The sequence below is a fragment of the Macrotis lagotis genome, chromosome X (assembly GCF_037893015.1).
Source record: "Macrotis lagotis isolate mMagLag1 chromosome X, bilby.v1.9.chrom.fasta, whole genome shotgun sequence".
In the NCBI taxonomy this organism is placed as follows: Eukaryota; Metazoa; Chordata; class Mammalia; order Peramelemorphia; family Peramelidae; genus Macrotis; species Macrotis lagotis.
Window position 1 is genome coordinate 617,173,177 of NC_133666.1, and position 72,089 is coordinate 617,245,265.

General features: G+C 38.2%; 3 protein-coding genes across 3 annotated transcripts in view; all 3 read right to left on the reverse strand.

Annotated features, from left to right (window-relative positions):
* Positions 1-5,054, reverse strand: part of LOC141498117 (lymphocyte antigen 6G-like) — a 15,743-nt gene extending 10,689 nt beyond the window's left edge. Inside the window, exon 1 of the mRNA XM_074201072.1 lies at positions 5,006-5,054. Within this exon, the coding sequence (XP_074057173.1) occupies positions 5,006-5,054 (49 nt within the window). The remainder of the gene's footprint in view (positions 1-5,005) is intronic.
* A 24,306-nt stretch (positions 5,055-29,360) lies between these two features.
* Positions 29,361-41,271, reverse strand: LOC141499422 (uncharacterized). The gene is made up of 7 exons (XM_074202142.1): positions 41,214-41,271; positions 40,883-41,031; positions 38,935-38,962; positions 37,541-37,663; positions 33,625-33,708; positions 33,392-33,487; positions 29,361-29,809 (listed from the first exon to the last, which is right to left on the reverse strand). Exons 1-7 carry the CDS (start codon positions 41,269-41,271, stop codon positions 29,571-29,573), a joined length of 777 nt encoding a protein of 258 aa, XP_074058243.1. The 3' UTR covers positions 29,361-29,570.
* Positions 41,272-50,158: 8,887 nt separating this feature from the next.
* Positions 50,159-57,872, reverse strand: LOC141496876 (cytochrome P450 11B1, mitochondrial-like). Its single transcript, XM_074199453.1, has 9 exons — positions 57,607-57,872; positions 56,487-56,642; positions 55,820-56,019; positions 54,205-54,408; positions 53,509-53,663; positions 52,483-52,649; positions 52,048-52,126; positions 50,947-51,159; positions 50,159-50,272 (listed from the first exon to the last, which is right to left on the reverse strand). Exons 1-9 carry the CDS (start codon positions 57,870-57,872, stop codon positions 50,159-50,161), a joined length of 1,554 nt encoding a protein of 517 aa, XP_074055554.1.
* Between the last annotated feature and the right edge of the window lie 14,217 nt (positions 57,873-72,089).

Genomic DNA, 72,089 nt, shown 5'->3' on the forward strand with positions numbered 1-72,089 from the left:
GGACATAGCACTGAATATTTTGAAGCAGGAAATGACTCAGGACAGAGTCTATAAGAAGTCTCAGTGGAGTGTTGCTGTCATTCCTCAGCTTGTTTGTTCTTATTTTAAAGGCCTCATTCTTTTTTTTTTTAATAAAAGAAAGATTTTATTTATTTTGAATTTTATAATTTTTCCCCTAGTCTTGCTTCCCTCCCCAACCCCCCCCCCCCCAAAGAAGACAGTCTGTTAGTCTTTACATTGTTTCCATGGTATCATAAAAGCCTCATTCTTTTTTTTAATAAAAGAAAGATTTTATTTATTTTGAATTTTGTCATTTTTCCCCTAGTCTTGCTTCCCTCCCTAACCCCCTCCCCCCCCAAAGAAGACAGTCTGTTAGTCTTTACATTGTTTCCACAGTATCATAAAGGCCTCATTCTTAAGGGTTTTGCAAGATCTCTAGCCAAGCCAGACTGGGCTCTTTTTCCAGAACAAGGCCTATGCTTTCTGAGCACTGGATCTTTGCTCACACCCTTCCCTCCCACTTTTCAGTTGTTGCTGAACTTCAGTCCACCTTGAAAAGCCAACCCAAATTCCTCCTCTTCTAGGATGCTTTTCCTAATTTCCTTCCCTCTTCCTCCTATAAATAGATTCTCTCTTAGCCTTTTGTTTTATAGCTCTCTGATCTCATATTGTGCGTTTTTGTTATTACTTCCCTGGTAAATCCTTTGGGTCCCTTAGGATCTCATAGAGACTTTGTGGAAAGCCAAGGCTATGGTACAGCAATTTTTTTTTTAGGTTTTTGCAAGGCAATGGAGTTAAGTGACTTGCCCAAGGCCACACAGCTAGGTAATTATTAAGTGTCTGAGGCTGGATTTGAACTCAGGTACTCCTGACTCCAGGACAGGTACTCTATCCCCTGAACCACCTAGCTGCCCCAACAGCAATTTTTAATAAGAAGTTGTATTTAAAATCAAAATAGGAGAAAAAATTATTGTATGTTTTGTTGTTATCATTTTTGTGTTCATGTGCTACTGCTTAGAATGATATGTCTGAAAGGATGAGGACAATGTCCAATTCAACTTTTGTTTCTGTCCCAGTGCCCGGCAAGGTATCATGGAATCAAAGAGTCTCAGAGGCCTCCTTTAGTTCAATCTAAACTGAACAATAATCTGCAACATTTTCAATGAGCTGTCCTCAAACCTTTGAATTAATGGACTTTAAAGACTGGAAAGGACTGTGTGAAAGTCATCTCAACTACCTGGAGAAAGAAAAAAGCATGATAAAGAAAACCTTAGTTAATCTACAATAACTAAAGACTTATTGGTTTAGTGATAAGATGGGTAGGACCAGGAACATGTAGATAATAAATATTACAATATTTATAGTTTGATTGAAGAAACATCACTATAGTTTTCTATGAATAGAATGTTTTCATCCTTTTTGGTCTTATATAGTATGTAATAAACGGCAATTAGATGGCCTAATGGATAGAATACTGGTCTGGAAGTCTTGTTGTGGGACAAATTGCTGTCTCTGGGCCTTAGTTTTCTTTTCTGTAACTTGAGGAAGAATATCTTATCTATGAGGTTTCTTCTTCTTCTTTCATCATTCCATGAGGAGCTTATGTGACCACAGTAACATTAATGAGAGGACTGAAGAATTATTCCAAGCATTCCTTGAACCCCTTTTCCACCAAAATTTTGGCCTTAATTAGCTGGAGATTGAGAGGTTTCAAAAGATGGGTATTGTGCTTCATTTGTTTACTTGCTCAGTTTTTCTATGATCCCTTAATTTGTTCAGACACTGTTCTTTTCCATGGACAGGAAGAGAAAATTTTAATTAAATAAACAAGAGGCTCAAACTTTAAAGTAGGGGCTCTTGGATTCCTCTATTTCCCTGATGAATCCTTTGGGTCCCTCAGGATCTCAGAGACTCTGTGAAAAGCCAAGGCTATGCTACAGCAATTTTGTTTTTGTTGTTGTTGTTGTTGCTGTTTTGCTAGGCAGTGGGGTTAACTGACTTGCCCAAGATCACCCAGCTAGGTAATTATTGTCTGAGGCTGAATTTGAACTCAGGTCCTTCTAACTCCAGGGCGGGTGTTCTATCCTCTGCATCACCTAGCTGCCCCATTTCGGCAATTTTTAATTAGAAGTAGTATTTAAAATAAAAATAGGAGCAGGAAAACATGATGGCGCCCATCTGTAATCACCACGATACAACCAGAGAGACAGGCTGGTGGATAACTGGATTTCAGGAATTTCAAGTTACAAATGGTAAGATTTAGGGATGGGGGAAACTAGATTGCCTAAGAAGAAATGAACTAGCCCAAGTTAGGAACAGAGAAGGTCAAAGATCCTATACCCATCAACAGTGAGGTCAGTCTTGTGAGTGACTCCTAAATTCCCAACCTGGGCGAAATAGAAAGACCCAGTCTCCAAATTAATTAATTAAAATAAAAATTTTTTAAAAACAGAACTAGACTTGAAATTCTTTTTTGGAATCTTATAAGGAAAGTTATAAGGAAGATTTTCTCCTTGGAATCTGGGTTCAAAAGTCAACTATCAAATTATTTGACCCCAATTCTGAATAATAACATGACCACCCACCTTCAATTTTTAGACTTAAAGTTCTCTAGAAATGGGTCTAAGATTCAAGCTTGGGTTCTCTGATTCCAAATGCATTGCTCTTCCCAGGGTTTAAAACAAAAGATTTTAATTAAAAGAATTTATGTATAGAGTTTGGAGCTGGGCCATTTCACTCAATAAAACCTTGTCAAGGATTGCAACCCAAGTTTTTGTTGGACAATGCAGCCCAGAAGAGCTAAAAAGTTGAACATCCATGTTTAAGAGGGTTCTTGAATACGGATGGAAATTTTTTTTACCTCTTTATTTCAATGGAATTAGATTCTTTTGCAATTCTATTTATTTTCTTTTACACATTTAAAAATATTATTCTGGAAGGGCTCTATAGATTCTTCTAGACTGCAAAAGAGGTCCATGAAATTTTTTAAGAAGTGAAGAATCCTTTCTTTGAAACCTTTTAAAGCACAAGTCTCCTCACTATATTTTTACAGTTTTTTCCTCCTTATTCAATCATTCCACAAATATTTATTGAATAATAACAGTCTATCTCCTCTACTATTCAAATGTGTCTTCATGGCTGGAAGAAAGGTGACCCTAAAAAGTAAACTCAAAGAGTACAAGTTCTGAAAGGTTCTATTAAGCCAGCTATATTTGGTGAATGGAGTCAGCTAAGGATGGAGAGGCTCATCACCATTGGGTTGGCTGTTATGGCACAGTAGAAAGAACACTGAATCTGGAGTCAAAGGAAATCCCTCCTCAAATGCTTGCTACTTCTATGACCTTGAATGAGTAATTTGCTTTCCCTTGGCCTCAGTTTTCTTACCTGTAAAATAAGGGAGCTAGCTTAGGAGACTTCTCCCATTTTCAGATATAGGACCTTATGACAGAATTCCTCAGCAAACAAAAAAGTAAAAACTGTCTCAGCCCTATTCATCATCATTTTGCTTCTTTGGAAGGACTGTGGTAGAATGGTAGGAAAATGGGGCAGGGGAGCATCACAAAGGTTGTAGATAATTCACAAACATTAACTTAGTGACTTTAACATGAGAGTCTATCTGCTGATGAACATGACCACATAGACAACTGTAGTAACGGAACTGTATTGTTATGGACATTCTCACTAATGAAATCAGAAAAAAAGGACAGGAAAGCTGCCATGATCTTCTTGAAGAGGAGTAAGTAAAGGAAAAGAACAAACATTTAATAATAATAATTATGAATAACATTAATATAGTCCTTACTATGTGCCATCCAGTTTTCTAAGCATTTAAAAATAGTTTCTTTAATCCTCACAATGACCCTAGGAAGTAGGAGCTATTAGTAGTTTATTTTTTTACAGTTAAGAAACTGAGGCATTCAGTGGTTAAATGACCTACCCAAGGTCACACAACCAGGGTCTGAGATTTGAACCTTCCCTCACTCCAGGCCCAGCATTCTGCCCACTCTACTATCTCTCTGAAAATAAAGGACTCAGTAAATTTTATTTTATTGTTTGCAGGAAGAAGGGTAGGCTTCCTCAAGAAGTGGTGGACTAATCCTCCTTGGAGATCTTTAAGCAGGGGCAGAATACCCACCCTTCTGGTTTATTATGGTGGGGATATCATTTGTGATATTAGATGGTTGCTGATATCCATTTCAATTCTCAAATTCTGTGATTTTGCAGCATGTGAGCAATTCTCAAAGACTAAGTTTCAGAGAAGGTGGAGGGAATCTCATCACTTGGGAGTTGTTTCTATTGGTGAAATCACAGGTTCCTTTCTTGTCCCTATAATCATTGCTATCAGACTGTGGATTCAAAGGCACCATTGCAACAAAGAGAGAACAATGACTATGGAATCTGGAAGACTTGGGTTCTAAACCTGCATCCTGTGTGACCTTGGGCAAGTCACAACTTCTCAAGGTCTCAGTTTCCTCATCTTTAAAAATGAAGAGGTTATGGAAGATAGTCTAAAGTCCTAAAGTTTTCAATCTACAATCCCAAATTAGAGCTGGAAAAAGACCTTGAAACTGTCTACTCTAATAGCCTCATTTTATAGATGAGGAACCTGAGACTCTCAGAGAAATGGAGGACTTGTCTGTGATGATACTGGGAGAAGATAGCTTTGGAGAATTTGAACCCAGGTCCTCTGATTTCAGAGGACCCATTTCCCATATTTCCTTCTAAGTCTATGCTTTTATTTCCCATATCACTCATAGTAAGAATAAAAGAAATAGAGACTGTGATTGTATTGGAATTTCACTCCACCAATACAATTGAAACCTTTTCCAAAAAATAGAGTTTTAAACATCAATCTTTCCCATAGTTGCTAGAAGGAAACACAGGGTGAAATCCACCTCTCCAGTGCAATTTAGTTGCACAGAGAGACAACAGGGGAATTTTTCAGTCATCAAAATTACTTTCTATACAATCTCAGAAAAATTCAATTCATTTCAGAGCATCTCACCTTGGTCAAAACACAGGAGGACCATCAGGATAATCAGGTAAGACGCCATCTGAGCTTGATCTCCTTAGGCCACCCAGTGGGGTTTGTGTCTTCGGGAAGCAGCAACAGGCTTGTGGAAAAATGAAGAAATAATGTTTTTAAAAAAGCAGGTCTCACTTCAGCCAGAACAATCAGTTAAAATTGTACCAGTAGGTAATGGCTCTGTGGTCTGGTCATACAAACACTCCCCTTATTTATCTTTCCATTCGGTTCTACCCTATCAATGTTATTGTTTGGTATTTTTCAAGGACAAAAAGGTCAAGGAACAACATTCTATACTTCCAGTATCCACTATTCTTTGGTATTCAGACCATGCCTTTGAAGGCTATGGCAAAAAGCATTCATTCATCCAACTCTATGGTGATGTCCTAGCCTGATCCTCCCCATCTCCATACTGATGTAGGCAGTGACTCAAGAGTCAGATGCCTTAGGCTAGTCTAGTCCTAGGCAGGTCTCTAACCTGAGTTCCTCTAACAAAGTCACCTCAGAGCTTTGAAGTAGAATTCTACTAAAGGTCAAAAAATTTTGAAAGTGATCTCATGAATTGATTTGAATCACTTAAACAGGAATGATCAAAGAGAAGAGTCACAAGTCAGTCCCCTGTACTTTTTGAGTTATAGTTATAATAATAAACTTTGCTAAAGTTGATTGCCCAACTCTGACCTTAACTAGATGAATAACCTTGGACAAATCAAATAATTCCTAGAATTGAGCCAACAACTGACAGACTTTCTATCCCCTTATTTTTTGAATTAATTCACTTGGCGTACTGAATTGCAGTTTTGTTATTTCTTTGAGATAATAAAAATCCCCAGGTCATTAGCGTTTCAGGTTGTTTCTGCAGGAAGTATTTTATAAACCACATATTTAGATATGAATTATTTTTTTGGAGAACTTTGCCATTTTTCAAAGCCCTTTATGTCTTTAATCTCCAGAAAACCTAAGTGAGGTATATAGTTCAGGTTCCATTAAGTGTGAGGCTTATTACTAGTTCCCATGGTGAGACACAAGGGTTCCTAAAGACAATAAAGACATTCCTTCTAATTTATCAAAACAATTATCAGGAAATATAACATGCATGTGGAGTTACTTAAACTTGCAAATAAAAATGGTCCAAAGGACAAAATGTCTCACTACATTGGGGAGCCAGGCAGAGAAGGCCTAAAAATGGAAATTGAAAGAATCACATAGGACATAGAAAGAGCCTTAGAAACCACATAGTTTGACCTTGTAATTTCTACAGAAGAAACTGAGGCTCATAGAAATTATATGCATTGAACAGTGACCTCCATTTGATCAACTCGCTTCTGGGGATGTGTAATAGAGGGTCATAATCTCTATTTGAAAGTATGTACAGGTATTCTATCACCATGTGAACCCACATGAAGACTCATCTTCATGAGTTCAAATCCAACCTCAGACATCCTAGGCAAGTTGCTTAATCCTATTTGCCCCAGTTTCCTCAATCTGTAAAATGAACTAGAGAAGGAAATGGCAAACCAATCCAGTAACTTTGCCAAAAAGCCTTCAAATGGGGTCATGAAGAGTTGACATGACTGAACAACAACAAAATCAACACATGTCCAAAGCAGAGAGATACAAGGTCCTTCATTACACAATCACAGAAGGAGGCTTACCAAACATACGCATCTTCAGGACTGAACTTTCAATGGTCAGTCCTTGACCGTATTAGGATTTTGCATCAGATTGCATATTTGGAGAGAATGAGAAGAATCAATAGATGTTAGACTTGTGTTGTTCTAAGAGGGTGGGGGCATAGTCAAAAGAAATAGAAAATAGGGAAGAGGAATAGATTGAGGGCAAGGAGGGAGAGGAAAGACGATGAAGTCAGTATTAGATATACAGGTTTGTCTAGAACAGATGGAGGTAACCTAGATTCAGTGGAGAGGTTAATACTGCAAATAAAAATATATAGATTTGGGACTGGAAGGAGCTTTAGACTTCAACTGAGTTCAATTTCATTGATTTGCTGATGTGTAAACTATGGTCCAATTGACTAAGGTCATATAAATAGAAAATAGCATAGCTGGAGTCAGGGCCACTTATTCCGAATACAGTTCTCATAGCCCAGCACCTTGATGCCTCTTTAAGAGGTCAGTGAAGATGAAACCAGGCCTTTGAAAAGAGGCGATAAAGAACCATTCTGGGAATGAATTCCCCACAGCAGTGAGGGCCCAATGAGATTATACCACATGTTTGTTTTTTTTTTTGCTCCTACCAGCTTTCAATAGCTCAGGACTCTAGCCAGTTATGGAACTAAAAATATTCATTAAATAATTTTGTTGTGTTTGTTGAATTGTTTTAGTTGTATCCAACTCTTTGTGACTCTATTTGGAATTTTCTTGGTAAAGGTACTAGAGGGCTTTACCTTTTCTTTCTCTAGCTCATTTTACAGGTGAAGAAATTGAGGCAAACAAGGTTAATTGACTTACCCAGGATCACACAGCTAATAAGTGTCTGAGGTACCATTTGAACTCAAGTCTTCTTGATTCTGGGCTTGGTACTCCATCCACTACATGACCTGGATGCCTCCATTAAATAATTACTGGCATATAGATGTTTTCTTAAAGTTTGCAAAGTTCTTGAAATATATAAATCTACTTGATACAAAAAGGATCCTATGTAACACATGGTCTAGGGACATGAGTGTTCAACCTTTTAGCTCTTCTGGGTCACATGGCCCAACAAAAATTTGTCAAAGGCCACAAATAAAATTTAATATTTATTTATGACTATGATGTAACCCATATTACCAAAGAGTATAAAAATAAAATGTAATAATGTAGCATGAAGGACTTTGAGGGCTCATGTGACTTGCAGGGTGTAGGCTGGATATACCTGGTCTAGGGTTTCAAAGAATCAACTAATTAAAAATCCTGATGATGATGATGATAATGATAAAACACTTATATGATGCTTTAAGGTTTGCAAAGTACTTTATAAGTATCATCTCATTTTATCCTCAAAACGTTCCTGGGAGGTAGGTATTATTGATTGAGTTTTTAAAAAATAATTTTTCTTTTTTATTTACTTATTTTGAGTTTTATAATTTTTCCCCTAATCTCACTTCCCTTCCCCACCCCCGCCCCCACAGAAGGCAGTCTGATAGTCTTTACATTGTTTCTATGCTGTACATTTATCTATATTGAATGTATTGAGAGAAAAATCATATCCTTAAAGGGGGAAAAATATAAGAGATAGCAAAATTACATAAGATAACAGTTTTTTTAAATTAAAGGTAATAGTCGCAAAGGTTGTTTTCAACATTCATTCTTTTGCAAGTTTATGAGTTCCACAATTTTCTAACAACTTTCCTTCTCTCCCCCTCCCCATGGTGGCAAACAATCTGGGTAAAAGTTATACATGTATAGTCATGTTTAACATATTTCCATATTATTCCTGTTGTGAAAGAGGAATTAAATCTAAGGAGGAAAAAACTATGAGTAAGAAAGCAAAAACAAAATAAGTTTTAAAAAGTGAATAGTAGCTTTGCTCTGCCTTCAGACTCCATAATTGTTCCTCTGGATGTTCATCCTGTGGATGAATTTTTCCATAACAAGTCTCTCTTGATCACTGAGAGAAGCTTTGTTCATCATAGTTGATCATTTCACGTTTTTGTTAATGTGAATAATATTCTCTGATTCTGCTCACTTCAGGAGGTGTCATATATTATCTCCATTTTACTGATGAGGAAATTGAGGCATAGAGAAATTAAGTAACTTTTCCAGGGTCACACAGCTATTAAATATCAAAGGCAGAATTTGAATTCAGGACTCCATTCACTGTGTCAAGCCTGGTAAAAACAGAGACACTCTTTATATGTGTGATCATGTGTGTGTGTGTGTGTGTGTGTGTGTGTGTGTGTGTGTGTATGTGTGTGTGTGTGTGTGTATGCCATGCATTATGACCACTAATGAAAGATTCTGTAGGACAGGATCACCATCTCCTTGTCAAGACTAGGAGCAAACATCGCAGCAAACATCCATCCACAAGGAGGAAGACTCATGGGATCAAAATGTTTGTTTTCTTTTTTCCAAGGTCTTTGTCTTTGACAATAAAGAGTTTCACAATAAGCAGGGCATTATCTAATCCCTAATTCCTCTTCCCTGAACTCAGTCTCCAGGTACTGACTTCTCAGTCTATAATATTATAAGATCAAAGATCCAGGAAATAGAAGGGACCTCAGAAGTCATCTGCCCCATTCTTTCCATTTTATGGTTTCATAAACTGATATATTCAAGGTCACACAGAAAGTCATACAGGATTTGAACTCAGGACCTCTGAATATAGAAACAATAGAAATAATTTAAGGTAGAGACACCATTTCCAGGCTGATACAGACATGTAAGACCCTGGTGACTCAGAACTGGAAGTGCTTTTAAAGATTTTTTTTTAACCAATGCTTCTTAACCTTAACTTGTAGACTTAGGTTTCTATTTTTTTTTAAATATTTTAACAATATTGGATTTCAATTTGTCTTCCCTTATAATCCTATTGTGAGAAATGGGTCCAGGACACCAAAAATGGTTACGAACTATTGATCTACTTTACACCATGCCTCATCTTACAGAAAAGGAAATTGAGGTCTAGACTAAAGTATTCACAAAACTTGTCCAAATGATAGAACTGAGAGCTGAATCTGAGACCTCTAAGTCAAAATTCAATGCTTTTTAGATTCATCATGAGACCACACATGATGGAAAACAGAATAGATCTTTGCCACAGGTCAAAATCAATAGGACTTATACTGAAAAAGTATTTTCAAACAGAATAGATCAATCAATAAGCCCTTCTAAAGTACCTACTTAGGATTAGGCTCTGGAGATTCAGAACAAAAACAGAAAATTTGCCCTGAAGGAGCTTACATTATCTTTGGGGAGACAGCATGGCTATTTGCAAATATCTATGGAATATATATATAAAATGAATACAAGGCAGTTTTGGAAAGGAGGGCACTAGGAACTGAGGGTATCCTATGAGGAAAAAGTTCAAGGAGAAGGTGAATCAGGAGTAGGGTTATGAAGAAGGCTTGACATTCTATGAGGGAACTGGAGCAAAGTAATGGAAATGGGATGTTTAGAAAATATCATCTGTCAAAGTCTTTGAGTTTGTTTTGTCCTGTCTCCAGCAGATGAACTAAAATCTCCAGAGAGGATAATTTAATTTACAAGAACTACATCAAGAGATAAATATTTCACATGTCCTGATAGGAGTTTTTCTCCATAGAGTCATTCTTACAATTTCCTGTGAGTTAATGAATAGAGATGGTCATTAATACCCATATTTTATATTTGAAAGAGCTAAGAATGGGTGATTTATTTAACCAAGTTCAGAGACAGAATTAGTATAGGATAAAAGGAATTTTTGTCCTAGATGGTTTGTCCTGAAATCTGGAGCATGGCTCTGCCTTACTCAAGGTGTTTCCTAAGCTTTCTCCCCAAGGTGAACAAACAACTTTGTACCTTATCTCTGGACCTCATGTTATGGGCAATAGTCTGCACAGGACTCTGTGGTGGGAGGCCATTTTCTCTAGGGGGTGGGACTGTTCTGGGGTCTGTTCTAATCCTCCGATGAGACATCCCCTCATCTCAGACTCCTCAACCCCTCCTCTGTACCACCTCCATCCCTGTCAGATTATCAACTGAACCTCCACACAATCCCTTCTCTCAAATGAATTTTTCTCAGACACAATTAATTTCATATAATTAAGGTTCTCACCAAGGTCATTGGTTAAATAATAATGACAGTTCACATATTTATAGCATCTTAAGTTTTACAAAGAACTTTCCTCACAATGATTCCAAGATGGAAGATATATGAGTAGTTTTTTTTCCCTTCCTCCATTTTATTACACAATAGGAAACAAGTCCAAAAAAAGTGAGAATCTCACAGGTGGTAGCAAGATTTGAACCCAGGTCTCTGAGGTCCTGTCCATTGCTCTTTCCACTTCTGCATGGATCCTCTGATCAAATCAATAAGCCAATAAGTATTTATTAGTGACCAACAGTGTTGCCAAGCATCAGGTTAGGCACTAGGAATTATAAAGACAAAGAAGCCATCTCTACATATGATGAGTTTATGGTCTAATGCAGGAAACTACAAAAAAGTATCAATAAAATGTAAATTATGCCACATTAATAAATGGAAATTTAGACATGCTGGCATACATAATGATGAAATACAAGGTCATTTGGAATGGAGGGCACTTGCAGTTAGGAACAGGAAATGGGCTGGGGTCAAAGTCAGAAAAGGATTCTTGTAGAAGATGTCACCTGAGCTATATATCTCAGAGAAAAGAGGGGCTGTATAAATTGAAGGTAAGGTTAGATAACCCAGAAAAAGATACAGAAAGAGAGCTACCAAAATGATCTTCCTAGGGCTGATTAAATCATTCTCCCACTCATTCAACTTCCATGGCACCCTATTATTTCTAGAATCAACTTCAACAAACTCTTCCATTTAACTCTCAATACCCTTCAAAAACCCCAATCTGTCCTCTCCAGTCTTTTTTGACAGCTTCTCATCATCCTGTATTCTTAAATCCCACTGAACTCTCCTTCCTTCATTCTTTACTAATGATATTCAATCCCAGGTCTGTACCCTTGCCTCTGTCCTGGCTCTCCCCCATGCCTGAAATGTTGTACCTCCAATGAATGAATCCCTATCTTCTTGGAGAATGCAGCTCAGGTACCCTTCTACAGAAGGAATGGAAATGGGATGTTTAGAAAATATCCTTGAACTTCCCAACCCTACATGCATTCCCTCCTAAATCACTTTGTAGTTAATTTCTTGTATCCATAGGAATTTAATCTCTGTATGTGAGGGCATGTATATAAGAATTTAAGTTAACTACACACACACACACACACACACACACACATACATACATATATATATATATATATATATACAGATATATAGTGAGAAATGAATATTTCTCCCATATTCAATAACAAATTATTGTATTAGGACCAAGTTGTTTCCCCTTTTCTACTTTTTCATCCAGAAATTGATCAGTGTGGGAAAACTTCTCTTAAACATTTACCCAGGTCAAGATCTAATCAGACAGAAAAGAAATTCTAAATTTGGGCTAATGGTATATTCCTGCTCACTGTGTTTGTATAAGCAGGTCTGGGGAAAGGCTGATTCTCTCTATTATAAAGACAGGTGATAGGGAAACTGATGTCTCTTTGACCAAGATTTGAGTGATCTAAATCAGGTACCCAAGATCTTCATTTTAATATAGCCCACACCTCCCACTGTGCTTAAGTATCCAAGTTGATTTCCATGCATTAGGAACACCTGCTCTTTGAAGGGCATAAACTGTGATTACACTGCCTTTAGGAGTCTTTGGTCTAAGAGAGATGACCAAATGACCAACTTTTTTAAATAACCTGTTGGCCTTAATAATAAAATGATGACATAACCAAGAAATGACATTCTCAAAAGCTCTTTAATTTGCTTCAAGACACATACATATATATGTAGATACACATACATACACATACACATAAACTTATACACATATACAGACATGCATGTGTATATATTATACATATAAATATAACACACACATATAGACAGACAGACATATATACTATATGTACTCTCCTCTTCCCTGGAATGGAATGAAATCTCCTTGAGTATAGGAATGACTTCATTCATTATATTTGTATAATACAGCCTCTGATATAGTGAGCTTTGATAAATATTTGTGTATAAAAGAAAGAACAAGGAGGTACCGTGAAGAGGCTAGAAAAGGACATCGGGTAACTTCTATGACTCTGCTGGGATTGTTGTTGTTCATCCTTCCTTCTCAAAGAGGATCAATATCACAAGGGTGATGTCTTGTCTTGTTCATGGAATTGGATTTAGATGAGGCAGAGCTAGGCAAAGTCATCAGTTCACTCTTTTCTCCAGAGTTATCGAAGTCCAGTGGCAAGACAAAAGTCAAAACAAATGGAGATGATCCAGTGCTTGGATTAGTCTGTTAGATCTAAATTCAATATTTTTGTGTTTCAGATTCAATAATCCTTTTTTCATAGCTTTTGTTTCTTTATAGACTCATTGGGAAAGAGTCAGATGTTGGGAATGATTGAAGGCAAAAGGAAAAGGGAACAGGAGAAGATGAGATGGAAGCAATAAATATGAGTTTGGATAGACTTTGGACATAGTGGCCTAGCATGCTATGGGTCATAGGGTCATGAGGAGTCAGATACAAGTGAAGGACTGAGCAACAATGATGAAAAAATAGAACAACTAATCTTTGGATTTTCTTTGATATTTTCTCATTCTTTCTTCTGTTTTCGTTTGTTTTGTTTGAGGATTTCTGAGTTTGCATTGACATTTTTATACATATTTTTCTGCTTCAGTCATGTTTCTTGAATTACCCTATCATGTTTGTTAGCCTCTTCTTTAATGATGAGCAGACAACTGAAGTCAGGCTGTAAGAACATTTCGCCCTTCTTGTTTTTAAGGATGGAAGGACCTTGGCCTAATCTCTGTCCCTAATAGACCCTTGGGGGAGGTGGGAAGGACTTGCAGTGGCTGGGTTTAAACCTGATGCCAGATCACTTGGCCAAGCCCTTCTGCTGCTATCTTCCATTCCTTGATATTTTAAGTCATTTGACGTCTTAGGAGTGAGGGAGGAAGATTCTCCAAGCAGAGTCCCTGAGGATCCGTAACCTAGGCAATACATTTTTTAAGAATAGCCCATGTCGACATTTCCAATAAGATCAGGGGTGAAACAAGGATGCCCTTTATCACCACTACTATTCAATATTGTATTAGAAATGTTAGCTTCAGGGGCCGGCTAGGTGGCATAGTGGATAAAGCACAAGCCTTGGAGTCAGGAGTACCTGGGTTCAAATCCAGTCTCAGACACTTAATTACCTAGCTGTGTGGCCTTGGGCAAGCCACTTAACCCCATTTGCCTTGCAAAAACCTAAAAAGAAAAAAGAAATGTTAGCTTCAGCAATAAGAGAAGAAAAAGAAATTGAAAGAATTAGAATTGGGAAGGAAGAGAAAAAACTCTCACTCTTTGCAGATGACATGATGGTATACCCAGAGAATCCCAAAAATTCATTTAAAAAACTACTAGAAATAATTAGAAACTTTAGCAAAGTTGCAGGATATAAAATAAATCCTCACAAATCCTCAACATTTCTATATATTTCTATATAAGACTAGCAAGATACAGCAGAAAGAGCTAGAAAGAGAAATCCCATTCAAAATAACTTCAGACAATACCTGGGAGTCTACTTGCCAAGGCAGACTCAGAAACTTTTTGAAAACAATTACAAAATGCTTCTCATATAAATAAAATTAGATTTAAATAACTGGGCAAACATCAGCTGCTCATGGATAGGTCAAGCTAATATAATAAAAAAGACAGTTCTACCAAAACTAAACTACCTGTTTAGCACCCTACCAATCAAAATTCTAAAAAATTGCTTTAATGAGTTAGAAAAAGTTGTAAGTAAATTCATATGGAGAAATAAAAGGGAATTTTCAGGGATTCAATGAAAAAAAGTGCTAAAAATGTGGCTTAGCCTTACCAGATCTAAAATTATGTTAGAAAGCATCAGTCATCAAAACTGTCTGGTATTGGCTAAGAAATAGTGGAATTCACTAGGTGCAATAGCAGGAAATGGTTATAGTAATCTGCTGTTTGATAAACCCAAAGAGTCCAGCTATTGGGATAAAAACTGTTGGGAAAATTGGAAGTTAAGTATGGAAGAAACTTAGATTAGACAAACACCTCACACCCTATACCAAGATAAGATCAAAATAGATATAGGACTTAGATACAAAAAACAATATTATAAGCAAACTAGACGATCAAGGAGTAGTGTACCTGTCAGATCTATGGAAAGGGAAACAGTTTATGACCAAGGGAGAGATGGAGAACATCATCAAAAACAACTAGATTAATTTGATTACATTAAATTAAAAAGCTTTTGCACAGACAAAAGCACAGTAACCAAGATCAAAAGAAATGTAGTAAACTGGGAAACAATCTTTACAACTAGTATTTCTGACAAAGGACTCATTTCTAAAATATACAGAGAACTGAGTCAAAATTTCAAAAAAACAAACCATTCCCCAATTGACAAATGGTCAAAGGATATGCAAAGGCAATTTACAGCTGAGGAAATCAAAGTGATACATAGTCATATGAAAAATTGCTCTAAATCATTACTTATCAGAGAAATGCAAATTGAAGCATCTCTGAGGCACCACCTCACACCTCTCAGACTGGCCAATATGACAAGAAAGGACAATGGTCAATGTTGGAAGGGATGTGGGAAATCTGGGACAGTAATACATTGTTGGTGGAGCTGTGAACTCATCCAACCTTTCTGGAGAGCAATTTGGAATTACACCCAAAGGGAAACAAAAATGTGCATACTAATGGGTTTATACCCTGAAAAGATTATGAAAAAGGGTAAAAACATCACTTGTACAAAAATATTCATAGCAACCCTTTATGGTGGCAAAGAAATGGAAATTAAGTGAATGTCCTTCAATTGGGGAATGACTTAAACTGTGGTATATGTATGTCATGGAACACTATTGTTCTATTAGAAACCAGGAGGGATGGGAATTTAGGGAAGCCTGGAGGGATTTGCATGAACTGATACTGAGCAAGATGAGCAGAACCAGAAAAACACTGTACATCCTAACAGCAACATGGTGAGATGGATGATCAACCTTGATGGACTCACTCATTCCATCATTGCAACAATCAGGGACAATTTTGGGCTGTCTGCAATGGAGAATACCATCTGTATCCAGAGAAAGAATTGTGGAGTTTGCACAAAGCCCAAAGACCTTCAATTTAGAAAAAAAAAATGTTATCTTATGTAATTTTTCTATCTCTTATACTTTATTTTTCTTCCTTAAGAATATAATTTCTCTGTCATCACACTCAACTGAGATCAGTGCATACCATGGAAACAATGTAAATACTAACAGAATGCCTTCTGTGGGGGGTGGGGGGAGGGAAGCAAGAATAGGAGGAAAAAAATTGTAAAACTCAAAATAAATAAAATTTTTCTTAAGAAAAAAGAATAGCCTATGTCTTTCTTTTCTATTCTTTCTTTCATGTGGCTAGGCAGAACCTTCCCTTTGTGTGTGCATGTGTATGTATGTTTTTATGTCTGTGTGTGTGTGTGTGTGTGTGTGTGTGTGTGTGTGGTGAGGAGGAGCTTTTAGGCAGAGTCCTTACTGCATCAGGGAATCCTTAGGTGCCTTCACCTCCCACCACCTCCCAAGTACAAACCGGGGAATTTCCTTGGTCATACTGTTGAAGAGCCTTCTTTGTTGTACTTCCTTATCTATATTCACCTGTTTGTATTTAAACATATAATCAACAATGAGAAACTAGAAGTGACAAGGACACGGATTATTATAATCTCATACAGAAGTTTATCTGCTATAAATCTTTTGTCACAACCTGGAAGAGTAGAAAGAATGCTGGGATTTGGAGTCCAAGTACTTGGATTCTAATCCTGCAACCCAAGGAAAGAAATGTGACCTCTCTGTGCCTCAGTTTCCTCATCAGATGGTCTCTAAGATCCTTTTCAGCTCTGGATACACATGAGTCTAGAATTCTCTAAGAAGACCTAAATAGCTGAGAGAGTTTATTTACTGGCTGGGTGGAGAGAAAGATGAAAACTGATTATTGGAATATTATTTCATTAAACAGAGTGAATTCATAGTAGAGGATGAAACCAGTTTATTTATTTTTTTAGGTTTTTGCAAGGCAATGGGGTTAAATGACTTGCCCAAGGTCACACAACAATGTTAAGTATTGAGAATCTGAGGTCGGACTTGAACTCAGATCTTCCTGACTCTAGGACTGTTGCTCTTTCCACTGTACCATATAACTGCCCCACCAAGCAAGTTAAAAGAAATAGCCAAAATCATTCAGCCTAAGGGCATTTACAGAGACCGCTCAGTGGCTCAGTGGATAGAACACTAGGCCTGGAATCAAGAAGACCTGAGTTCACATGGGCCTCAGATATTTACTAGCTATGCTAGCTTGGGCAAGTCACTGGAGGGCAGCTAGGTGGTTCAGTGGATAAAGCACTGGGTCTGCAGTCAGAAAGACCTGAATTCAAACCTGACCTCAGATACTTTTCAGCTGTGTGATCCTGAGCAAGTCATTTCACTTTTGTCTGCCTTACTCCACTAGAAAAGGAAATGGCAAACCACTTCAGTATCTTTGCCAAGAAAACCTAACGGGCAGAATGGTCCATAGGATCATGAAGGACAAGACTAAATGACCGTACAGCAACAAAGTGCATTTATGAACATACTCCCCCCAAAAGAAGAACAATGTAAAAGATACATAAAGATTACCACAATAAAATGTTTTCAATAACATATGGGACCATGATGCTCAGATACTAACATCACAATCCCAGATGAGCTAATAGTAGAAGCAGAAACAATATTAAAGAGAACAAGGAAGGGGAAAGCAACTGGATTAGACCAAGGGTAGGAAGAGGAGATCTTTGATGGAGAGACACAGTTTTGCGAATGTTAAGGTGTTGATATACAAGGTATCTGAAGGAGGAGAGGATTCCAAAGGAGTGTGGAGTGGGGGCAGGAGGAATAAATTTCAGTTCCTAAGTAATATCCCAAAGAGGCAGTCAAGAAAATGATGACCAATTGCTAGCTTGTGCAAAATCTTTATTTGAGTCAACTATACATGAATCAAGGACATCCTCAAAGGGGTCATTAGGCAGGCTTTCACAAGAGATAGTCAACACTATAGCCCATCTTTACCATTCTTCATTTAACTAAAAGATATATATATATATATATATATATATATATATATATATATATATACATATATGAATATTATAAGATCTAATTGTACTAATTGCCAATTTAGGGAGAAAACATATTTGATTTCATAGAATGACACTGTTCTAAAAACTTTTCTTCAACAAAATGTCTCTTACTTATATCTTAACATCACTCAAGATTCCTTAAAGATTTAGCAACAAAAATAACTCTATTCAATGACCACTATAATCCTAAACATGGAATGGGGCCTAGCACACCAACAGTATTCCTACTAGGAAGGTGAAGGAGATTCAAAGCAGAGTCAATCCAGATTCAGGGCAAGCTGGAGAAGCTTTCTCGGAGGATACTGAGGCTGTCCAGGTGTTCTTGTATGCAGGGGACACGGTGCTGGTTTTTGACCCAAGCCCTGGAAACAATCAATCAATCAATCAATCAATCAGCATTCATGACACTCACAGTACCAGGCAGTGGATACACAAGCACAAAAAACAAAACAATCTTTGCAATCTTATATTCTAATGGTGAAGATGAGAACACATAAAAACATACAATCAATAGTCTGTTGGAGCCAGCTAACCCTGAGCAGATTGTTAAATATTTAGACCCTCTCTCCTCTCTCTCTCTCTCTAGCTATCTAATCTATCTATCTATCTATCTATCTATCTATCTATCTATCTATCTATCTATCTATCTAATCTATCTATGTATCTCTGTCTCTATAATTTTAAACACACATATACTATATAGTAAACATATAGATATAGACTTTTAAACCTATATGTACACATACCTTTAAACACACATCTCTATACACACACACAGACACACACAGACACACACAGACACACAGACACACACACACACACACACACACACACACACACACACACACCCCTACCTTAAAATACATCAGCAAACCCTACAAATTTGGTCTTGGTTTATTATTTTGCTGATTGACTAGATTTAATAAAGAGATGGAGAAAAATATTAATAATGCAGATGAAATTTAAAAGTTATTCATAAATTTTTTGGTAGAGTTAGGTGTCAAACATTTACCAGCATACATACCACAAATATAAAATGAATAAATATAATATATACAAAGTAATTAAATATGAGGTGATTTTGTGAGAGAGAGCTGTTTCAGAGATTTAAGAAAGACTTCATATAAAATATGGGGCTTGGGGCGGCTAGGTGGCATAGTGGATAAAGCACCAGCCTTGGAGTCAGGAGGACCTGAGTTCAAATCCAGTCTCAGACACTTAATAACTACCTAGCTGTGTGGCCTTGATCAAGCCACTTAACCCCATTTGCCTTGCAAAAAAAAAAAACTAAAAAAAAATATGGGGCTTGAAATGGAAGGCAACATCCTGGGAGAGATAAATAAACACTCAAAAAATGTTAAGTCTGGTAATCTACATAGGGAAGATCAAGGGGATGAAGAATATTTTGCCCAGATTATGACATACATTTGTAAGGAAAAGGAAAATTTGTGCAGCTTCTCTCAATCTCTCTCTCTCTCTCTCTCTCTCTCTCTCTCTCTCTCTCTCTCTCTCTCTCTTCCATATGTTTAGTTCATATCTATATAGAGTATATGAATATGTGTATCTATACCTATATACATATATGTGTATAATATATATATATATTATATAAACATCTATGTGCATATATATGGCACAGAGTACAGATGACCAACGCACAAGATCACAAGGCTTGGAAAGAACACATCTAGTCTGTACTAATTCCCTTATTATACAGATTCTGAAACAACCTAAGAGATTAACAGGTTGATTTAAAATGCCAGAGTCATCACCTAAAAGCTAATTTCTGTTGCAAAGTCTGGTGGAGAGAAGGTCCAGGTCATTCTTATTGCCAAATTATCTTGATAACCCATTTTATTAATACTGCCAAATAATCTTGATAACCCATTTTCACTGACAGGTGAAATTTCATTTATCTCATTTGTAAAAAAGTATTATTAGATGAAATGACCTCTAAGATCCTTTGAAGCACTAAACTACAGATGGGGAAACTCCCACCTTCTGGCCATATTGGTCTGGTGTTGCCAAGGCAACCAGGTGTGACTCAAAATTCAATGAATCTATGAGTTTTTAAGGAGTGAACTAATTTAATGTTTCACCAAATATAGCCCTTGAATGTTTTGTAAGTATCCAAATGGCCCTTGGCATAAAAAGTGCTCCCCATCCCTGCTCTAAACCTATATTCACATCATCTTCCTAATGTCATTGATCCTTTTTAAGAATGAAGGACAAACAATCCAGTGTCAGTCTGAAAAAGGGTCTTAAATGTGACAAAGTAGTTCAAAAATGCCACAATTGGAACAGAGATAAATAGAGAAAAAGTAGAATGAAGGTTCCTTTCTACCTAGGTCACCTTTATCTGTCTTTGACACATTTCTACATCTTGCAAAATTGGAAAGTGAGGCCTGAACAGAAGCAAAAAAATTTAATACAAAATAACTCTTGTTGTTTGGTTGTTTTTCAGGCTCTGTGACCCCATTTGGGATTTTAAGGCAAAAATCTGGAGTGGTTTGCCATTTCCTTCTCTAGCTCAGTTTACAGATGAGGAAACTGAGTCAAACATGGTTAAGTGACTTGCCCAAGGTCACACAACTAGGAAGTATCTGAGGCCACAGGAAGAGGAGTCTTCCTGATTTCAGGCCCAGTACTCTATCCACTGTATCACCTAGCCTCCCCAAAATAAATCTTAGCTGGGAGCAAAAAAATGGTACATGAAACGGTTCCACTGTCACTGAATCTAAACAGGGACACTGCAGATATCCTGTTCAACTTGAGTTTTATCAGGATTGAAAACAGCCTTGATATGTGGTCATCCAGCCTGTTTCAAGACCCCTGGTGATGTGCAATGCATTCCTTACTGAGGCATCCCATTTCCCCATCTGTAAAATGGGAATAACAGAGGCATGTATACCTCCCAGGTTTGTTGTGAAGATCAAATAAGCTAATATCTGTAAAATATTTTTCTCTATGAGAGTGAGTTGTTAGCATCATCATTAAAATTATTATTATTATTATTACCACCATTATTACATCAAGTGTAAATCTGTTGCCCTCTGACTTTTACCCATTATTGCTAATTTTGGTTTTGCATGAGTCAAGCAGAATTAACCTAATCCCTCTTTGAAATAATGATTCCCCCCAGAAAAAGAAGTTAGCCATCACTCATCTACTAAAGCCTCTCTGAAAAGTGCCTTAGTTTTCAGGGGTTCTTGTAGAACCTGCACCTGGTTGATGGTAACCCCTGGACCCCCTGAACGGTTAAGGGTGGGACCACTCACCAAATCCAGGAATAAGGCAAAAGCTTTTGTTCGGATCACACCCAAAAGGGTCTTGGAAGTTGTAGGAGTTAGTGTACATGTAAGCAGGATGCTTGAGAGGTGGAACTAAGAAAAGAGAAAATACAGCACAAGCTGAGCAATTGAACGCATGGCCGTGGGTCTGGACCGAAGCTGATCCATTCATATCACAAGATATCAGAGCTGGGGAAGTGCTAAGAAGACAGCTAGCTCAGCTATTCTGCAATCTAAGGCCTCTTTCCTCTTAGATGGTCTGTGTTCTTAGAACCCTCTCAACTCTGATAATACTATACTCTAAATTTCCTTCCACTTCTATAAATCTGTTCTAATGCTCCTCCTACCTCTGACATCCAACATTCTAAGGTATCTCTCACTCCAGACATTCTATGTTCCTGGGTTCCCCTCAGCTCTGACATACTATACTCTAAAGTTCCTTCCACCTCTATAAATCTGTTCTAAGGCTCCTTCTAGATCGAATATTCAATATTCTAGACCTTTCCCAGGCATTCTATAAAACGTAAAATCCCTTTCAACTCTGACATTCTACGTTATAAAGTTTCTTCTAATTCAGTCAATCTATGTCCCTTGTAGTTCTGATATTCTTGTTCTAAAATATTATTTTTGTTTTGTTTTTTTCCACACTAGACAATTTTCCAAGGTCTCTTCCTGCTATGACATTCTATGTTTTATGATCCTGCCCCCTCAGCATCCTATGTTCTATGTTCCATGGCTTCATCCATCTCTGTCCTTTGTTGTAGATTCTTACCTGATTCATCCAAAAAATCCTCCCTTTTCCTTTTACTCTTCACATATAAAACAGGAAACATCAGGAAAACCAATAAAAACTTCATTTTCTCCTAGTCTTCTGCCTATAAAGAAAAGGTGAATTCAGTATTTCTAAATGAGGTTACATTGGTCTATAGAAAAATCATCTTCCTTGGAGCTGATGAACAGACCAGCTGGCAATATCTCAAAGAAAGAATTAGATAGTCCAAGAAGGAAAATAATAATGAGAGAGGAGGCTTTACAGGAAGGGTAGGGCCAGAGTAGGGACAGCACAGAGAGCTAAGCGGAGGGGTTTGGAAGCTCCTTCTCCCCACCCAAAGCATTTCTAGATTCTTAGAACTATCAGATCTCAGAAGGGATCTTAAAATTTATTTAATCTTCTAGTGATCCTTTTTTCTACTAAAACCTGTGAATCTACTGACTAAAGGGAACTTGCTGCAGAAGTTCAGAAAAAAGGAGGAATTCAGAAATGTCTTGAAATGACAGGATGAATTGTGTTTTTCTTGCCTCTTCAAAAGGTAGAACAAGAGGTGGGGGGGGGGAGGAAGAGAATCGGGAACTGAAAAAAAATTGAATTTGAAAAAAAAGGAAAAAAATGCCCCATGAGGACTATAGATGGTAAAAGGTGAGAATTCATTTACCTTGGTGACCCAGTGTCTGGCACACAATGCCTTGCTTAAAAATTTGCTTATGGATAGATACAACAAGCCACTGACTCTCTGAGAACCTTGGGTTGATCATCTTGCCTTATGCCCATTCCTAATTTCTACAACTTAAATGCAGAATTAGTTATTCAATCATACCACTTCTGGAAATGGTGGGTCAATTCATAGCCCAGTGAGTTATATTGCTTTCTCCTTACCTTTCTCAGAACCAGGAATCTACCTCTCTTCCCAGATACCAGTTTCCTATCACTGTAAAACATGTTCAGTCCTTTTCCAGACCTTTCTCTGATCCTTTCCAGCTCACTTTTATATATTGTCTCACTGAGGTGGGGACTTTTTAGCTTGCATGGTTGTCTATATAGAGTTCCTAACCCATAGTAAGTGCTTAGTCTAGTCATCCATACCTATCTTCTCTATCATGTACCCATCCATTCATTTATTTACTTCCATTCCCTTCATCATCCATCTCTCTTCTTATCTTTCTATCCAACTATCCCTCCCTCCATCCATCTTTATCTGTCTTTCTCTTTCTATCTATTCATTTACCCTTCTGTCCATTCATCTCTTTCCCTGACTTTCTATAATCTATCTACTTATCTCTTATCTTTCTTCTAATTATCTGTCTCTATGTCTAATTTGTCATCCATCCATCCATCTATCCACCCACCCATCCATCCATCCATCCATCCATCCACCCACCCATCCATCCACCCATCCATCCATCTTTCTATCTCTGCCCATCCATCTATACATGAGACAGCTCTAGATGGCAAAGTAGATGGAATACTAAGCCTGGAGTCAGGAAGAGATGAGTTCAAATCTCTCCTCTAATACTTATCTGTGTAAACTTGAAAAAGTCATTTCAGGGACAGCTAGTTATCACAGAATATAGAGTACCAGCTCTGGAGTCAGGAGGACCTGAGTTCAAATTTGACTTCAGACATTTAATACTTACTTAGCTGTGTGACCTTGGGCAAGTTACTTAACCCTGCCCAAAAAAGTCACTTAATCTGCTTTAGTTTTCTCAACCAAGGGTAATAATAACATTTACCTCTCATGTTTGTTGTGAGGATTAAATGAGATAATATTTGTAAAGTGTTCAATTGCTTGCCACAAAGCAATCAATATTTATTATTAAGATGAATATTTAATAATTATCTATGTGCCAGGAACTGGGGATACCAAGAGGCAAAAGACAGTTCCTGCCCACAAGAAACTTACAATCTAAGTGGGAAGGGGGAGACAACATGAAAATAAAAATATACAAAGTAAGCTATATACAAGATAAATAGGAAATAGTTAACAGGAAAGGCATCAGAACTAAGAGATGTGGAGGAGAGTTTTCCTGCAAATGAGGGAATTTTAGTTGGGACTTAAAAGAAGAAAGCAAGACATATACATATATTTTTATATATGTATTTACAAATACTATTGTTCATGTTCAGTTATGCCCAACTCTTCATGACCCTTTATGGAGCTTTCTTGGCAAAACTACTAAGTGATTTGTTATTTCTTTAGTAGATTAAGTAGTGTTCTATGACACAGCTAGTAAGTATGGAAGGCTACATTTGAACTCAGGTCTTCTGGACTTCAGTCCGGTACTCTATCCATTGACATTTGTTAACTAGCTATTATCCATCTGTCTAGTTCCTTCTTGTGATTTACCAGATCCTTCCAGAGCATCATTCCCTTTAAATTGTTTTCATTCTGACTCTGAATGTAAGTTTCTTGAAATTTGTATCCCCAGACCCTAACATAGAATTTCACATATTTGGGAACTAATATAATATACGTTTTTTTATTCAACCATTCATTTATTCATTCATTCATTTCTCTTATGAGATAGTGGAAAAAACTCTGCACTTGGTCTCAAAAAGATCTGGGTTCAAGGTCCGACTGTGCCCCTTTTAGCTGTGGCATCTCTGGGTCCTAGTTTTCTTGAATATAAAATTGAGAAGATTGGACTAGATAGAGAATGGGCAGATGAAGTGCTCTGAGGCTCCCTCCCAGCTCTCCTTTGTTCCCGTTTCTCTGACTGAAGCTGCAGTGTTTTCCTAGCTGGCACCTCTAACTTGATTCCTCCGCTGCATGGGAAGGTCTTGAGCTCCTAGTCTGCCACTTTGACCAGGAGTCACACCCTCCTCGGGCTGAGGTGCCCACTGCTTCAGGGACTGAATTCATTTGGGGACCCCTCTGGATGTCCTTATTCTGAGCCAGAATCCCCTCAGTCTGGCCCCCGGTACCAGTGCCTAGAGCCTGAGCCCAGAAGACCCTCTCCTCCACTCTCCTCCTCATTCCCCTTCCCCTTCCTCTCCCCATTCCTTCTATTTCTTCTCCCTCTTTCCTTTCCCTATTCCTTCTTTCTCTCCTCCTTCCTGCTAGTCCCCCTTTTTTCACTGCCCTCCCCACCGCCTCGTGCACGGGCATCGGGAATGCCCAGCTCCACAGGGAAAGCGTGGAGGCGGCCCGAGTGGAGACGCTTCCATCCGTCCATCCTTTTTCTTATTCAAGTCTTTTTTTAAGGACTCGCGGGACGTTTTACGTGGTGCCACACGCGTAGCCCCCCGCTGGTCGCTTACGCCTCGGGGAGCAGGGATGGGCCGGAACTGGAATTCAAAACTTAAGGAGAATGGTAAAAATTACCTGGGGAAAATGAAATATCACACACATGCAGATATGTATAGATGTATATGTTTAAAAGTATGTTATCTCATGCCAGCTACAAAACGCAGCCGGGCCAGCCTTTTGCTACCGGCCCGCCTCCTCTCAGGCGCCAGAGTGGGCTGAATCAGGGCACTGCTCTCACTTGGACAATCATCAGTGGCTCCTCATTACCTTAAGTGCAAACATAGCATCCTCGGTTGGGCACTTGAAATGGTTTGCAATCTGGTCACTTTCTAACTTTCCAGTCTTTTAATTTGATTTAATTTAATTTAAATTTGCAGTGCAATGACTCGCCCAAGGTCAAATAGCTAGGTAATTATTAAATGTCTGAGGCTGGATTCGAGCTAGGGTCCATGACCTATCCACTGTGCCACCTGGCTGCCCCCTTTTCAATCTTCTTACATACGACCACTGTCCACGGACTTTGTGATCTAGTGATCCTGGTTCTCAAGTTCTCGAATGCACAACACTCCATTTCCCACCTCTCTGCCCTGGCTCCCCCTCTTGCCCCCAACACACTTGTTCTTTTTTCTGTCTCTGCCTCATGAAATCACTGGTTTTCTTCAAGATAAAAGGCAGAGCATCACTCCCCAAATTCCTTTATATTCATTTTGCATTTGTTATGCATAGAGGAGTGCATTCCCCCCAGAGAATGGAGTTCTTGAGGGCAGGAATAAAATTTCATTTTTTGTGTTTGACTCTTCATTTCTTAGCAAAGTGTTTGGCACAGAGTAAGTAATAAATATTCATAATTTCCCATTAGGTGCTGCTTTTGGTTTTGACTCTGCTAGAATTATGCCTCCCCTTGAATAGGTTCATCACTTGAAATCTCATCATCTTGCTTTTCAGCATCCCCACAGTGGCTTCTCCCCTTTGATTGGAGGACATGAGGATAAAGTAATAAATTCAACTCACCCCCCTCCCCTGCCCCAAACCTTCCTTTTTTTTTAGAGAGCTCAGAGTAACTTATTAGGTAACTTCAAGCATCTAGCTCCACTCTTAGGGGCTAGGTACCCCCTGGTCCTCCCCTCCCATCTTTCCAGTTCCCTTTTAATTATCATCTTTTATTTAACATCTTCCCCTCCCACAATTAGATTACAGTTCCTGGAAGGCAGAGATCATATTTTTTTTTTCCTTATTTGTATCTGCAGAGCTCAGCAAATTGCCTGCCATGAACTTAATGTCTATTGATTACTGACTACTCAATAAATACTTTTTGACACATGGATTACCAGAACCTGGTACTGAGAAATTTTATTTTGGTTTTGTCTGAGAGCATGAGGATTTGGGATTCACTGAATCCACCCTTCTCATTTTTCTGCCTTCCCATTTTCATCATATGGTTTGTTTAATTTGTCTCTTGCATAAACCTGACTGCTGGATTTGTTTTATTATCCCTTCTATCTCTAGCTTAGATTACTTATAATCCTTTGACATTTAAAGTTACAATTGTCAGACTTGTATTTATTTTTTTAGTTTTTTAAAAAATCTCCTTCCCTTAAATCTGTATTTTAACCTGTCATTTATTTTGGTTAAATTATTTTGATGATAGTATAATCCCATTATTTTCCTCCTTCTTCACTCTTGTTTGCCTACACTTTCCCAAATTCTTTGATTTTGTATAAAAATGTATTTTTTCCCTCTCTTATTTAATAACCTCTTTCTCCTACTCTTTTGTCCTTTATCTTTTCCCACCCAGTAAAGAACTCAGTTCAAAATCTTCTTTCCCCATCAACCTATTTTTAATAATTTTATTTTAATTTTATAATATCTCTGTTTGGCTTTTGATGATCTGTGGTTCCCTCTCCCACCCTGAAACATTCCAGTATCCTTCTGCCATATTATTCCCCAAGGAGAGCGTTCTATAATCCAAGGATGTTGGTCTCCTTGCTACCCCTCACTTAAAATAGTTTATCTCCCAACTCCAGGTATTTTCAATAATTGTGGCAGTTTTTCCCTCATCTCTATTCCTGGCTAACCCTGGCTTCCTTCAGATCCCAACTAAAATCCCACCTTCTACAAGAAGCCTTTTCTGACTCCTCTTAATTCTAATGCCTTCCCTCTGCTGATTATCCAGTTTATCCTGTATATATGTTGTCTGTACATAGTTATCTGCATGATGTCTTCGCAGTTATATTAGCGTTTGTTTTCTACCCTCTTCCTCTCACTCCCCTCTCCTTAATATGCAAAGGAGGGATAATTTCATTTTTGTCTTCATATTCTCATTGCTTAGCAAAGTGTTGTGCTGCCCTCACTGTTGTGTGCCTGTGAAACCTGTCAGGAACTGAATCACTTCCATTTAAATTGTTTTGGGAAGATTCTATAGATCTGGCAGGAGAAGATACCAGACATTGAGATCCTTCCTTGAATTAAGCTGCCAAGCATTCAAAGTACAGAGAATGTAACTATGATGAGTTTGAATGCCAGAAGAATATTTTTTGTAGAACTCACAAAGGACAAGTTTTCATAGGGGCATCAAAGGAAGCGATACAAGAACCTCTCTGAAGAATTTTGAAATTGATTATCTAGCATAGGAGACACTGGCACAGGACCACCCAGCATTGGTGTGCCCCCATGGGCGCTGCACTCTATGGGCAAAGCAGAATGGAAACAACTCAAAGAAAATGTTAAATGCACAAGTTTAGAGTAACCACCCCAGATGTTCACATGGACTATTCAAGACCAACCTTCAGTAGAGCATCCCAAATTTGTATTATAGCTTGTCTCTAATGGTCTTCTTCAATAATGAAGAACAAGAACCAATTAGTCTTAAGCACTTAATGAAAATACATTTTTCATCAAAGTCTGAGCTTAGCTTCAACTCCAAGAGCATCACGCCTCCTGGAAAAGTTCATCACATTCAGACTGTGAGCTCGGAGAACAGAGATGGTCTTTTGTCTTTTTTCTGTATCCCCCACCACTCAGCCCAATGGCAACACATCTGTTGATGATCAGTCGTGTTTGATTTTCATGATCATGAATATAGTTTTCTTGGAAAATATGTGGTTTGCCATTTCCTTCTTCAGTGAATTAAGGCAAAGAGTTTAAGTGACCTGTCCGGGGTCACAGATCCGGATTTGAGCTCAGATTTTTCTGACTCCTGGTCCAGTGCTCTCTATCCACTGAGCAATCTAGTTACCTCTGTAACTTGTACATAGTAGATTTGCTGGCAGACTGACCCTTTTCTAAGACTTTTTTGACTCCTCTTAATTATTTCTCTTCTCTTCCTGAATAGTCTGAAATCTACATATCCTTTTTATTTTTTCTTCTGTATTATTTCCCTCCTGGGGATAAAAGATCTAAAGGACAGAACTTGAGCTCCCTTCTCCAATTTTGTTCTTTGCCTTTGTAAAGTTTCTTCTTTCTTTGTAAATTCTTTGTAAATGTTTCTTCCCTTTTAGAAATATTCATTGTGAGGGAACAAAAGCAATGCTGTGTAGTAGAGGGATTGATTCTGTACCCCAAATCTGCAGCAGTGGTGAGGATTTCCACCTTCGACTGAGGGGCAGGCATGAGCCTGATATTTGATGCTGGAGACAATATGGTGACTGGTAGGAAAAAAAGGTCCTGAGTGAAATTCTAGATATTAAAGTTTTCTGTTAAAGCAGAAACTGCATTAACCAATAGTGGTTTACCAGAGAAGCAAGGACTTAACAATTCAGTATTAGGTTATTTGGGGCCGACTGCACTATAATTTATCACTTCTATTAGGGGCCTGCATTTGTAAAGTTTACTGAGTTGGGCAGTAGAGGAGACATAAAATTTGGCTAAGATACTTCCTGCCCTCCCAGAGTTTGTAATCTTAGAACTAAAAAATGGTTGGCAAAATTAACAAAGGGTTTTCCTTCTAGTATTTCATTTGATAAGAAATTCCCAGGGGTACTCTATATTTTTGAATTCTAGAGTGTCACATTTTGAGAAAATTTTTAAAAAAGACAACACCCCCAATAAAAAAGACAAAGGCCAAAAGACGATGGAAATCATTATTATTGTTTTTAATTTATTTAACTTTATCTATTTAAATATAAGTATTTATATAATACTTTCCATACATCTCAAAGAGACACAAAGAGCATAAGGGAAGAAATCCTTCATTGGCTCTTAAGAGTTATAAGAGGCTTCTGGGGTCCTGGGTAGCTACTGTTACAGAAGGTAAATGGGACAACATAAGTGAGAATTTCTTACTGAGAAGGGGCAAGACATGGGTAAGGTCTTGGCTGTCACAATTCTATCCCAAGATATCATAGTCCAGTCCTGAGGGTTTCAAAAAGCTTGCTATGAATGCCATAGTCACCACTACAGCACTAGCACAAAATCTATGCCCACTCCCCAGTCTTTTAAAATTGCATAATTCCTCAGCACAGCAAGCAAGGTGAATTGGGTGTTGAAAGGCTCGTCCATAGTATTCTTCTATAAATGGGCACGTGATTGAACAATACTTGATCACGTTGTTCTCTTTTTCCTGGTCTTGAACATTAAGAGGGAAAAGAAAAAAAATTGAAAGTCATCCTCAGAATTCTATTATTTTCACATAGGATAACAAATCTGCTTCAACTTGTATAAAACCTTTTCTGAGTCACTTTTTAGTCTAATATTTCTGAAAGGAGAGGGTAACAATCTGCTGTTCTAAAGTCTAAGCCAGATTGAGCATTGCCAAACCCTAAGAACACCAGGACTGGGAAGGACTTTATAATATAGAGCTTTGGACCTATAAAGTCAGAGATAAGAAGGACCTTAAAACATAGAAAGTTAGGGTCGGGAGGGACCTTAGAACATAGAAAGTCAGGACTGGGAGGATGCTTAGGACATAAAAAGTCAGGAGTGGGAGGAAGCTTAGGACATAGAATGACAGAGCTGGGAGGAAGCTTAGAAAGAGAAGAAGAGGGCTTGGAGGGATCTTAGAAGATGAATGTCAAGGCTAGGAAGAACTTTAGATCCTAGAATGCCAGAGTCACAGGGACCATACAACATGGTTCATAGAACATGGTCTGAGTTGGATTCTTAGAACATAGAGTACTAGATGTAGAAGATATTGTGATTGAATTCCATGTATTCCAGATTTATGATTTCACCCAGCACAAGACATTTTTTTTCACTGGGGTAGGCCAGTGACCTACCCAGAACTTCTCTTCTAGAGTCTCCCTGGGGTCCCAGAAGACAGTGACCTGCACAAGTTCCCCACTCTACTGTCAGATCTCTATGGGCTACACTAGACTGCAATTTTGAGAAAGACACTTGAATGCAGAAATCCAGTATAAGAGAAGACCTCAGAAATCATCTAGTCCTTGACTGCAATGGATACTGAGGCACAGAGAGAAAGAGATGGTCCCCCACTGGGTCAGGGGTAGGGGTCAGAGTTGAGTCTTCAGGGAATGGGGTCTCCCAAATGACACTCTGGGCACAGCCTGGACAACCTTGCCCTAACCAGTATTATTCCATAGTAGTGTTATTGATGACTTAGTCCTAAATCCCCCCAGAAACTTGGAGACTAGCTCATCCCCTTCCCCCCTTTGGTGGAGAGCAATAGCCAGGCCAACTAGAAATCAGTTCTTAGGTCTATAGCTCCCACCATAAAAGGGAAGAGAATTTCAGCCTCACTGACCTCAACTGACTGCCCTCTGTATGCTTCTCCCCTATTCGAAGATGCCAAAGTGTTTCCAGCTTTGAATGCATGTCCTCAAGGGCAATATCAGGAAGTGAACTGATGGAACTGATGGACTGGGTGCTTGAGGAACTGGAAAAGCTAGAAATGGAGGCGGATGAGAGATAAGAAAGAGGGAAAGGGAAGAAGGAAGAGAGGAAGGAAGAGAGAGACGGAGAAAGATGGGGGGAGAGAGAGAGAGAGAGAGAGAGAGAGAGAGAGAGAGAGAGAGAGAGAGAGAGAGAGAGATGGAGAGAGAAACAGACAACAAACAGAGATAGAGAGAGAGATGGAGAGAGAAACAGACAACAAACAGAGATAGAGAGAGAGGGACAGAGAAACAGAGAGGGAGAGAGGTAGAGAGGAAGAGAGACAGAGAGAGAGAGGCAGAGAGAGACACAGAGGTAGAGACAGAGACAGACACAGACAGAGACAAACAGAGAGACAGACAGACAGAGACAGAAACAGAGAAAAACAGAGACAGAAAAAAAGAGAGGTGCTCAGGGTCACAAAGCTAGGAAGTGTCCCAAAATAGATTTGAACTTGGGTCTTCTTGATTCCAGACTCAGTGGTCTATTTACTAAACCACCGGCTGTCTGAATGAATAAATCAATGAATGATTTAAAAAGGAAGGCAGGGTCTCAGATCTTGACTTGAGTCTTCATTCTTCCCACAATTAGCTTGGTGATAAGCAAGTTGATTTAACTCCAAAGGACTCAGTTTTCTCCTCTTTAAAGTGAGTTAAACCCTATGTCATGTCTAGGGAAGGACTCCTTTGCAGCTCTGCAAGTCTGACTCCAAGAAGAGTCACCTAGCTCCAATAGGTGCATTAACCATTCTGGGCCTCAGTTTCCCTATATGTAAAATGAAAGAGACTAAATGCTAAAAGACACTAGATGTGTGAGTTTAAACAAATTACTTCACCTCAGTTTGCCTCAGTTTCCACAATGAAAAATGGAGATAATAACAGCACCTATCTCATAGAGTTATTGTAAAGATCAATTAATAATATTTTTGACATACTTAGCTTTGCAAAGTGTTTAGAACATAGTAGGGGCTACATAAAAGCTTATTTTTCTCCCTACCTTCACTCCCTTGATTTCTATGTTCCTATATAACCTTGTCATAATGAAAAGAACATTAGACTTGAAGTCTAATTCTGAAGCCTAGTTCTGAGCATTCCTACAGTTTTTTTCTATTCCTACAGTTTCTACCTATCCAAATGATGTTGTACTAAATAGATGATATTGAAACATCCCTCTCTACTCTGATTTTCAATGTTCTGGGATTTAAGATCACTTCCAGACAGAGGTGCGTTAACTCATGAGAGCTGATTGTTAAAATTTCAAGTGGGACCATTTGCTCCCTCAGAAATCAGCAAATGTTTACAAATTAGAGCTTACAAAAAATGATTGTATAGACTTAAGAAAATCATGGAGAAAATGCGAATAATGGAGATTAAACTTAAAGTGGGCTGTACATACATTTTCTATCCAGTGAGTGAGTTGTTAAATGTTTAGAGCACACCTCTGCTTCCAGGTCTAAGGTTGTGAGAAGGGATTCAACACCCTAGATTTGGAGCTAGAAGGAAACTTAAAGTCCAGTAATATCAAACTCAGAAATGAATTCCAACAAGTCATCTTGACTTCTTGTTGACTTGCCCAGGGTCACACAAATAGTGAATATCTGAGGCCAGATTTTAATTCAGATCTTCTTACCTCTAGATTTGGTACTCTATCATTGTATCAGCTATTTGCCTCCCACCCACCCACCCATAATGACTTAGAAATCCACAAATTCACATTATCTATATTATATTGTATTACTTTTGCTATTGTGCATATTTTATTTTGTTAAACCATTCCCATTATATATTTAATAATATATCTATTTAATGTTAAACCATCCCTAAATATATAATAATTACATATTTAATGATCTGATTTGGGCCTATGGTTCTTAAGCTTTTCACTTCTGATCTGGTCCAACCCCCTAATTGTATAAAGGTGAGGAAATTGTAGACCTCAAAGATTAAATGGTTTCTACAAGGTCACTCACTTGATAAGTGGCGGTGTGTGCACTCACCTCTGAAAGTTCTAGTTTTATATCACTCTTCCCTCTTCCCACTGGCCCACTTGCCTAAGGTCAAACAGCTATTAAATGTTAAAACAGACCTGAATTCAGACTTTCCCGACTCCCACCTCTGAGAACTGTTCCAAATGCCAATGAGCTATGACTGCCACCACCACCATCACCACCATGATGTGACCATAATGTGAGGCCTTGGAGAACTCCTCAGGAACAGAGATCTGTCTGGTAAAAACCCTGCCCTTGGGTAGGGATGGCTTGGAGACAACCATGGACATAGGGAAGGGAGGACTGGGAATAAAAGAAGAGGAAGTCATTACTTATTTCAGCAATCACGCAGAACTTTTCTTTGATGTCACAGTTCTGTGGTCCGAGACATTCAAAGGTGCCTCTGCATACATGACACTTGAGGAGATCTGGGGAGATAGGAAGAAGTGGTAAAATGGAAGCTTGACCCTTCCCTTAGCAGCTATCAGCAACATTCCAATTTACCCAGACCAATGACTCAGACATTGGTCATTCCCACCAAAGCAACAACAAGGTGACTACTCACTCTCATTTCTATAGGATTGACCTTTTACATTGCTTCCCTCACCTCCATCCTGTGAAGTGGGCAATGGATGTCTCCTTGTGTCCACTATACGGAAGACATAGTAATAATAATAATAATAATAATAATAATAATCGTTCAGCTAAGGGACCCTGAGATGATATAATGGAAATAGCCTAGGATCAGGGGGAAGTGAGATGTTACAGAACCAGAATTTGAATTCCAAATGAGTTCCCTATCACCCTTTTGACTTTAGACAAGTAAATTTCTCTTTCTGAGCCTTGTTTCCTTCATTTGTAAAATAAGGGGCTCAGACTAGGTGATCTTTGAGGTTCCAATCAGTCAAAAAATATGAATTACCATGTTCTACCCACTGACTTAAGCTCTGAAGATAAAAAGGAAGGTCAATGATAGTCTCTGCCCTTGGAGATATCTCGGTCTAACTAGCACACAACATACAAATGAACCCTATGCAGGATAAATTGGAAATAATCAACAAAGGGAAGGCACTAGAATGAAGAAGGGTTGGGAAAGGCTTCCTGTAGGAGGTGAGGTTTTACTTGGGACTTGAAAGCCATAAAGCAGAAATGAGGAGGGAGAGCTTTTTAGACTTTTGGGGAAACCAAAGAAAATTCCTGGAGCTGAGAGAGGGAGTGCCTTGACCTTAATGTATTATTCCATGATACCAGTCTTCTGATTCTCCCTATCAGGGATTTTTCTTCAATGCCATGGTACCCCAGATGAAAGACTGAAACTCATTTGGCCAAAATATTGAAATTTTGCTGTTGGGAGGCAATGGGGTCCCTGGAAAGAGCATTATAATTAAGGTCAGGGGCCCTGAAAGGAATCCTACTTCTGCCTCTTGACTTCTTATGTCAGCTGAGCAAGTAGTCTTCACCTTGAGTCTCAGTTTCTCACTCTATAAAATGAGGAAGTTGAAGCTTCTGGCAAAGGTATTTACTTTAAAAGTTCTTACCAAGCCCAGCTCTCCCCACAACTCCCTCAGTAAGGAAAAGAACCAAAAAAGCAAAGGATCCAGAGATACATTAAGAATGCCTTCCTCCCATCCAGGATTGCACTAGGAGAGTCAGTTACCTTCCCAATGTTCACAATGGAGTTTCCTAGGAAGATAGGTCTGAGATGTTCCATCTTCTTGTTTAGAAGCCTAAAACAGGGTTCCTAGGCTGTAATTGCAATATAAGGCTAAAACCCAGGAAAATAATATGAACAGACCTGCTTTAGGAAAAGGACTGAGAGCTAGCTAATTTGTGGCTTCTTATGGGATTTTCTCTAATGTAGATTGAGCTTCAATTATTCTAGAAATTGCTATGCCCATGGAACTTGAAACAAGGTGTGATATTTTCAAGATGGTCTTAATGTAGAAGCTTAAGAAATAAGTAACTAGAAGAAATTTCTTTATTATGATGAGAAAATATTATGGGATAAGAGAATAAAATAAATCTCAGAAAAAAAATAAATCATTCCTCAATAATTTCAAGCAGAATCCCACCTTAATTTTTTTTTTTAAAAAGAACACATATTAGCCAACAAACACTCTAGGAGTGACTGGGAGAAATGAAGGGAGAATTGAAACAAGAGATAAATAATTAAATTAGAGTCCTTGGGAGGAAAACAAATAATTTAGGAAAAGAAAGTGAAAAAACTTTACTTAAATAGTGAACTTTTTGAGAAAAAAATGGACTAAATGTAAGTTTAATGACACAAGAGCTAATAGAACATAATAAAAAGTCTGAAAAATTAGAAGTCTATGTAAAATTATAAAACAAAATGATCTGTTTCAAAACTGACTAGAAAGATAAGATGATAGGACATAATTTAAAAGCTGCTAGAATACTTTTTTAAGATGGTATATGATTTATTATCCTTCACTAAACATGTTTCCTTTTTTAATTTTTTAAACAAATTTATTTTTTTTTTGAATTTCACAAATTTTCCCCAAATCTCACTTCCCTTCCCCCTCCCCCCACAGAAGACAATCTATGGTCTTTACATTGTTTCCATGCTATACATTGACCTTAATTGAATGTGTTGTGAGAGAAATCATATCCTTAAGAAAAAAAATATAAGAGATAACAAGATTATATAATGAGATAACACTTTAAAAAAATTAAAGGTAATAGTCTTTAGTCTTTGTTCAAACTCCACAATTCTTTCTCAGGATATAGATTGTATTCTCCATTGCAGATACCCCCAAATTGTCCCATTAAGGTTGATCATCATCCCCATGTTGCTATCATGGAGTATGTACATTATTCTTCTGGTTCTGCTCACCTCACTCAGCATCAGTTCATGCAAATCCCTCCAGGCTTCTCCGAATTCCCATCCCTCCTGGTTTCTAATAGAACAAAAGTGTTCCATAATATATATATACTACAATTTGTTCAGCCATTCCCCAATTGATGGACAGTCACTCAATTTCCAATAGAATACTTATTAAACTTACATATTATATTTCAAGAAATCATAAAAGAAAACTTCATAAAAATATCTGAAATAAGAAAGGAAAATTATCTTCTGGATTATTTCAACAGTCTGATAGTTGGTCTGCCTGAAACAAGTCTCTCCTCACTCCAGTCCATTCTCAACTCAGGAGATCAGTAAATTCATCTTCCTAAAGTACAAATCTAACCGTATCACCCACCCACCACCTTCATTCAATCAACTTCATTGGGTCTTTACTGCCTCCTGGACCAAATCCTTTGCTTGGCTCTTAAAACCTTCTATCACTTTCCTACTTCCTCTCTCTTCTTTACTCTCTTTCACATATTCTGTGATCCAATGCATAAGATACTTCATTTTTGGATTAGGAGAATTTTGACTGGTGTCCCCTATATCTGAAATGTTCTCCCTCCTTATTTCTACTTCCTGGCTTTCTTCAACTCCCTACAAGATTTTCTCTACCCTCCTTAATCTTAATGCCTTCCCTCTGTGGTTATTTACATCAAAAATCTATTTATCTATATCTTTAATCTTAGTGCCTTCCCTCTGATATTATTTTGTTATAACTATCTATCATCTATCTTTAATCTTAGCCTCTTTTAATCTTTAATCTCTTTTTAATCTTAACCTACCTTTAATCTTACCTCTGAGATCATTTACATTTATTTCTATCATCTATCTATCTAAACACACACACACACACACATACACACACATATATATATTATTTCTACATAGCTGATTGTATGTCATCTCCCATCTTAGACTATAAGCTCCTTGAGGGCAGGGAGGATCTTGCTTTTCTTTGAATTCTTAGGCTTTAGCACAATCAGTGGCACCCAATGGACTCTTAAAACATGTTAGTTGATTCTAAGGTTACTGCACTAACTATAGGACTGAGATCTGAGAGGAGCTTTATAGGTCATTTAATTCAATCCTTTGCTTTTCAAAGAAGGTATTTGAGGTCCAGGGAAAGAGAGTGTATTATGATACAGCAGATTTAGAACCAGAAGGAAACTTAGAAGTCATTTAGTTGAATCACCTTCATTTTCCAAATGGGAAACCAAGACTCAGAGTTTGTATGACTTATTTAAAGTCTATCAGTATATGTCTCCAAATCCAGTGATCTTCCCAAATTTTCCTGGTATACTTCATCATTTTCCCATCCTTCCTCCAAATTTCTTATTTCTGTAGCCCAAGCTCAGAAGCCTGAAAACCTTCCTAATATCTCCTCTCCCTCACCCACAATCCTCCCTTCCCCCTACCATATTCAATCGTGTCATGGGAAAAGCCTTGAGGAAAGAGGTTTCCCACAGGAACTTATCCCCGAGAGTCTGGTAGCATCTTGTGGACCACTCCTCTTTGCCTTCCCTGTGATACATAGCCCTGGCCTGTACTTGCTGGTTCCAAAGCCCACCCCGGGTAGCTCTGACCTAAAGGTGTCATTTAGCCTCCGTACTGGTGATGTTGGTGCTGCTGAAAATGGGTGCTACGCTTTCATTCAGTTCAGGGACAAAGCTGGTGTATAAGATAGCAAACAACGTGATTCTCAGTAGAATCTTCATTTTCTTTGTGTCTCTGCCTGTGAAGAAAGATCAGATCAGCTTGGATCACCACATTTTACAGTGGCTTAGAACTGAAGTCACATGCATCTGCCATTTTTTTAAAAAGGGAATGGCCTTTGAATGGGATCATGGAATTGTTCAGAGTCAAAAGGAATAGTGTCATGGAAAGAGTGTTGAAGGCTTGAGTTCCTATTCTGCCTCCGATATTCATTAAGTCATTAAATCCCATCTGGACTTCGGTTTCCAATAATAAAATAACAATAATAACAAACAATAAAAAGACAATGATTATGATAATAATAAATGATATAATATATTATATAAAATTATAAATGATATAATGATATAATAATGATGATATATAACATATGACTTAATATAACAACATAATATATATAAAAATGTATCTAGTATGTATATAAAACCTATTACATTACAGACACTGTACTAAGCACTTTTTTCAAATATTACCTCACTTAATCTTTCCAACAACCTTGGGTAGTAGGCATTGTTATTATTCCCATTTTACAGATGAAGAAACTAAGACAAGAGATTAAGTGACTTGCTCACAGGCCTACAGATAGATAGTGGGTTTGATGCTATATTTTAACCCAGGTCTTCCAGGCCCAGAACTTTTATCCATGGCTGCACCCAGCTGCCTCATCAAATCTATCTATAAAATGGAGATGAGTGGTGGCCAGCCCTAGTGAAGAGAAGATCAGCTTCAGAGTCTGGGAGGACTAGATGGGCTACCTCTGGAGCTCTGGGCAATGTTCTGGGAGTCCCTAAGCTGCCCAGGATCTGCACTGGTGAAGCGAGCTTCTGTACTGTCTATACAGGTTTGATTCATATTCTCACCATTAAATAACTATAATTATTGTATCTACCTTATAGGATTGTGAGGATTCGGTGAAATGAGACATGCTTTACAAAAGGGACAAATAAATGACTTCTTGGTATGTACAAAAGGAGGTAGAGAGGGATGGCAGAATCTGATGATTTATCTTTTTTTTTTCTTTTAGGTTTTTGCAAAGCAAATGAAGTTTAAATGGCTTGCCCAAGGCCACACAGCTAGGTAATTATTAAGTGTCTGAGGTCAGATTTGAATTCAGGGATTCCTGGCTCCAGGGCCAGTGCTCTATCCACTGCACCACCTAGCTGCCCCTTATCTGCTATCTTTTAAAGGTCATGAGGTTTGGCCAGTCATTTCTCATCTGGTAGCATCTGTCTCAGAGAGTGGCAGTCATCACATTGTGAAGGGATAAGAACACACTCAGATCTTGCTCACCTGTCAGCTCCCTTAGAAGTGGAGTGTCCTGACCAGGAAGAAATGGAACAAGAAAATGGAATTTGAAAAATTTGAAAAAGGTACGCCTGAGATTACAGAAGGCAAATTAACTTGTCCAGGGCCACACAATCAATCAGAATAACTCTAGGGCTGCAAGGGACCCCAGTAGCTACCTAGGATGATCCCTTCATGAGGAAACTGAGGCTCTGGGAGGTAAAGGGATTTATCCTATGTAATATGGGGGATAGAACTGCAGATGGATTCAGGTCCTTGGACTAAAGAACCAGAACTCTTTCTATTGGACCATTACCATGCAGAGACGGACAGAGAAAGACTAGAGCTTCAGGTATGGCCAGGTGACTATGACCTCTGAAGACCTCACTCAGTTAAAAGGACCAGGACTAGGTTGATCATTTTTAATTCTTAGGATTCCCTAAGACCTTACACACACTAGAGAATTTGTATTCTGCATCAGTGAAAGGGAATAAATCCAAGTTCCAAATATGAATTTAGTACAAATAAAGTAAATAAAAATCCTCTTCAACAATGGTTCTTGGCCTTTTTTTTTAATGGCACAGTATTATTCTCAGCAGTGAAGAATCTTGGGAACCAGCATTTATGAAATACCAACTATGTATCTGTTACTGTGTTAAGTGCTATGTAAATATTATTTATAATATTTATGTATCAGTTACTACACTAAGAGCCTTATAAATATTATATTTATGTATCAATTACTATGCTGTCTTATAAATATTAGTTATATTATTTGTGTATCAGTTATTACACTGTATTTTATTTTTATATATATGTTATACTATATCATGACATAATATTTATAATATTTTATAATATTTATGTTCACATTGTGATAAGTGCTTTATAAATATTATTTATAGTTATGTATCAGGTACTGTGACAAGTGCTTTATGAAAATTAAGTATAATATTTATGTATCAGGCATTGTGATATGTGCTTAATAAATATTATTTATAATATTTGTGCATTTGGCATTGTAATAATTGCTTACCAAATATTATTTTTAATATTTATCAATCAATTATTGTGCTAAGTGCTTTATAAATATAAAATTTATGTATCAGACATTGTGATAAGTGCTTTATAACTATTTTTAATATTTATCAATTATTGTGCTAAGTGCTTTATAGCATTTATGTATCAGACATTGTGATAAGTGCCTTATAAATATTATATTTAATATTTATCAATCAGTTGTACTAAATGCTTTATAAATATGTATGTATCAGACACTGTGATACATGTAATATAAATATTATTTATAATATTTATGTATCAGGGATTGTGAAAAGTGTTTTATAAATATCATTTCACTTGATCTTTATACTAACCTGGGGAGGTCGGCCCTATTGCTTTCCCCATCTCTATAGTTGCTCTAGCTGTGTGACAAGTCAACTTAACTCTGACTACCTCCTGACAAGGGCACCTCCTGTGGTCCTGATTCACACCTGGCCACTGGGACCCAGATGACTCTGGAGGAGGAAATGAGGCAAGTCCAATCCACTGCTTGTCATGGCCTCACCTCCCTGATGTCATGGTTTTCTTGGAAAACTAAGGACAAAAATTATCCACATAGGGAAGGACCCAGGCCAGGAATTATCCTGTTTTCTTAGATGATAAAATCAGTCCTAGAGTGGACTGTTGTTTAAAAAAAAAACATACTTTAAAAATATTTTTCAGTTGAATCTGTCATGGTTCCGCCAGGAGTCAGGGCTAGACCCCCAGCCTCCGACCCCGCCCCTTGGGGGTCTTTCAACTGCAGCAGATGCCAGTCTCTTTTTTAGGGGCCTCCCGCCTGCTACTTTGCTGTGTGACCCTTCTCTCTCAAGTCCCTCGAGGGAGGCAGTAGGCCGGGGGCGCCCAGGGGCGCTCCCCCTCCCCAACCTGGACTGAAAGGCCCCGGGCCTACCTGAGGCCTGAGCGCGGCCTGGGCCCGGCTTCTCCCCCGCTGTAGGTGGCCTGGAGCCCGCTGGGCCTGGGGGGAGGCTCCCCTCCCCCGCCCGCCTGAGCACAGGGCGGGGCCGCAGGGGGCCGGAGCACAAAAGGTCAGAAAGAACCCTAAAATTCAGGCTCTGAGCTGTCAGGGGGGAAAGGGGGCCTCCAAGACCACCTGGCTCAAACTGCTCCTTTAAATATGATTTTTGGCCTTTCTGGCTACCTAAGTTACTTTATTTCATCAAGATTATTTATAGGAAAAAGCAGAGCACCTAGCCTCATTAGCACCCCTTCCCCCAATATACCTTTAAAAAATGCACATCCCTTGATAGCTACTTGAGGCTTCCGGACTTTTTTCCCCATCCTTGTGTTTTTTGCACTTGTAATTGTGTAACCTCCAGGAAGGACTTCCTCCACCCACCTGCCTTGATCCTGACTTTCCAAAGGCTCCTACTATGGGCAAGTCACAGTAGGTTCTTAACAAGGGCCCAGTTGTATGAATTGAATTGAAATGGGACGAGAAATAAAGGAAGGCTATCAGAATGCGCAGTGCACTTCCCAGGAAGAATTATGGGATTATAAACCTGGAGCTGGGAGCGCTCACCTCGGTGAGGTGGCAGATCCTCAAAGCATCGCCCTGGAAGCACACAACCTAGCTTTGGAAAATCTGGGACCTCTCTAATGGAGATGGTCCCCTTAGTGATATAAACAGAAGCCCATCTAAGCCCTCTCAGGCTCTGTATTCTTCATCTGGAGTCTACCCAGCATGCTGGAAGTCTGTTGACATTTCAGTTCAATTCAGTAAAGCTCCTATTATGCATAAGGAACCGTCTATCAAAGGTGCACATACCAGTATTCATTGGTCTCGCTACACGACCATGTTACTTTTTTATTCCCCAACCAAAAGGTTCTCTGAAGACATCCTTGTGTCCTTTTAATATGCATGCTGGCCCTCATATGAGAGGGCCTTTCTTGGCTTCTCCACTGCCCTTTGGGTAACCTTCCACTCTTGAGTGACCCTGATGCTCCCTGACTAGGGGCTATGCAGCAAGACTGGAGGGGGAGAGTTGTTTAGGGATGCCTTTGTTTCAAGGGAGAGAGGCTCCAGTTCATGGAAGACATGGTTCAACTTCCCAAAGGAGAGCCACTTTGCTCTGTTCTCACTCATTGATGCTGGATTCCTGGATAGAGTCTATGATGTCAATATATATGGGTTTTTTTAGGTTTTTGCAAGACAAATGGGGTTAAGTAGCTTGCCCAAGGCCACACAGCTAGGTAATTATTCAGTGTCTGAGGCCAGGTTTGAGCTCAGGTCCTCCTGACTCCAGGGCCAGTACTCTATCCACTACACTACCTAGCCACCCCTATGATGTCAATATTGATGGACAAACTATGGGCTGGCCATCCAACTCTTATCATGTCATTCTCCATTCACTTCTTTTTTTGTTTGTTTTATCTTTTTTTAATGTGAATAGTTTTGTTAAACTCAAGTAATTCTAATTCTTACTTAGTAAACATAATTTTGGGGGAAGGGTAGAGTTTTTTTAATATTTTATTGCCTTCTCACTTTTTCTGATGTTTTCTTCTGCTTTATTATTTTGTTGCATTGTTTTTGCTTTGTTTTGTTTTGTTTTTTTAGATTGGGTTTCCAACCACTAACTGACACAGGAGTTTTGATTTCTAAAACTGCCAAGGGATTTGACATATTGATGCAAGACTCTGGGCAGATACTTTCCTGCTCAGCTGAACTTCAATGATCTATCAGCCTCAGCCTTCCTGGCATGTCACCTGGTTATAGTTACCTTCTGTCTTCTATCATTTCTCACCCTTTAGATTTGTAGGGGTCCAGCCTCCGCGGGGTCCTTGGAACCTGACAGGAGGGACAGAGTTGGCGAAATGAGTTGAGTCAACACAGGGGTTAAAGGCAGGAGCAGGTTGACTGACTGTGAGCTGCTTGAATTTATTCTATACATGGTCATGTAGTGAGACCAATGAATACTGTATGTGCACCTTTGATAGACGGTGCCTTATACATAATAGAAGCTTTACTGAATTGAACTGAAATGTCAACAGACTTCCAGCATGCTGGGTAGACTCCAGATGAAGAATACAGAGCCTGAGAGGGCTTAGATGAGCTTCTGTTTATATCACTAAGAGGACCATCTCCATTAGAGAGGTCCCAGATTTTCCATGTATGCATCAAGCAAGCAAGCTAAGATCATTTCCTTGGTTACAAAAGTATACAATTTTCATTATCAATCATATAGTTCATATGGTTACAAGTTTGATCATGTAGTGGTTACAAGTTTGATCATGTAGTTAATTTTTATCCCTGCTCAGGCCATGATGACCTCAACCTGTCTGCTACCTAGTTTGTTGCTGTATTGTAAAATTATAAAGTTATTAATTAAACAATGGAAAGTTTTTTATATTTTCTGTGTAAGTAATGTTCTTCTATACACTCCCTTAACAATCTATAGTGAGGGTTGTTATGCTTGTCCACCCATCTGTTAACTCTTACAATAACCAATTTTCCTTTCAGGACTTATTGGTAGAAACCACGGTTACTGTGACTTTTTTATTCTTTCCCAAGAAACTAAGGCTGTTAGAGTTCACATGTCGGTCACCTATACTAATTATTCTTTCACCATCTTTATCATATATTCCTGTGTATGATAAGGGGGGGGGACTGTTTCCCTGGAATTCTATCTGACCCATCTTGTATATGTTTCCCTGTATATATTCTGACATCTTGGAATTCCCAGCATTGGGTTTTCCAGAGATTTCATAATGTTGGAGCCTTTTGTATGTCTCGGGGGAGGCAGTCCTGTTAAATTTGGACAGAGTTTACAATCTGTTTTATTCAAGGCATTTCTCTGAAATCCTTCCTTTATAGTCATTCCACTATTAGGATGAGTAAATATTGCAATCAATAATAGACCTATAATATTGGTATGCATGGAATCCCTATACATTGAAGAAGGAAATGTTGTTCCATCAGGCAGTGTGGCTGCCTTGAGGCTTCTTGCTACGACTGTCAAACAGCTTAGAGACCCTGGCTCCCAATATAGATTAAACTCTCTCTTGTGAGAGACGGAAACACTCACTCACAAGCATACACACACACACACACACACACACACAACTCCAGGTTTAAATGATGATGCCTAAGGTTGGAAATAAGCCTAGCTATCTCAGATGAGGGCCAAAAAGCATATTAAAAGGGCCCAAACAGATAATGATTTGTTGCTGTATGATCATTTCATTATGTCCAATGTTGTGACCTCATTTGGAATTTTCTTGGCAAAAATACTATATTGTTTGCCATTTTTTTTCCTCCAGATCATTTTACAGGTGAAGAAATTGAGGCAAATAGGGTTAAGTGACTTACCCAGGGTCACACATTTATAAGTGTCTGAGGCTGAATTTGAACTCATGATAGCAAAACCCAAAACATAAATAAGCTTCTCACAATGCCACCCAGCTTCTTAATTTAAAATCAGACTCCCCCCCAATCACAATCAAATAATAATCTTAACACCAAATTTCAAGAAATCATGAAACAAAGCTTCCTCAATCTTTTAGAAGAGGATAAAGTGAAGAAAAAAAGACTACACCAATAATCTCCTGAAAGAAACTCCAAACTCAAGACACATTGAAAATATTGCTAAAATCGTTTCCAAGTCAGATATAAATACTGATAACAGTCATAAAGAATACATTGAGAGGCAGTTAGGTGGTTCAGTGGATAGAGTACCAGTCCTGGAGTCAGGAAGACCAGAGTTCAAAATTGGTCTTAGTCACTTAATAATTACCTGTGTGACCTTGGGCAAGTCACTTAATCCCACTGTCTTCAACAACCTGAAAGAAAGAAAAAAGAAAGGAAGGAAGGAAGGAAGGAAGGAAGGAAGGAAGGAAGGAAGGAAGGAAGGAAGGAAGGAAGGAAGGAAGGAAGGAAGGGAAAGGAAAGAAAGAAAGAAAGAAAGAAAGAAAGAAAGAAAGAAAGAAAGAAAGAAAGAAAGAAAGAAAGAAAGAAAGAAAGAAAAAAGAAAGAAAGAAAAAAGAAAACACATTGAGGTGCCTAGGAAACAGAGTCAGGATTACAAATACATGTAGCAACTAAAATAAGGAAAAGGATTTCCTGGAAAATCATATTTCAAAAAGGCAAAAGAAAAAGAACTATAATCAAGAATAACATACTCTGAATAATTCTGTATAATCCCAAAGACAAAGACATGGATTTTTAATGAAACAGAGGATTTTTAAACATTCTTGGGGAAAAAAAATCAGAGATTATTAGAAACTTTGACATACAAAATGAATAAAAATCTAAAAAATAAAAACATTTGATCAAACAATGATGTAGTATTTACATTTTAATAGACAGGGAAAAGAAGATGCCTAACAAAGATGAGTTAGTAAACATTTTCAACAACTGGATCTCAAAAAAAAAAAGTGTGAACATGCTTTTTTTTTTTTTAGGTTTTTGCAAAGCAAATGGGGTTAAGTGGCTTGCCCAAGGCCACACAGCTAGGTAATTAGTAAGTGTCTGAGACCGGATTTGAACCCAGGTACTCCTGACTCCAGGGCCGGTGCTTTATCCACTGTGCCACCTAGCCGCCCCAAGTTTTTTTTGTTGTTTTTTTTAATTGTGAACACACTTTTAATATCATTTTACGTTATTAACAGTTTTTCTAATACTTTCTTAGGTCTAGACAACCAAGAAAACAATAAATCAAGGCCTAAAAAAGTTCACACTGAAAATTTAACAATCAACTCTTGGGAGTCAATAAAAACCAACTTCAGTACATAAGTGGTACCTTCAAAACACTAAAGTTTTCAATGATCACAGAGGGAATTAAAACAAATACAGTATATTTTTCTGCTGTTTTGTTTAATGAAGAGAAAGAAAGGGAGGAATAGAGGAATACACTAAGGAAAAAGTGACGCAGTCTGGATGAAGGGCTGGCTCTAGAATTAGGAAGATTCATTGTCCTGAGCTCAAATCTGACTTCAGACACTAGTTGTATGACCCTGGGCAAGTCACTTGACCCAGTTTGCCTCAGTTTCCTCTTGTGTAAGATGAGATACAAAAGGAAATGGCAAGCCACTCTAGCACCTTTGCTAAGAAAACCCCAAATGGGATCACAAAGAGTCAGACATGATTGAAAAATGACTGAACATCAGCAAATAACCAAAGAAAAGGGTGAAGGAACTTAATATTTCACACAAATAGGTTCATAATAATAAAAGCTAATACTTGTAAACTAGTTTAAGGCTTGCAAAGAATTGTAAATGTTATCACATTTGATACTCTAGAAGACAACTGCTATTGTAATGCCAATGTTACAGATGAAAATATTGAGACTGAGAGAAGTTTTGTGCCTTGCCCAGGGTCTCACAGTTAAGTGACTATCTGAATCAAATTTTGAAATCAGACTTTCCTGACTCCAAGAGCAGCATTCTTACCTACTATCACCTTATTACTTAAATATTTATACATGAAAAGAAAAGTATCTAAATATGAGAAAAAGTATATAAATAAATGTAAAAATGTTCTCTGATCCGATGAAGTGTGTGCATTGGAGAATCCATATAAAAAAGCCACACCTTTTTTTTTATCACTTTGAACTGATGTAGACAAAGCTAACAAAGGTTTCTTAAAGACAATTTTAAAGACAAAATTTTAAAGGTGGCTTTTATGAATAGAAATACAGTATCCTAAAGTTCAAAGAGATCTTAGAGACCACTTAGTTAAATTTTTACCTAAGCTGAGTAAACCCAAATTCAATGAACTGGATATTACCAAATCCATATTGTCAATGTTTTCATAAATATGACATCCAGACTTGGATGCAATACCCTGTGGACTTCCAGGACAAAAGAGCAGTGGAACTATCAGAAATTCAGAGAATGTGAGAATGTCAGATTGACAAAGAACCTCAGAGGGCATCTATCTGATAGAATTCCCTCTATTTTTTGTGCCTAACAAAAGTGGTCCTCTAGCCTTCCTCTAAAGATCTAAAGGCTCTGAACCACCACTTCCTCCCAAGGAATCTCATTCTACTTTGGAATACTTAAAATTGTTAGAAATTTTTTCCCCTTACATATAATCTAGGTCTTTTACTGTAACATCTCTAAATGCTGGGTTTTTTGGGGGGGGCTTTTAGGGGTTTGCAAGGCAAATGGGGTTAAGTGGCTTGCCCAAGGCCACACAGCTAGGTAATTATTATGTGTCTGAGGCTGGATTTGAGCTCAAGTACTCCTAACTCCAGGGCTGGTGCTCTATCTATCCACTGTGCCACTTAGCCATCCCTCTAAATGCTGTTTTATGAAACTCTCCCCCCATCACCTATTCCATCTATTACTTTTAAACATTTGAAGATAGTTGTTATATCATTTTAAGTCTTTTCTTACTCAGACTAAGAATCCTTACTTCCAATCCTAGCAGAGCATGTTCTCAATCTATCCTTTTGCCTAGCCTGATGTTCACTCCACTTTGTTCATGTCCTTCCTAGAATGTGGCACCAGATCATGTAAGTGACAGAGCTGATGGTCCTACTTCAAGTCAACATTCAAACTCATAGCCCTTTTCCAAGGAGCACAGGATGGCTCCATGTTCTCATGAAGGAATGACTCTTTTTCAGGTATGACTTGGATTGAACAACCTCTCAAGCCCCTTTCTGATCTGAGAACTTGAGATTCTCTGAATTTAGAAGTATGATCACAGAAAAGTCAAGGATCAGTCCATTTCCAAAGGATGCATATTGATTTGGAAAACCACAAGTTAACTTTATCTGTGTTTGTATTCTTATTTCAATTGATTAAATTCCTACAGGCCAAGGCTGCATATTTGACACTTCTGCTAAAGAACACTGATATATTTGAATTTGAAATCAGGATGTGTCAGCTTAAACTTCTGCTCTGCCAAAGACTTTTGGTAGAATTTGAACAAGTCTCTCTGAACTTTTATTTCCTCACCCACAAAAATGAAAAAATAATGCTTGCACTGAATACCAGTAACTGTTGTTATGGGGAAAAATGTTCAAATGCTAAAAGCATTACAACAGTTAGGACAATGTCAAGGTCCTTTACAGTCAGCAAGTACCCACTGACCTTCTGGACCTAGGTTTGGTTATAGAAAAGGCAGGAAAAGACATGAAATATGGTCTCCACCTTCATAACTTCATAAGCTTATGGATGTACTGGAAAGGTGAAGAAAGGAAAGAGGAGATGTAAACAAATAAGTAGTAATATTCCAGAAATATTCAATGAAATGGAAGATTCAGAGTCAGAAATATTAGTTTGGAATCCTGGGTTTGCCACTTAAGGGGCTGTATATATGATCTGATGGATTGTAATGCAATGTAATGAGATATAAAATTTGAAAATTGTGTAGCACATTGTCTGAAATACAACATAGTTTATTCTTCCCTTCTTTCTTAAATTTTCCTTATTCCCCCTCTAGAATGGTTTATAATTGCATAGGCTTTTGGAATTAGGAAGTTTGGGGCTCCTCTACTCAGGCAAAGAGATATATGCTATGGTTTGGAGTTGAGACAAGACTCAAATGAAAAACCACCTTAAAGGAGAAGATGGAAAACCCAGAGAGGAGGGAGGTGACTGGTCCACCCTTCAGGTACATGGAGTACCAGCATGTACTTGTCTGGCAATGACAAGCAGTCCCATTCTTCAAAGCCATGTCTTTGTGAAGGTCAGGGAAAAGGTGAAAGCTAAAGGGTAATGTGGCAAAGTCTGCTTTGGTGAGGTGGCAGATCTCTTCTGCCTCATTGGAAGTCCCCTCACCAAGGGTGAATTACTCTTTATCAGTACTGTGGGCCAAAATGGATTGGTTTGGGTGGCTATGGAAGTTCCTTCCAACTTGGAGATTCTGAGGTTCTGGATCAATGTAAGGAGTTCTAACTACCTCCTGGCATCATCATATCTTCTCATTAATCTAGACCTTCAACATTATGAAACACATTTATTAGGTGCTTAATATATTCAGGACCCTATTCTTCTTGCTTTTGAGGAAGTAGAGTTAATTAAGAAGTAGTGCTTGCCCTCAAAGATTTCACAATCTAGCCAGAAAGAGGGTGTGTCAATGGACAAATGAGTGGTACAGACTTCATTCGCTAGGTGAGGTGGGAAGGAGAATCTGTGGAATGAGTCCTCCATGAGAAATGAGTGCATCTTGTTGCAGTTCATTTTCTGAGCAACATTTGATGGGTCCTATCTCTCAGCCTTAATTGCTTTTCTTCCAAATTAGGGGCATTTGGCAAGTCCTATTTCCCAGTCTTAATTTCTTATCTTCCAAATAAGGGGCTTGGGCAGTATGGTTCTTCAGGTTCTTTTCACCTTTGATATTCAAACTATTTTAATAAAGATACATTAGGGGGAGGCTAGGTGGCACAGTGGATAGAGCACTGGCCCTGGAGTCAGGAGTACCTAGGTTCAAATGCAGCCTCAGACACTTAATAATTACCTGGCTGTGTGGCCTTGGACAAGCCACTTAACCCCATTTGCCTTGCAAAAACCTAAAAATAAAACAAAATAAAATAAAAATAAAGATACATTGACATTGATAGGAATGGGAAGGTGATGAAAAGTAATTACAGTGTAATGCAGGTGGCAGGCATGTGAGACCCTCCGCAATAAGGTAGAGAATGATAATTTAATACATAAGGGAGAGACAGAGGTGCAGGAGGGAATCCCCAAGTCCTTTTTCAATGCAAGAAGGAAAAAGAAAGTTTCTCCTGTCCTAAGTTCTCAGAGCAGCTCTGGTCTCTTCACAGATGCACAGCATTCATGGATTATTCTTTTCACCAATAATGAAGCTTGATGCAAAGACTCCTAAGTTTCATCAGGATTGCATTTGGATCATAGGACTTAAAATGGAAAGGAGCCCATGAAGCCATGACCCCTAAAAGTAAGACTAGTAGCAGAGGAAATGCTCCCAGCATCCTTCAATGCAGACCTGGAAAGGACTTTAAAAGTTCATAAAGTCTAGAACAGAAAAATGGAAAGAAATCCAACAAATGATTTGTCCAATTCCAGTATGCAACACTAGCCATCTCAGAGATGTCACTCAAAAAACAGTTAAAAAATAGTAGAACCATCATTGAAAGCCAGTTCTTTTTATTTAACATTGTACTCTGACAAATGCTAAGGGCTTGGGAGACTCAGTTCAGGTTAGATGACAAAGGTAGGACTAGGCAGGGCTTCTGCTTTTTGAGGCAAACCTGCCAGGTTAATTGAGGATACGAAAGGTAAAGAGTGGGAAGGATTTGGGGTGGAGGACGAAGCGAAAGGTCAGGTTCAGGTTTTCCTTATGTAAGGTCTCCACCTGGAAATTTTTCAAGATCTGAAACAGACAGATGAATTTCAAATTATATTATCTCTTTCTGCCCCAGATTCTTGGTTCCTAGAAATCTAGGCATCTTCCCCTTTTCTCTTGAGGAGTTCGCCCTTTTTCTTTGGTCCCCTGCTTTCTCCTTGATGGAGTCAGAGTCCACTCTTCCTGCACCTTACCCTCTACAGTTCTTTCTTAGAGCTTCCTAGAGACGCTTACTGATCCTACTCCTGCTGAGAGTCTAGACATCCCCTGATCCTTTTCCTCTTCAGAGTCTAGTAATCTTGTCTTGGAGGATAGAGCAAATTGCCTTTTCATTTCTACAGGGATAGCATGCACAAAAAAGGACTTATACTTGCTCTGTTTGGTTTTAAATAACAGGATTTTGACCAGTGAGTTAAAGTCATAGGGAAGGACATTTCTGCTCAATAGAAAGCCTTTTGCAAGAAATACAGATATCCTATAGTAAAATGGAGTTGCTTAAATAGGGTGGTGAGCTCCCCGTTCCTTCAGATATACAAACAAAATTTGGACAATCATGAGTTAGAGATTCAGGTTGGGCTTTAACTAATTTGACCTCTGAAAGCTCCTTACGACTCTAAAATACTGAACTCTTGGGTTCTCTTCTAACCACATTCTAAAACCTCCTCCCATCTGGTGGAGTGACCCCCAATCAGTTCACTTACATGGTGCAAGAAGAAGAGCATTTCAGTCTCAGCTAGCCTTCGACCAATGCACTGGCGAATCCCAAAACCAAAGTTCAGGAATCGGAAGTTGGAGATCTGATTATTGGCTTGGTCAGAGGTGGGGGTCAACCAGCGAGAGGGGTCAAAGCTTTCAGGTCTGACAAATACCTCTGGACTACGGCCCAAGGAGTAGAGGGAGATCTGGATCAGGGTCTGTAAAGTGGATAGGATGTTAGGTGAGTTGGGAATGAGGGAGATGCCTGGTAAGACACTTGAGTGGAATGGGGTGGGATAGGGTGGATTTCTTTCCCTTATGTTCCTCAGGGGTCTTCCTGGAGGTTTTAGGAGTGGAGCAGTAGAAAGGCAGCAAAGGCAAGGAATAGTGAGTGAATCCTAGAACACAGAGGGGAAGTAGTATGTAAAGAATGATATAGGAATCAGGAGACCCACAGGGAATCAAGAGTCTCGGGTTTTAGCCACATATCAACTTTCTGGGAAACTAAGGTCAAATCATTTCTATCCGTCCTCAGTAAAATGAGGACCTGAGACTAGGCATAGTCTAAGATCACTTCCAACATGGATAATGGTTCTAGGCTCCTTCCAATACTGTGTTCTACAGATTAAAGTTCTTTCATCCAATAGAAAGCAAGCCCCTTGAGGGTAGGAAATTTTTCCTCTTTATAATCCAAGTTTTTATATTCAAAGTATGCTTGTATCCCTAGGATCTAGTTCACCTAGGATTAACCAGCATTGGATTTAGGTTTTGTTCTGTGTTGAGTTCTTTCCAGCTCTCTTACTTCATCTTCTGAGTTCCAAGGACCTTTTTTTAAGGTTTTTTGCAAGGCAATGGGATCAAGTGGCTTGCCCAAGGCCACATGGCTAGGTAATCATTAAGTATCTGAGGTCAGATTTGAACTCAGTTCCTCCTGACTCCAGGGCCAGTGCTCTATCCACTGTACCACCTAGCTGCCCCTTTAAGGACCTTTCTAGCTGTGATGCTTTAGGACTCTAACTCAGCATTTTAGGAGCAAATTGAAGGTTGTGTATTGGAAGTTGGTCTAGAAGGGTGAGGACTATGGGACCAGAGTGGTGTAGACTCACGCCAGCAGGGACACTGTAATTGTGTAGGACCGTGTCCTTGGCCAGGTAGCGAAATATAATCGGACCAGATGGATAAAGCCTGGAGAAGGGAGCAAGGAAGAGACATTACTCACCTTTGCACCTAGCCAGAGAAGCCTTTGGCCCAACATATTCTTTTTCCATTGCCCTCCTTTAACAAGATCCTTTCCCTCATTTCTTTACCCATCTGCTATCGTGTTTTCTCTAAACCTACACTGTATCCGCTTCTAAGATATCTCTTCCTTTAACAAAAAAAAAGTGAGGTAATCCAGAATCAAAGGTTATTTTACATAAATGAAATTGATTGAAGACAACTGAACCTTTCAGTCCAGAGAAACAAAGTCTCATTGGCTCTGGATTTTATAATCAATCCCACTCACTACCCTAGCTACCACCCTCCACCCTCACCCCTCAAACCTCAGAGTCTCTTTGATGGAAGCACGAAGCAGGGGCAGTTCTTTGACCAACTCTTGTAGGTTCCCTTGGAACTTTGTCTCTGCATCCTTACTCTCTGCCCTCAGAGCATTCTGAAGGTCTGGGTTCCGAGCCAACTCAAACAGGGTACACGCCAAAGGGAATGTGGTCTGTGAAAAAAGTATGACTCAGGTCAAGAGAAAGAGATCCCTCCAGTCAGGAGTTGGTATCTCCCCCTCAGATTCTCTGAGGTGAAGGACTTCCAAAAGGTCTTCCATTTAGGCCTGGGGTTTAGAGGGACAATAAGGGCCTCCTCTCCAGCCTCTGTGGTCAGTCCAGGGCCCTGAATATAAACACTTAGGAAATAGTGTTTATAGTCCTGTGACTGAATTGAATCCTCCCTATCCCAAAGCCTCAGGGGCTTCCTTGAGCTCATCACAGTCATCATTTCTCTTGAGACCATGACAGCAAAATTGTAAAGACTGTGATAACAATATATAGAGAAAAATAATGATGCAGGAAAAGGACAAATAGACAAGACATATACATATATATATATATATATATATATATATATATATATATATATATATATGGAGAGAGAGAAATAGAAAAAACGAAGAAAGAGGGAAGGAAGGAAGGAAGGAAGAGAAAGAAAGAAAAAAGAGAGAAAGAGGGAGGGAAGGAAATAAAGAGGCAGATGGATAAAGAGATAGGAAGATGGAGTATAGGTACTAAAATTTATTTTTAAATACTTACTGTGTTTCAAGAACTTTGCTAAAGCTAGAAATATAAACACAAATAAGAAAGATAGCCCTTATCCTCAAGGAGTTTACATTCTAATGGAGGAAAATATTTCACAAAGGAGACTAGAAAGAGGAGGCAGAGAGAGATAAGTACCCAAGAGGGTAAATGAGGAAGAGCAGAGTTGAAATAAGAAAAGATGCTGAGGACTCAGTCGTCATTGGAGTGGGTACTTGCTGTCTAAGTGAGTAGTTCTGTGATTCTGTGGCCCATTTGAGCCCTAACCGTTTCCACACTTCCGGCAGTGAGTTCTGTTATGTTGGCCTTGATGGCATCAAGAGAGAGGTCGGCATTCTCCAGCAATTCAGCCATGATACCTGAGTATTGAGGTGAGCCATTCAAACACATCTCCTGGTAGATTTTCTGAGTGCATTTGTCAGCTAGAGAGGATGGAGGGAGATTGGAATAAAGGCACTGAAATAATTCCAGAACTGAGCCCTTTACTCCTGAGCCTGGACATCCCATGCCTCTGCTCTCAGATGGATGTTTCTCAGTCTCCCCACTATTATGGTGCTAGTTTCCTATGCCTGCCACCTTTCCTCCTCGTCTACCTCTTCCACTCTTCAAAAAGCCCTTTGAGATCAATTTGCTAAATAGCAAATATTATTTCACTCACTTTTCAAATGGAAAACCTGAAACTTCAAGAGATCAATTTAGTCAAGAGTTACAGAGAAAAAAGTCCAAGAATTGGAACCCAAAACTTGAGATATTATGAGGTTCCTTCCAGTTCTAACATTCTATATCACAATATGCACCAGCTTGCCCTATAGTCACTTTCCCCCCTCTGAAAAAAAATATGTTTTATGTTCTAAAGCACACCAACTCTAATATTCCCTTTCCCCAATTATCTATCTACCCATTTCTCTCCTTAGGCCCAATCCTGATCCCTCAGTGTTGATGCCAAGAGAAACCCTCACTCACCATACTGGAAAATATCATCCCAAGCTTCAAAGTGCTCTTTCCATGCCTTGGGTTTTATCAGTTGGCTCAGGGTCAAGGGTGTATAGAGGAGCAGAGGTGTGGAAGACAGCATGGTGTTCATGGACTGGATAAACTTCAAACCATCGGGATTTGGATTGCTGCTTAGCAATCCTAGTCGTTCTCCATACAAGACATAGGTAGAAACTATAGAACAGAGATTAGGGAAAGAGAGGAGGTTGAGTGGTATTCCTATCTATCAACTCAGGTACCCAACTTCCCTCTCTTTCCCTTCCAACCTCTTTTCTTTCTTCTTGATTTTGTCAGCTTCTGATGCTATTACCATACCTTCTCTGAATACTCTCTCTCTTCCATTGGTTTAGGGATTGCTACTCTCTCTAGCCTATTCATTCTCAATCTCTTCTCTTGGCTCTCCATTCATATCTTGCCTAGTCATCATCACAGGAAAATTTGATTCTTCCCTAATATACAGTCAATCTTGTCATTTTTATCTACTAATGTGGTTATTCACACCAGCTGGATGAGATGGAAGTTACCATTATCATTCTTTCTGGTGAGATGGAGGATCATCAGATTTTATCACCTGTTCTAACATTGCCTATTCATGTTTACTGGACCCTTCCATCTACCCTACCTCTTTGCTCCCTAAACTTCTCACACCATTATCCAACCTGTCTAGCACCTTAAGGAATCTAAGTCTTGAAATCTATTCCTTCAGACTGCAGCACCCATAGATTTCTGGACTTTCCATTCTCCCTGAAAACCAAACTTTCTTTTATGTAATAACTATCCCAATAAGAGCATGAACTCTTGAAAACAGGAACGGTTTCCATTTTTTCTATTAGCATCTTCGGTGCTTATCACAATGTTTGGTCCATAATAAGCTTTTTTTCAGAGGCAATTAGGTTTAAGTGACTCATCTAGGGTAACACCACCAGTAAACCACTGAAGTCAAATTTGAACTCAGGTCTTCCTAACTCCAAGAGCTGGTGCTCTATCCACTATGCCACCTACCTGTCCCATAAAATCTTAACTGATGCATTTTTAATTTATTCACTCATTTGTGACAATGTACTTTTCTAGATCTTTTACCTACATAGTCAATTATCTGTCCCCTCCACTGGCTCCTTTTCCTGAAATATCAGTTGGAAACTAACTTCACTATCTTCTCTTTCCTATCTTCTATTTTCCTGGAATTAACTCTAACTTGAACCCTCTTCCCAATCTGATGTCAACTCAAGTATCATCCCCGACTTCAAAACTTTTATCTCCTTAGTCAACAGATGCTGACATCTCTCCTACCTTAGGTCCTCTCCAATAACCTAATTTTTCCTACTTCCACATCCTTCCTTTTCCTTTCTTTTTTTCCAGCCCAAACACACACCAGTTACATGTATGACCTCATTTCTCAGGTTGACAAACTTAGTAGACTTCTTCCAAACTCAAATATCTTGTAGACCTGAAGTCTTCTTGCAATCACTTTGTACCTCTTTCAAAATCCTGCTCTGAGTTCACCTTCTCAAGGAAGTCTTCAAAGATAACAACTCCACTCCACAAACAGACACCTTCACATCCCACCCTTAACCCTACATCATACCTTCCACAGCATATCTGAAAACATAGGGGGAGATGTTGAAGGTGAGAGACTTTCGAACATTCTTCTGGATTTGATAATTCAAATGTTGAACAAAATCTTGGCAGACAGAATTCACCAAGGGGATAAACTTTTCAGTACTCTTTTTGGAGAACATTTGTGGATTCAACTTCACACGGTCATTGAGCCACTCTTTCCCATTCCTGGAACCAAGGTTTGAAGTGAAAGGATGTTATCACTTCTCCCAATCCTAGACTCAATCAGATCTCATCTTTCTCTTCCTCCATATTCATTTTTAGTACTCATCCCCTGAACCCATTTGACTCCCTTGAGATAATTCTCCCTTCTCTGGGGCAATTCCCATACCAGACTTAAGATCCACATCTATTTCTAGACACCTACTGAAATGTCTAAATGACCTCCTATGACCTAAAAATGACCTCCATTCTCCTCCATCCCTTGGTGGAGACTCCTGGAGGGAAGGTTGGGAGTTGGAGCATCCCATCTTTCTCTTTGACCAGAGACTCTCTGGGATGGGACATTTTGTCCCTTCCATTCCTCTCTGCTCCACAGTTAAGAAGTGGGGTAACTCTTGACTATCTCTGTCTGCTCTGGCCTCCTTGCTTCTCTAAGAATTCTTTACTGCTCCCCAGTCCCATCAGGTACTCACAGAAGGAAGATGCCACACTTAAGCTTGCGACTCTTTCTATGTGACAACCAAGGTACCACTTGATTCCTTTGAGGAAATGATCCTTCAGCCTTCAGCACCTGCTCCACATCCTGGGGCAGCATCAGATTCACTGAATTCATAGTGCCCACCTTGTCCCTGCAGTTTGGGCAACAGGATCAAGTAAGATTGGAACTCACTATTGACCTGGGCCAACCATTACTTCCCAGATGACAAGCACTGGTGGCACCCTTTGACCTAAAGTTTCTCAGAGAGTGAGGACTGTCTTCATAATATAGGAATCTCTTAAGGTTTGTCTACACAAATTGAACTCTGATGTGGAGCCCTTGTTGAACTATTACAGCTTTCAAAGTCCAAATCAGATGTTACCCCCTCCTGGAAGCCTTCCCTGATCCAGTACAGTTAATAATATATCCCTTCCTCATTTTACACTTCCTTTTGTTTGCATCTCTCTAAAGTGGGCATAGAATAATGTATAGTTTAGTTTTCTGTGTTTCTTAATTCCTCCTTCTGGATTCCAAATTTCATCTTGGCAAAAATGACAGATGGCATTAGTTATACACCATCCTAGCAGATTGAAAAGATTTAAGAAATGTTTGTTGAATCAACAAAAATTTATTAAGACTCTGAAGGAATTCTTCTACTTATTTGATGATCTGGAATGTAGCAGCTCTGATGGCCAGCAAGGTCTTCCTTCTGTCTAACCTCAATCCTTCTCAGTAGAGTCTGAGTCCTCTCAGTAGGATCTTGCTAGAAAAAAATCCAGTGCACAGCCTGCCTATCTTAAAGCTTGCAATAAAGATGATGTTTCAGTGTCTTCACCTCCAGCTAAGCTGTCTGAACTGTTCTCCTGTGGGGAGAATGGGAGACACTGAGCTACCCACCTTTTCTCCCTCTTTGCCTGTGACCCACAGTTTTTGTTCATAAGATCTCAGTTGGACCAGACTTCAAACTGGATCCAGTATTAAGGCTCAGTCTATAAGGCAAGTTTAGAGATCAAACATCGACTAGGCTTGGGTCTCACTCTATGACTAGGGTTAGAGTTCATTCACTCTGAAGCCCACAGAAAGAACAATGCTCAGTAAGTTTTACTGAATATTACCTGTAGATGGGTCCCAATTTCTGAAAGGTCTCCTGCGTCTCTAGATGTAAGTCCTCATAGCCATTGTTTCTCCATATTTGCAGCAGCTTGATCCAGGAGTTGCCTTCATTTTGGGGAATGGCCTGGAAGGGCCTTACAGAATCAGATGGGGGCTCAGCCTCCTTGAGGGACTGCTGAAGAGCCCCAGTCATCATTCTCCGGCATCCTCCCAGCTTCCACAGCAGGGTTCGCAGCATCTGTGACCCTAACTCTGTTCCTTGCTTCATCTCCCCCCTATCTAAGTCTTGGTCTGTGCCTGATTCCAAGCCTGTTTAAAAAGGAGGTAGATCAAATTCAAGGTCAAGGTTAGACCTACATCATAAGGACAGGTTCCAGGGCCATGTACCAACATGGGGTGTGGAGCAAGAGAGGAAGTAGGTATGAGATTTCACAAATCACAAGAGAAATGATTTTTTTCAGGGTCATGGAACTAAGTATTTGACCTGAGATTCATCTCATGTCTTCTAATTCATTGTTTTTTCCATTGCATCACTGACTTTGGAAGGACTGGAGCAGAGATAAGACATGCCTGTTCCTATGGCTGTGCCTGTGTATACTTGTGAGCATGTATATTTGTTCATATTTGTCTATACATGTTTATGCTTCTATACATGTATGGGTCATATATTGATCTTCATTTATTTCATAGGCATAGGGGTCTCTGTTACAAAGTTAGAGAATGTAAATTTTAAAAACCCTAAAACACTTAGATTCTGAGACTTGCTAGGCTAGCATATTTAAAAGGTCTTCTTGGACGGGGGTGGGGGAGTGGGGGGGGGAGGACCTGAAAGAATATTTCTGATAGGATATCTGTTAGGTGTCTGACCTACTGTGGAGCTGAAACAAAGGGAGAAACAGTGACCTGGAGGTCAGAAGAAGCAGATGCTTGCAATGCCATAACTATATGAGGCATACTATACTATCTAAGGGATAGTATTGGCTATTTGGTGGTTGGGAAACTAGCCTTAGAGTAAGGGACAAATAGCTAAGAGAAAACAAAGAGGAAGAAAAGGTGAAGAAGAAAGAAGAGGAAAGAGAAGAAAAAAGAGAAGGAAGATGGTAAGAAGGGAGGAGAGAGAGGAAAGAGTAAGAAGAAAGGAAGGAGAAAAGAGAAAAGAAAGAAGTAGTGAAGGAATAAGGGGAGAAGAGAAGATTGGAGGAAAAGGAAAAGAGGAGAGGAAGAACAGCTAATGGGTTTTTTCAATGAGATTGTCAACTGAGAAAACATTGTATTAAAGAGAGAGCTGTTACAGTATATACTGAACCCGGCGTTAAGAAGACCTGAATTCAAAGTTAAATGACCCTGGGCAAGTAATATCATCCTGTTTTTCTCAGTTTCCTCATCTGTAATATGAGCTGGAAAAGGAAAAAAGAAACCCAGTATCTTGGCCAAGAAAATCCCAAATGGAATAACATAAAGTCAGACATGACTGAAAAATGACTGATCAACAACAATATATTTGGGTTGGTAGCATATCTCAAGATTGAGCGACCAGTGAAGGTGGTTTCAGAGACTTTTTAAACTGATAGGAGTGCAAATAAGTTAAGACCTAATAGGGCAAGCCTGAAGTTTGGGAAGTCCAATTTCCTAGTGCTACAGATGAGAAATACCAACTTACCCATGATAAGACTGTAACCTGGCCATAGATCTTAGCAGCCCTTCCTCCCTCCCTGTACCAGATCCTATCACATCAGGGCAAAGCTGTTGAAAACAGCTTGAAATCTAATTCACCTCAGTACAATGTTGTCAAATTCTGAACTCTCCCTAGCCCAGGACTTCAATATATTTGTCTTCCTGGACCTCTTTTGATGATCTGGCAAAGCCTCTGGACTCTTTAGTCGGATCAACGGGTGCCACACTCATTTATAATTGTGGGCTGTCTGAGGGGAGAGGGAATGAGCATAACTAATCAATATACTAAAAAATTCCTGAAATATATGCACTACGTCACCCCTATGAACTTCCTTACTTTGCAAAAAGAGGGTTAGAAATGTTTTCCCCACTTCTCTTAAAAATCATGCTTGCTCTTTCTAATTTTGTGATTCATTTTTCCAGTTGATATTTTATTTTATTTTTCTAATTACATGTTATAAAAGTTTTTCAACATTGATTCACATGCACATGCACATTTATGTTATATAATTTCCTTCCACCCTCCCTTCCCACTCTCCTCCCCTCAGCAGCAAACAGTCTGGAGAATACTGTACATTTACATTTGTGTTTAACATGTATACAGATTAGTCATTTTCTGTAAGAGGAATTAGGACTGAGGTAAAAGAAATAAAACCATGAAATAGGAAAGAAAATAATGAGAAAAAGTTTTTAAAGTGAATGAAATGTTTATTCAAATTCTACAAGATTTTTTAAAAATTTTGTTTTGTTTCTCTTCCTCTGAATGTAGATAGCATTGTCCATAACAGATCTCCCAGGGTTGTCCTAGTTCTCTGAACTGCTGAGAGCAACTGCATCCATCAGAGTTGAACAACTTACAATGTTGATGTTAATGTTGTGTATGTTGTTCTCTTGCTTCTCTGCTCCTTTTTGCTCAGCATCAGTTCCTGTAATTCATTCCATGTTTCTCTAGAGTTCAATGCTTTCTTACAGAACATAGCTCTTCATACTATTTATATACCATAACTTGTTCAGTCATTTCCCAATTGATGGGCATCCCTTCAATTTCTGAATCTTTGCCACTACAAAATGAATATTTTGAAACATGTTGGACTTTTCACATTTTTTATGATTTCTTGTGGGTATAGACCTCATATTGCAATTGCTGGGGTCAAAGGATATGATCAGTTTTATTGCACTTTGGGCATAATTCCATATTGCTCTACAGAATAGTTGTATTAGTTCACAACTCCACAAACAATGTATTAATGTCCCAATCCTCCCGCAACCTCTCCAACATTGATTGTTTTCCCTTTTTGTTGTTTTAGTCAATCTGACAGTTGTGAGGTGGCACCTCATAGTTGTTTTAATTTGTATTTCTCTAATCAAAAATGATCTGGAGCATTTTTTTCATTATAAATAGCTTCATTTTTTTGTTTGAAATTGTTTATTCATATTCCATCATTTATCAATTGGAGAATGAGCAACATTCTCTTCTAATTGATATGGATGTGTTCTTTTCATTTACCTTGTTATGTTTATTGTATATATTATTTTCGTGGCTATACTAATTTCACTTTGCATCAGTTTATGTGGGTCTTTCAATACTCATCTGTATTCATTATATTCATCATTTCTCATATCACAGTAATAATCTATTAATTCATGTATCACAATTTGTTTACTCACTTTTCAACTGATGAGTACCTACTTTGTTTCAAATATTTTGCCATCACAAAAAAATGCCACAATAAATATTTCAGGATGAATAAAAACTATTTTCTTATCAGTGATCTGTATGGAATATAAGCTCAGCAATGGAATCTGAGACAAAGGGTATTTGTTTCTAAAAGTGTGTTTATAGATATATGATGTTCTTCACATACACCTCCAGGACTGCTTTAGCTGCATCCCCCAAGTTTTAATATATTTTTTCATCATTATAACTTTCTTTCACATAGTTATTCTTTTTTTTAATCATTTATTCTTTGACCTGCTCATTGTTTAGAACTTCAATGTCTTTCATTATTAAGTTGGTCTTTTGTTCATAGTCCCTGAAACTGATATTTTTTATTGCATTATATACCAAAAAGGATTTATTTACTATTTCTTTCTTTTTGCATTTCTTTGCAATATTTCTGTGCCCTAATACATAGCCAACATTTGTAAAAGTTTATGTAGTGCTAAGCTATTTGGAGGCAGATCTCAGTAGAAAGATCTTTCAGGTGGCCCACATCTGAAAGAATTCCTCCTATACACAAGCCACACTTCTCATGGGCAGAAAATTTCATCAGTCCTAATATTCATAGCTCTGTGACTGTGAATCATAGACAATTCTTTGAAAACTCAATATTACAAACCACAAGGACAATTGAAAGATGCTTAAATAAGCTATGGCATTTTCTCAGGGATGGCCTGTGGGGGAAATGGGGTAGTCAGGAAGAAATTCAGATGGGTAACCCAACATAGGGAAATCTACCCTAGCAACCAGTAAACATTATGAGAATCAGAGAAAGACTACCAGGGGCACAAGCAGGATGGAAAACTATGGACAAAAGTAAAGCAGGCTTTGAAGAATATGCATATCTAGATGATGAGGTATATCTGCACTCTTATTGATGTAAGCCTAGAGCTACTGAAGTATTATTATCATTAGGACTACTTTTTTTAAACTTTTCTCATACCTTTATTATTTAAAAAATTTTCATAATCACATGTAAAATGATTTTTAACATTTAAAAGAAGTTTCTGGGTTCCAAATTCCTTCCCTCCTCTCCTTGACAAGGAAAGCACTTTGACATAGATTATACATGTGCAGAATTATGACTGATTCTTCACAGAAATGGACACTATGTTTATGAGAGGGGAAGTGACCTTCTCATACCATCACCTACAGACCCAGGACTCAGATTTAGGAATCTGTCTGGGTCTGTGTCTTCTCTGCCCCATGACCTTCCTCTCTTCCTGCCCTTTAGTCTGGTAGATTAGGTTTTTGAAGCACCATCTATAGACCAGTTGACTCTACAGTAGTAAAAGTAAAATAAAGACTAATACCCCTCCTTCCCTTGCCCTCTCATTTTCCTCATCTGGCCTCCCTCCCACTGTTCACATAGATGTTGTCCTTGGACAATTTGCATCAAATTTAGAACATTTGTCCTTGCAATACTGATTTATAGCCTTACCCAGGGTCCCCAGTGTTGAACAGGAGGTGGGGTTGACCCCAGAAGGCAGGAGGTAACTTTTTTTAAATTTATTTTTATTAAAGATATTATTTGAGTTTTACAATTTTCCCCCCATCTTACTCCCCCCCTCCCTACGGAAAGCAATCTGTCAGTATTTACTTTGTTTCTATGTTGTACCTTGATCCAAATTGAGTGTGATGAGAGAGAAATCATATCCTTAAAGAAGAGACAAGAAATCTAAGAGGTAACACATTTGCAAAGTGTTCATCTGCCTTGGTGAGGGGAGGTGGCGTGGAGGAAGGTATTCTCTTCCCTCAAAGATCTTACTTTCTCTGGGGTTGTAAAACCACATTCAAAAGTAATTTCAAGATGGATGAAGTAATAAGAACAAAGGAAATCAGTTCAGACCTGATAGAGCAATGGATATGGGACTTTGATAGGGGTTGGGGATTCTATGAGGTGATGATCTCCAGACACAAAAGAGGTCACATAGACAAAGACATGGAGGTGGGAGATGTCTTGCCTTGGATGACAAATAACCAGTAGATCAGATAGAATGTGAGAAAGTGATATGAAATGACACCAGGCACTGCCTCTCCAAACCTGATCAGCCTTCACATGATAGGGATTCATCTTCCTCTTTGTTTTTCCAAGGAGTAGAACAAGGACCAGTGTGAGAACATTAGAACAATAATAACGGAACCCAGAACCTAGCGCTCCAAACTTAAGTTTATAGGATGATTTTTTTTAGTAATTAAAGGACTAGAGTGACTACAGTAATTTAATCTTGAGGACTTCTCAAAAATTACTCCCTGGACGGCTAGGTGGCGCAGTGGATAAAGCACTGGCCTTGGAGTCAGGAGTACCTGGGTTCAAATTCGGTCTCAGACACTTAATAATTACCTAGCTGTGTGGCCTTAGGCAAGCCACTTAACCCCATTTGCCTTGAAAAAAAAAAAACCTAAAAAAAAAAATTACTCCCTTTGACTCATACTCAATTTACTCAGAGAATCTCAGCATTTGTTTTGTTCTATCCCCAGAGACCACCACCACCAATCAAACAACAACAGCAACAACAATAGAATAACATTTATAAATTTACAATTTAAGCATTTTACAAATAGTGTTTGATTTTATACTTACAATCCTGAGAATCGGGGGATACTGTTATCCCCATTTTACAGATGAGATAACTGATGCAGGTAGAGGTTAAGTGACTTGCACAGGGTCACACAGCTAGTAAGTGTCTGGGAACATATTCCAATCTCCAAGTTCTGTATACTTGATCCTATGCCACCTCTAACACCTCCAGAGGCAGTCCCTTCCCCTGGGTAGTCCAGATTGTTGGGAAGTTTTTCCTAACCCTCAAGCCAAAGCTGACCTCATTACAACATCCATCTAGTTCACCTAGTGATAACGGCACAGGTTGGGTAGTAGATTAAGAAGTGGGTCTGGAGTCAGGAAGACCTGTGATCAAATGCCTCTTCATATAATTACTAGCTATATGATCCAGGACAAGTCACTTAACCTCATTTTTCTCAACTATAAAATATGGGTAATCATAGCTCCTATCTTGCAAAGTTGTTATGAGGCTCAATGAAGGTACTTGTAAAGCACTTGAGCACGGTACCTGAAAGGTAGCAGGTGCTTTAAAATGCTTTTCTTCTCTTCCTTCCTAATGGAAGACTGACAGCCCTGAAAATACTTGAAGATGCTCTAGGATATTCTCATTACACCCCCATCACCCAGGCTAAATAGCTCTAGTTTCTTTAACTAATTGTCCTATGGTATGAACTTAATCCTTCAGTCTCCTGGTTCTTTATGTTCTCTAGATGTCCTCCACCTTATTCATGTCCTTCCTATAAGATGATAGCCAGAATATGCTAAAAGATGACAGTATAGCAAAATGCTCATCTCTCTAGGCCTGGACAATAATTGTATCTTTAAACAGCCAAAGATTACACCTATGGCCTTTTTAACCTTGTTGACACACCTTGAGCTTGAGGTCACCCTAGACCCCTATAATCTGTTCTGATAACCTTTTTTTTAATTTATTTTTTTAAACTTCAGTGAAAATTTTTATATTTGTTCCCTTTTTTCATTTTTGTTATTTAGACTCATTGTTCTAGTCTCTAAAAGTCTTTGACTACTGTCAGGGCTTGTTCATGATCCCTCTCAGTTTTGGTGAATATGGAATCCATGCCCTTACCCAAGTCACTGATAATAATGTAGTTGGTTATGTTAGACCAGCAAACCTCACTTCTTCTTTGGACACAATCTTTCTTTGTATGATATGCTGTTCTGGTTCTAAAAATGCATGTCCTCTTCTTGGGATTCCACCTCCAGATTTTTCTTCAAATGAAATTTTTCAGGCTAGAAATTTCAATTTCCCGTGCTTTTCTTCTGGCATTTCCTTACTTGAAGCATCAGATATGGGGAAATAATGGATAAGTTTGAGAGACATTCATCCTTAATAAAATTCCTGATCTTTATTAATGAATTTTCTTGATGTGAGAAGAATAAAAGACTGAGGCATCCTCCATCCTGAAAAAGAAAGAACAGCAAGAATTTAGTATATTGTAATTCCTGTATTAGGTAGAGAGGGTATCCCCTTCCAGGATTCCCAGCTCCCTTCTTTCCTTTGTCATAGTTTGAAGAACATTGCACCAGACATTTGCTTTCTGGGTTTATTTGTTCTGCATTGGCCTTTTCCCCTGGATGTACCCCTGATTATCCCTCCTTATCCCTTGACCTCCTATTTGGGGCACCATATTCTCCATGAGAAGAGTTAATAAAGTTCTATTGTTTTTAACCTCACTGACTGGGCTAACTTTTTTTCAAGGAAATCACAATGTTCCAAGAGTAGCTGGAAGAGACAGGGAGGAAGATCAAGTACCTCCTGGCTACTATAATGGAGACCTGCTAAGTTGATGTCAAGCTGTTATTGCCCAACCAGGTCCAAATCCACTTATCCTATTGGTGTGTCATATCTCTCCAATCTTCATCATTAATCAAATGAGTTTTATCTGATGCATCACCAAACTATAGGTAAATTATATCCATAAGTTCCACTTGATATATGAGTCAAGCAGTCCTATTAGAAGAGGAAATAAGGTTAGTCAAGCATGACCTGTTCTTGAGAAAGTCATTGTAATCATTGAAGTAAAGAACAGGTAATCTTTACAATGATTTCCTCCTTTTCAATAATTTTCAATTAATATATGTTTTCTAAGAACAGAAATCCAAACTCTAAAAAACTCTTATCTTTTCCTTGCCTTAAACAAAAACCAAAAACAGGAGGCTTGTCCTTCTCTAATCCTGTGACTACTTTTTGGTTCTCTAGACTTTTAGAGAGATCATCGACATTGGCTCAGCAATCACATCTACCAGGATGGTTGATTGGCTTATTTATTTTTTTAGTACCCTAAGAGAACTCTTCAGGACCAGGGGACTTGAATCTTGTGATTCCTCATCTATAAGACTGAGATCAACATAATGAAAGATTCTGGAACTGTCTTAGGTGAAGATCATTTGAAGGAAGGAGGAATTTTTAGTCTATAAAATAAAGAGATAAGGGAAGGAAGAGGGAATATAATAGCTGTTTTGAAATATTTGTAAAACTATTGAATTGGAAAAATATGCAGGAATTATACCTTCAGGTAGATGAGAAAATCTGGACTTTTCTATCCACCATTTCTATGATTTATGTCAACTTTAAGTCTGATGGGAAAGGGTTTTACCATCAATTAACTGCAGGTTTAAGATTCCCTTTTCGGGGAGCTCAAGAACTGTAGGATAGCATAGTGAATATGCATGATTTCATGAATTTCAAGGAGATATTGGAGGTTAAACAAAATCTTGGAAATTTGACTGTTCAGCAAGTGTGGAATTTCAAATATGGAATTGCCTACTATAGGCACCTTTTAAATGTTAAAGGCATCTGGAGTATAATATAGGTCCCAGGAGAGTTTGGGGCTATCAAGAAAAGAAGCATTTGCCCTATCAACCTTTTATCCCTTCCAAAGGAATTTCAACCACTCCTAGATTGCTGTTTTCTCTTCAAACGAGAATGACATTTGCATTGGAAATAACTGACCAAAAACGATTAATAGGAAGTTGATCCCCAAAATAAGCAAGAAGGTAAAAACAGAGCACCTTTAACGGACAACTGGTTCAGATGAACGTCATCCTCAGGTCCCAAACAAAGTGGCAGATGTGTTATTGAGTCACCGTCAATGATATTTGAAAGGGCATGAAAAACAGGAGATAAAACAAAATTAGAGAGAGACAAATGTCCCAATTTTCATAAAATCAAAAAGAACAGAGTCTTCAAGCTATAGAATTGTAAACTTCAGTATAGTTCCTAGGAAAATTCTAAAAAGGATCATTAAAGAGATGATAGAGGAGTTGCTAGGTATTGCAGTTGGCCCTGGAATCAGGAGGACCTGAGTGCAAATCCAGCCTCAGACATTTAGTAATTGCCTAGCTTGTGACCTTGGGCAAGTTACTTAACCCCATTGCTTTGCCAGAGAGAGAGAGAGAGAGAGAGAGAGAGAGAGAGAGAGAGAGAGAGAGAGAGAGAGAGAGAGAATAGAATTCTAGAAAAGGAATTTGCAGCCAAAAAGAGCTGGCATGGATTTATCAAGAGCAGGTCATATCAGAATAACCTCATTCCCTTTTTGAACAGAATTGCTCATCTATTAGATGAAGACAATGCTGGGGTTTTGATAAAGCATCTTATACCATTCTTTTATAAAAATCAGAGATATAGATTGGACTCTAATGTGTTCAGGTTAGGATGAATTCAGAATAGATTGAACGACTAAATTAAAAGGGTGGTTATTAATGGTTCAATGTCAATGTGGTTGGAGATCTCCAGTGGAGTATTCTAGGGATTTAAATTGATCCTGTGTGTTTAAACATTTTTAATAAAGGCCTGAATAAAGGTATAGCTAGTAAAAACTCATGAAGTATGCAAGAAGATATTAAACACGTGGTATGACAGAACTAGAACCCCAAAAGATCTTGGTAACTAGAGCATTGGGCATATTCTAACGAAAGGGAAAATAAATGAAGATAAATGCAATCTTGTACTTGGTTATAAAAAACCAATTGCACAAATGTAGTAAAGTATGGATAAGCAAAAGTTGTTCTGAAAGGATCTGTTACAGTTATCACCATCATCATCATCATTATGAAACTGAACATGATCTATTTTGGTCTCAGCCCCTTATTTACAAAATTGGAAAGTACTTTCTCAGATTCCCCCAATTCTATAATTCTATAGTTATAATCATTAATTCTTATATGAATATATTATATATAGAAAGATCTGCAGATCTATTTTTATATTTTTTATTATGAATTCAGCAAATATCAATTAATGTATTATAATGGATACAAAAAGAAGATTGTACATGAAACAAAAAATTTCATAATTGCCCCATTTTGTAGCCCTTTGGATCTCTTTTTCTTTTCTTCAATTATTTTTAAATATTTTTCTCTCTTTTTTGGCATTTGTCATTATGTATTAACTCAACTCCCTTCTCTCTACCCCCAATCAACATAAATATTATCCTGATATTGACCAGATCTGAAAATGCATTTCATAATCCACTATTCATCCATTCCATCTTTGCAGACTCAGTGACCCAACAGTGTCTTCAACTGCATTAAAAGGGGTAAGACATCCAGAGCAGCTAACTGGAACAAAGGAAAGAGTGTTGGTTCAGGAGTTAGGAAGACTCATCTTCTTGAGTTCAAATCCAACTTCAGAGACAAGTTGGATGATCCTGGGCACGTCACTTAACCCTGTTTACTTCAGTTTCCTCGTTTACAAAATGAACTGGACAAGGAAAAATGGCAAACCACTTCACCATCTTTATCAAGAAAACTCCAAATGGGGTCATGAAGTGTTGGATATGATTGAAAAACTACTGAACTCAACTACTTGATATTCTACCTTGTCAGATTTGTCAGAAATATTTGTCTTTCTTTTTATTAATTGTATCCCTTCAGCACTTAGAACTTAGTAGTTCCTTAATAAATGTTTATTGGATCGGATTATTGGATTATGTCTGGAATATGTCTCCAGTTCTGGGATCATACTTATATTGCTGAGCTGAAGAATGTCCAGAAGGGACAAATTAAGATGTTAAAGGGCCTCGAGTTTATGACAAAAGAGAAGTAACTGGGAATACTTTTCCTGAAAAGAAAAAACTTCAAAGACAACATGATAGCTGCATTCAAGTATTAGAAGGGCTACCCCATGGGAGAGAGTGTGGTTTTATTCTGTTTGGCCACAGAGATCAGAATCAAAGACATTGGAAAAAAAGGAAAATTGAGACTTGATGTGATGCAAAACTTTCTAACAATTAGAAACTATCCAAAAGTGGAATGGGCTAACTGGAGAATTGATGGCCTCTTCCTCCTTGAAAGTCTTAAACTAAAACTCAGTAAACATTGGTCTTGTATGTTATAGTGGGGATTGTTTTAATTATGGCTTGGACTACATGGTTCTTAACATGACTTCCAATTCTCTATCTGAGATTCTATGATTTTCATTTGAGAAGTATGATGATAGATCCCAGGCTTTAGCAAAGAGTGGATGGACTTGCAGTGAATAATAATAATAATGTACTTTTTCAGATCTGACCAGTGCATATGTAAAAAATGAGTTGGGGAAGGAAATGACAAATGACTTCAGCATTTCTGCGAGAAAACCCCAAATGGGGTCACAAAGAGTTGGGCATGATTGCAAATGACTAAATTCCTATCTATAGATATATAGTTTTGCAAATCTTAAAGTTCATAAAAATGAGTTATGATGAGGATGATGAAAATTTTTGCTTATTTGTTTTGCTTATTTGTTTCAAGGGAAGCTAGAGCTGAATTAGTAGATAATGATAGAAAAAAAAGAACTACAAGGAACTAAAAAAAGCAATTCTGTTATTGACATATGAAATGTAACACACAAAAACTAAGTAACAAAAGTTCACAGTTTCAGAAAAAATACCCTAATTTTTATTTGCTCATTGGGGAAATGTTTGTGTTTACTAAGAATTCCAGGATAAAAAAAGGAAAATTAAAAATATAAATTGTTTTGCCATAGAATGAGAACTTAGACTGTGAAACACCAATTAATACATTCCTCTCATTTTATAAAGGATGAATTGAGATAAAAAAAAATATCTAGAGTCACAGTTTAGGAATAGTAGCAGAAGTAGCAGCAGCAGCAGCAGCAGCAGTAGTAATAGTAGTAGAAGTAGTAGTAGTAGTAGTAGTAGTAGAAGTAGTAGTAGTAGTAGTAGAAGTAGTAGTAGTAGTAGTAGAAGTAGTAGTAGTAGTAGTAGTAGTAGTAGTAGTAGTAGTAGTAGTAGTAGTAGAAGCAGATATCTACTAAAGATATCTCTCTTTATCTTCTCAACAACCTTGTGAGGAAGGGAGTATTACTAACTGCACTTTACAGATGAGGAAACTGAAGCTAAGAAAGGTTGTGAGTTATTTACCCAGGGCCAGAAGGTGAGAAATTGCCAGACAGACTTCCTAAGTTATATCTTTCCAACTCTGACTCCACTGTGCATATCATTGCCTCCTGTGAAAAATTCAGAGGAATTCAGAGAAAAGATGAATGGAAGCAAAGAGGACTGAGGAATCTGTTATGTCATTTATAAAAAATAAGAATTAAATGTTCCAACAGAATTCTTAGTCTGGTATTCTTAATCTCCTCCCTGATTCCCTGCCAAATCAAGATAGGATGTTTACTTTGTACCCAATTAACACAGAAGTCAAAATTAGTGATTAAGTTGAGGGAATGTTGTTATTGGGTTTTGTTTTATTTTTTTTAATTAAAAGGAACTGTCCTTCAGTATCTTATGTACCAAATTCACAGTGGTGATCTTTTTGTTTATATCTGTTATTCCAAGGAAATACATCAGGATTCTAGGAGGGCAGCTTTTATGCCCAAAGGACTGCCATTTATCATAATTTTTATTATTGCTAATATAATAAAATTTATATAGCACTTTAAGGTTTTCAAAGCACTTTACAAATATCTCATTTGATCTTCACAACCACCCCAGGAAATAATGCCATTCTGAAAACTAAGACAAAGGTTAAATGATACAGTCATCTAGTGTCTATCTGATTTGAATTTTGGTCTTTCTGATTTCAGATATAGCACTTTATCCACTTTATCCACATTACCATTTTTAATTTGGTAAATCAAACGCTTTATACCAAACAGGTGAGGTCAGAAAAGATGGTCCATTGGGTAGTTGGAAGACCCTTTTGAATGGGAAACAGAATAAGGATAAAAAGAGTTCTGTCCCAGGAATGGACAGCACCTTCTACCTGCTTCTCCACTCTTCTATCCAAATACCTGCTCTCCTTACAAATTCTTAAAATACAGAATGGTTCCAGTTGAAGAATATCGAAAGAAGAATCCTCTGATGTGGATAAAATTAGTACATGCACCAATTTGTTATATGAACAAATAGATTTCAGCAAATATTCATCTTTGACCTTTTAAATTATATGGTGGGGGGTGGGAATAAGTTCAGCTTTTAAAAGGTTTTTTGTGTTATTTGTGCCCCTCCAATGAGTACAAAAGCACAGGAGCCTCTGGAGCCTTTAATAACTTTATCTGGTGTTTTGAGAACTCTCAATCTTATTTATCCTTTTTATATTATTTTTTTCCTACTCAGAGAAGCCTTTTAAAGAACACAGAAAATGGCACTAAGGAAAGGGGTTATTTCAGGAAAAAAGTAAAAAGTTAAATATGTTATGAGAGAGATAGTGCTTGATTTTTTTCAGTACTATAGCTCATTTGTTCAACCAAATTGATTCATTTGAATGATTTAGAAGAATTGAATTATTTAATGTATTAGAATCAAAGTCACCTAAAAAGTATTAGAGAAAAAAAAAAGACAAGATTAGAAGGCACCAGACTACTGTGGTCAAGCAAGAAACTAAACCAGATAATAGTTTAATTGGCAAAAGGAGAAATTAGGCTTAGAAAAATGGCCAACATGATGGAATGAAGTTGAGAATCTTGGCAAAGAACAAAAAAACAGTTCTGAGGAAGATTATACAATTGGGACATATTAAATATGATTCAGATTCAGAAAAATGTATGGTTAAGAGATTAAACCTATCAAAAAGAAAGTGAAATATTGAATGCTCAAAAGAGAAAAATGTGATTGACCAGAATTGGTCTAGGTTAAATTAAAAAAAAAGTTTAATAGAAATTAAAAGAAAACATGAATTGGAATACTATAATCTCAAATTTCAATTAAAAGGCAATAAAAATGTACAGAAATGTTTTGAACTCTCAATGAAAACCATAATAAGTGTTTTAAAGCATATTTTAAAACTCAACTAATAGCATAATATCTGTTAATATAGAGTAGTAGCTCCAATTTCTGCTTCTCCAAGAATAAGGAGAGTCAAAGACTTTCATTGATCCTATAGTCAGCAGCTGAACCTCCTTTAAGAGGTTCCAACAAGGACCAATTGAAGAAAAGCAAAAAAGCAACTTAGGTTGTTAAAATGGCAACACAAATTTGGGAGAGAAATTTCCAAGAAATTGGAATTTTCATCATCCTCATCATAACTCATTTTTATGGACTTAACCCCATTGCCTAGCAAAA

Excerpts from the sequence above, each read along its gene's own strand:
- LOC141499422 (XM_074202142.1), bottom strand. The coding sequence starts at position 41,271 with ATGGGGAAAAAAGTCCGGAAGCCTCAAGTAGCTATCAAGGGATGTGCA. Across the intron at positions 41,032-41,213 it reads GGGATGTGCATTTTTTAAAG|GGTTCTTTCTGACCTTTTGT; the intron begins GTATATTGGGGG and ends CCTGAATTTTAG. Across the intron at positions 38,963-40,882 it reads AGGCCGCGCTCAGGCCTCAG|GACACTCCACTTCTAAGGGA; the intron begins GTAGGCCCGGGG and ends CTTCCTGGTCAG.
- LOC141496876 (XM_074199453.1), bottom strand. The coding sequence starts at position 57,872 with ATGAAGCAAGGAACAGAGTTAGGGTCACAGATGCTGCGAACCCTGCTG. Across the intron at positions 56,643-57,606 it reads AAATTGGGACCCATCTACAG|GGACAAGGTGGGCACTATGA; the intron begins GTAATATTCAGT and ends CCCAAACTGCAG. Across the intron at positions 50,273-50,946 it reads TGCTCTTCTTCTTGCACCAT|ATCTTGAAAAATTTCCAGGT; the intron begins GTAAGTGAACTG and ends TGTCTGTTTCAG.